A 72089-nucleotide genomic window follows, 5' to 3' on the forward strand; every position below is an offset into this window, starting at 1 on the left:
AATGAAGGTTACGTACTCTTTGCATGCCACACTATCCCAGTAATCTGTTTGCCTTATTACGTACACTTAGGCACTGCTGTCTTGGTTTATGATAAGCAGTAACCTTAAACCAAGGCAGCAATGCCTACATAAGAACATAAGATTGGAGAAACACTGCAGAAGGCCTACTGGCCCATACAAGGCAGGTCCTTATCAAAACGACCTCTACCCAAAGCTACCCAAGAATTTACTCCCATACTCAATGACAGAAATCAAACCCAGCCCCTCCCACTCATATATTTGTTCAATCTCTTTTTAAAGTTGCCCAAAGTCCTAGCCACGATCACCCAACTGGGAAGATTGCTCCTCCCATCCACAACTCTGTTAGAAAATCAGTACTTACCTATGTCCTTTCTAAATCTAAATTTATCTAACTTAAATCCATTATTTCTGGTTCTCACCTAGTTCGACACCTTCAGTACTTTATTAATATCTCCTTTGTTTATGCCCGTCATCCTCTTATACAGTTCAATGATATCTCCCCTCATTCTACGTCTCTCCAGAGAGTGGAGATTTGAGGCTTTAAGTCTATATTCATATGGAAAATTCCTTACACAGTAAATCATTTTAGTCATTCTTCTCTGTATGTTCTCCAATGAATCTATATCCATCCTGTAGTAAGGAGACCAAAATTAAACGGCATAATCTAAATGAGGCTTCGCTAGTGATGTGTGGAGCTGTAAAATAACTTTCGGACTTCTGTTACTTATACTTCATCATTCATCTCTCAACCTGCGGGCTGGAAGGACGCACTCTGAGCTTGCTCCAGCATACACTTGGTCGTGGCCCGTGAACTACAATCCACAAAATGGCAAACCGTCAAGGTCGAAGAGTAAACACGGTCTGTGTTGAGTTCACCCGAGGCTCCCTCAGTGGTTTTACAATGCATGCATTAATGCCGTGCATTATTTGCGACATCTACGGCATCCGCAATGAGGAGTTATATGGCATAGCTTTAAATGGGATGTCGAGGATATTTGTGAAATTCGTGAATGCCGGCTTTTACACCAAGACTGTGCAAACTTTTCAAGAAAGGAGAATGGTGGTAAATTCTGCTGTAGAGGTTTGCCTACATGACGAGTCCATATATATCACCTGGGTCAGGGAAAGGAACATGCCTTTCGAGGCTGAGGAGTACGATCTGTGGAAAGTTTTAGCAGATACGGAATAGTGCATGCAGCAACCAAGGGTGTGTGGAAAGAAGGTCCATACGAGGGGCTCCCAGAGGGCTCCCGGAGGGCTCCTTTACCATCAAGATGACGCTATGCCAGCCAATTCCCTCTTACGTACGTCTGGAGACATATAGAACCCAGGTGTTTGTTCATTATGCAAGCCAACAGAAGACATGCAGATTATGCAACTCGTATGATCATATGGCTGCCCAGTGCTCCTGTTGTCTGGTTGTCCGCTCCCGGGACCCTTCACCTGTGGGCCTACAAGCTGAGGCTTTCAAGCCTGAGTCTGGTCCCTCAGCTGGGCAAGGTTCCAAGCTTTGGAGTGAAGAGATGCAACAAGAGGACATTCAGTCTATGATGTGTGCCACTCTGTCGGTGGATGCCACGACCGTGCCCATGCTTTCTGTGGAGCCTGTAAGGCTTGTGGATTTGATACAGGATAGGTTGATGGAGGATGTGCTGCATGACCTCCTGGATGGGACAGAGCATGGTCCTGTTGTTTCACCGGTGTGTCGTGAGTTACCGATGGAGGAATCACCGAACGTGGAGGTGCATGACAAAACCACGTTGGCATGGATACATGGAGTGGTGGTGGAGGTCCACCAGGAGGCTTCATCTGGCGAGGAGATGTATGTGGATGGCAGCTCCCACAAACGATCGGTGGGGGCGTCGGACATGGACGAAGTCTTGATACCAGGACAGTGTCCGGGGAAGAAATCATGGGCGAAAGTGGCTGAGGTGCCTCTTGCAGAAGGGGTAGTTGCAAGGTCCCAGCATACGGGTAGAGCACGGGGGGATGGGAGGTCTCGAGAAGCCGAATGCCAAAGAAGGACAGTCTAATGTAAGTGTGGGAATGGGAAAGACCCACAAACATAGAGGAAAAACCACCTTTTCTGTAAATTCAAGTGTGTCACCATCAATGCCAATGACCTGAGGGTGGAAGTTAAACAAGTATGGATGGAGTGGTTTTTGTGACATTATGCTGTGGATACATATTTTATACAAGAACACAATTACAGGTTAGGTGCATAGAGATCTCCAGTGAATACTAGAAAGGACTGCCCTTCTAGCATCCAGCCTCTTACTGGGTTTTTGTAACAAGTAGTCAGTATCCTGGTCCAATTATCCATTAGAATTCAATAAGATTCAATAGTGCTTCAGGATTACAACTGGTAGGCTACTAACTAAAGAAATTAAAATTTAATAAGTTTATTAATAATAAAATTGTCTAGGCGTATATTATCAAATTAAATTAAATTATCAATATAAACAAAATAATAATCATCACTTCTCTCGTGTACAGTAGTATTGTGCTGAAGGCACATATCACGTCTTTATAGCTCATAAGTACCATCTGGTACATTGTTAGCATAATACAAATATACATAATACAAATATATACAAGTAAGTTTGTGTGTACGTGTGCAAGTGCTCTAAGTAGTTCGCTATGTCTCAAGAATCGACTAGACTTAACCAGTGACTGACTAAAATTCCTCACATAAACTAACTTCTTGACCAACCTGGCAATCAGAACAGCTTGCTTGAACAATAAAGCGACTGTTAAGCCGAACAGCAATATAACAAGCAACAGCGACACAGAATCAGGAACAAGGAGATAATATAACGACACTAAGTAGGGACCATCTGCAGATCCTCCACAAAAGTCACAAAACTCCCATACTACTGAATCTAAGTTCAGCATAAGAAAATCCCCGACTGTGACAGTACACAGATACCAGTACAAATTAGGTCAGAAGCTACAGCTCAGGACCTGGGTTGCTCAGAGTGTCTATAAGATACACAACCTCAGTACAACATCGAAAATCACTAGGTCTAGGCTATGTCCTGTGAACAGAGTTACGCAGAACCAACAACAAGAAAGTGACAGAGACAATCTTCCAACAAGGGCCAGCAAGGGAGAGCTAGGCACGTCTTGTTCGAAGAACGTCCAACAGACAAGAGAGTGCAGCCCAGCTAGACTACTCCAGGTGAGGTGTGAACAACCCCCGCTGATCATGTGATAGCTCCATGATGCTGCTGCCCAGCAACACTGAGAAGCTGGCAGGGAAACAAGTGGAACTGGTAGTTAGACAATGCTGACTTGAACTATGAGCACTGAATAATATATATATATGTTATATCCTACCTAATAATATAACTAAGTCAAATAATAATATAAAGCAACATATTTACGATTTAGCTATTATCGCAAATATAAGCAATATAAAATTATATGAACAGGTAATATACATTATATACATTGTGACCCATTCAGGAGTCGCAATAGTGTGTAATTCTTTAAAACTGAAGGGTGGGGTGACTATAGCGGTGAAGGAGTCCAGCCCTTGGGGTGTCTTGGGATGGGAGGAGGGGGGAGGTGGAAGGGTGGTAAGGGTGGATGGGTATTGGGGTGGGGTTAGAGTTTGTTTTATTGGAGTTTATATGCCTGTGGAAAGCAACTCTAAAGTTAAAATATATTTCGTGAGGGAGGATTTAACGTTTCACACTCGAGGTTTGCCTTTAATTTCGGTCTTGGGTGGGGATTGGAATTGTGTTACCCACCATGATGATGTTGAGCCAAGGGGGACGGGGTGCATGTTACCTGTCCTGAGAAATTTGCTGGGGGATGCAGGGGTTTAAGATGTGGTGGGGTGGGGTGGGTGGGGGTGGAGCACACGTTTGTCTGCAGAGGCTATGCGGCTTGTCTGGATAGACTTTATGTAACACAAGGAATTCGAGTTGGGTGTGTACAGACCTTTGATGTGGGGTTTTCAGACCACCATGCAGTGCTAGCAGATTTGGACTAGGATGGAATGATACAGATTTATCCAGGTTATTGGAAACTGAACATGCGGCTTTTGGAGGGGGAGGGGGTTGGGTCTACTTTTCAGGTTTGGTGGAAGAATCTCTGGGAAATGAGGAGGGAAGGTGAATGTTTGTTGGAATGGTGGGAAATGTGTGCCAAACCTGGGATAGCGAGTTATAGGAATCTGGGTAAGGAGGAGGCGAGGTGGAGGTATGGGCTACAAAATTACCTGGAGGGGCAACTGCACTATTATTATGTTGGGGCGGAAGTAGTAGGTATGAAGACATTGAACATCTCCAAAATCAATTTGCCAAAATTCACAATGAGCATTTCAATGCAGTTAGAATCAGGGCGGGCATGGAAGAGGTACTATGGGGTGACAAACCTTCGGGTTGTGTCCTGCAGAAATTTAGGGTTAGACAACAGGCAACATCCCTCCTGCGTTTGGAAGTATGCACCAGTTTGGGTGGATACCTGCCTGGTCAGTTGCTGTCTAACAGACAGTATAAGTTTTTATACTGATCTTTGGCTTGAGGAAAAGCTCCGGCAGAGAGCAGGGGGGGTTCATGAGGGTGATCTGATGGGGGGTATTTAGAAAGGTCATGAGTGAAAGGGATCGGAGGATACTAGAAGGTAGGATTCATGTGGAGGAGGTCGAGGAGGCGATTTCTAGGATGAGTAAAGGGAAAGCACCAGGTATAGATGGCATATTGAATGAATTTTATAGGAAGCATTGGGGAAGCATTAAACAATGCTTGGTTGAGGTATTGAATTGCATGCTCGAAGAGGGGAGGTTGGGTACATCACAGAGTACACGGGTAGTGGTGTTGTTGCCCAAAAAGGGAGGGGGGAGGGGCCTGAGCGCAGAGAGGGCCATCTCTCTTAGGTGTTCAGACTATAAAATATTTGCAAAGGTCCTAGGTAACAGGATGAGAAAATTCATGGAATCGGTTATTCATAGGGGACAGCTAGGCATACCAGGCAGGAGCATGAGGGAAGGACATGGATGTATTAGGGAGTTTTTGGGGAAATGTCAAGGGGGGGGGTGTCCTCGGGCTTGACTGGCAAAATGCTTATGACTGTGTTAGCAGAGATTTATTAAGCCTTATTTTATTGAAGCAGGGTTTTGGGGAGGGGATAATACGATGGGTCTACACTTTGTATGCCTCGGCAATGGTAAGAGTACAGGTGAACGGTAAGTTAGGGCAGCCTGTATGTATGGAATGGGGTTTGAGGCAAGTGTGCCCCCTTTCTCAGCTGCTTTTTGCCTGTGTGCAAAATCCATTTTATGAACTGGTGGATGGCAGTTTGGGGTGTGGGGTACTGGGTAATAACCGTGCAGCGAGTGTAGTCGGTTATGTGGATAATACCACGATTTTGTTAAAAGGGGTGGAGGACTTGCAGATCGTGGGTAGGGTTGTTGAGTTTTTTGGGGCAGCAACTGGTATGTGCGTCAACAGAGTGAAATCAAAATTATTGGAGGTGGGTACATGAGGGGGGGTTTGGGCAAAAGGTATGGGTGGTCAGTCATGGATCAACTTAAAATATGTGTACATGGCGGAAGAGATGGAGGGTCGAAGGGTAAATTCTGAATTGGTGGTAAAAAAGGCTTTAGACCTTCTCAGAGGATTAAGAGCTGGGGATGTCTCCTTGCAACAGAGGGCAGTGGTGGTTAACTCTTTTGTTTGCAGTAAGGTATGGGGAGTGGCTGAGGTATACCCATTACGGGACATGGATATTCAGGAGCTGCAGAGAAGGGTCTTACATTATGTTTGGGGTTACAGAAGAGCTTGGTTAGGTAGGGAGGTTGTCATGACACACGTACGCTTTGGGGGTTTAGGTCTCTTGGCATTGGGGCCACAGGCAGGGCCGGATTACCTCATAGGCAAACTAGGCATTTGCCTAGGGCCCCGCGCATTTGGGGGCCCCACAGTCCAAGGGGTTCAGGGGCTCATCCAAGACTGTGCACATGGTGCAAGTACAAAGGGGTCCCTACCTAAAAAGTTCAAGTGTTTGGAGAGTAAAATTGATTTTTAAAAATTAATCAAAACAAAAATAAATGAAATAAAATAAAATAAAAATAAATAAACCTAACCATAGATGGCAACACTCAACACGCCTTTGTTTACATCAGAACAGCTGTGTTTTCCCGCTAATGGGTGAGTATGGGAGATTCCTCTCCAATTTTCTGTAGTAATTACACGTTATCTAGACTTGTTCTGTGACAAATTAACTGAAGTGTTGTTGATAGACATTGATGTGTATGGATAAATGTTTGTTTTCGCCTCTAAATGTTAAGGGAGGTACCTGATAGAGTTACTTGACCAGTAAAGATGCATGGACCAGTAAAGACGTATTTTTGGTAAAAATACTATAAAGAAAAACCTAAAAACGCAAATTGACTTCCGTTTGTAGGTTTTAAAAGCACTTTGTCCTGTCTTTAAGTCTTTATCATTTCAATAACAGATCTCAATTGATTGATGTTCTACATCACTTCCGTCGCAAATGCTTAGTTTTCAAGTTGCGACGGAAGTGATGTAGAACATCAATTAATTTACTACATATTTCCCCAGAAACACATAAGCCACATCAGAAAATTGTTGGTTGGGTGAAACTGAAAATTGTCCCTGCATTCTTTAATTCTCATGTCCTTATCTATGGTGGTAGGCCATATATCATGCAAAACATAATGATTAGTTTAGTTATGAAAATGGTAATATAAATACCATTGTGCATTGTTCTTGGACTAGGTATGATTTCTGTTTAAGTAAATTGGAGATGAAGGAGGATGAATTAGTAAAATATTCGTAGCCCAAATCACCAACCTAATCTATGGTAAAAGTTCTGTATATGACTCCTTTCTGTTAACGTTTTGAATTTTTAGATGCGCAGCCAGAGGAAAGGGGGCTACAAGGGCCATATCCCCCCAATTGACAGAAAAAAAAAATTTAATAATTAAAAAATTAATAATAATTGATAATGAAAAATTTGTATTTGCATTATTACAGACAGTGATACATCCTCATTATGGCATCTCGTGAACGTGATGCTGGACGTTCTTATGCGAGTGGGTCACAGAAAAGAAAGAAGAAAATTCAAGAAGAAGAACAGAAAAAGAAAGATGTAGGAAGCTGCAGAAAGATCACAGACATGCTCAGGAAAACAGTTTCTGATGTTACCAGTTGAATCTGCAGATACGTCAGATCATACAGGAAGCCCTCTCTCCATTATTTCTCAGCCAGCATCTACTTCTTTTGTGTCTCCTCTCAATGTCTCAATGGACATTTCATCCACAGGATTTGTCTTAAAAAATCCTGCCTCATGGCCAAATGTAATCCCAGATTCTCTACGTAATGCTTTCATTGCAGAAAACTTCAGTCAAACTCTGAACATTGACTTTAGGAAATCAGCAAGGATTTATGATGATGGAAGTCGTCGTTGTTTAAAGTCACCTATGTTTTATAGGAAGCTTGCAAATTCAGAAACTGTGAAAAGATCATGGATGGTATACTCTGAAACCTCAGGAAAAGTGTACTTTTCAGCATGCAAGCTATTTTCTACCAAAGAAAATACCTTCACACAGGGGTTCAATGACTGGAAAAATTCCAAGCGTTTCAAGGAACATGAAAACAGCACCACTCACAACAAAAGCTGCATTTTACCCAGTGTATTTCGCGCACAGAAAAAAGGCTTATTGGATTCTCATTTGGAAAATCAAACTGAAAAAGAGCGCACTTATTGGAGAAAAGTTCTAGAAAGAGTTGTTGCTGTTGTAAAATTCTTAGCTCTAAGAGGACTTGCTTTCCGTGGAGAAAATGAGGTTTTTGGTTCGGAAAACAATGGCAATTTCCTAGGGATCATAGAACTGTTAGCACAATTCGATCCATTCTTAGCAAATCATGTGTCACACCTTGGGAATGCAGGAAGAGGCACTGTATCTTACATGTCATCTACTATATGCAATGAATTTATTGAACTGATGACTAAGAAGGTCCTCAATAACATCATAGCAGCTGTGAAGACTGCAAAATACTTTGCAATAAGTGTAGATTCAACACCAGATATTTCACATACAGATCAATTGACATTCATTGTTCGCTTTGTCGACTCCAGTGGTAAGCCTGTAGAGCGCTTTATGAAATTCATTCCTCTTTCAGGCCATGATGGAGAAACAATGATGAATGTAGTACCGAATACTCTGCTTGAACATGATCTCTCTATTATGGATTGCCGTGGCCAGAGCTACGACAATGCAAGTAACATGTCGGGTAAATATAATGGATTGCAAGCCCATATCAAGCAAATCAACCCACTTACTGAATATGTGCCCTGCTCAGCACATTCTCTTAATCTTGTTGGGTCATATGCTGCGGAGTGTTGTGTCGCTGCAGTTTCATTTTTGGGGCTTTTACAAGCACTCTTTAATTTTTTTCTCTGCTTCAACGCATCGGTGGAGTATACTCAAGTCAACCATTCATGGAGATGTCATCAAATCATTATCAACAACAAGGTGGTCAGCGCAGCATGATGCAACACATGCTTTGAAAGACAGCTTTGCTGAAATACGTTCTGCTTTGATCCAAATAGCAGAGGATGAAGACCAGACAGCAACTACAAGAAGCGAAGCAGCCAGCTTAGCACCAAAATTGGAAGATTTTGAATTGGCCTTACTCTGTGTGCTTTGGGACTGTATACTGGAACGGTTAAATGCCACGAACAAGACACTTCAGAAAATTTAAATTGAAATGGCTACTTGTGCTAACCTCTATGCCGGCTTAGTGGAATTTGTAAGTTCACTTGGCAATGATGAAGCTTTTGAAATGTTTGAAGAGAAAGTTAAACTGCTGGTGAAAGACTACAGTTACCGAGCTGATCATCAGCGGTCAAGGAAGAGCAAACACAATTTTGAAGAGCCAGACAATGAAATTGTGTTGCTACCAAGGCAGAAATGTAAGACAGCTACATACTTCGTCATTCTGGATTCACTGATTACAGAATTGGTGAAAAGAAAAGAAATCTACCAGAATCTCAATGACAAGTTCGGATTTCTGTTCAAAATTACTACTATGCCAGATGCAGAATTGAGAGAAGCTGCATTAAAGTTGCAACAACACCTTTCAGCAGATGTTCAGGACACATTTGTTGAAGAAATAGTTCATTTTTCTGGGTATATGAATCAGATTAAAGCTCCACCTGAAAAATGTGCGCCCTCAGCTGCTTTGAAACATTTAAGAAACGCAGGTATCTCAGAAACCTTCCCTAATGTTGACATAGTGTATCGCCTTTACCTAACACTTCCAGCTACTAACTGTGAAGGAGAACATTCATTTTCTGTTTTGAAAAGAGTGAAAAACCAGCTCCGTTCAACAATGAGACAAGACAAATTGTGTAACCTAGCCTTGTTGACCATTGAGTCTGATCTAACAAGAAATATTGATTTTCAGAATATAATTGATGATTTTGCCAATATGAAATCCAGAAAAAAGTTTATTTAAGAAGTGCCTGTGAATATAAACAATTCTTTACTTTCTTGAGTTTATATGATTTGATAGTCTTATGCATGATGCAATGATAACAATAATGGTCAGTGATTTATAAAGGGAATAATAGTACTGTAGTGGTTATGCTGAATATAATAGGTACATGATGTCACTACTTTAATAGCCTAATCTAGTAATACTATGCTGTCTTGAGTTTATTCTCTTTAAAATGCATGATTTAACAAGATAGTTATAATTGCTGTTGGTAAATGGTTTTGGTAGTCTTGATGTACTTTCCCTATTAAATTTAATCTAAATAGCCAGAATGTATTTAATTAGACCTTAAACAGGCTCACACCGACCCCACCCCCAAGCTGGAAGGGGTCGCTTCGCTTACCCGTAACTCAAAAGGGCCCCGCCAATCTGAATAGCCTAGGGCCCGGAGACTTCTTAATCCGGCCCTGGCCACAGGTGAAGGCCATATATGTAGAGCAGCAGTTCCTTAGGGAGGGCGGGGAGAGGGGTGTCCTGGTGGGCCGGGTAATGGTAGATATACGCAAATGGTGGAGTGGCAGAGGATTAATAGAGTGTGAGGATATGTTGCGTTTGTTGTTGAAGTTGAAAAATATTCAAAGGATTAGGGCAGGGCAGATGGTGCAGAGATGTTGCCATAGGGAAATTGTGCAGGGGGTGTCTATTTTTCCGCTGTATAATTGGAGGGTAATATGGAACGATTTTTGTAAGCTTAAGTTGGCACCAAGGGTTCGTGAATTAGTGTACAGATTCATCATGGGTATTTTAGCATCGAAATCAGTTTTAAGCAGGATGGGTTTGGTAAGGGAGGCGAATTGTTTACGTTGCAGTCTGGAAGAAACTGCGTTTCATGCGGTTTATTTTTGTGAAACATTGGAAGAAGTTTGTACGTGGTTGGGGAGGGTTTTAGGGTTTCTTAGTGGGGGAAGTATCTCAACTCTATGGGAAGTTAGCAGAGTGTCAAGGGAGGTAAGAAGAGCAACACTGTACGTAGTGGCTGATTTCCTATATATCTCATGGGGTATGAGGGAAACCGAGGGAGCAGTTAGGGTTAAGGCGATTGTAGTGGGTATTTATAAAACGTCTTGCAGGAATAGACTCCTTTACGGTGGGAGGTGGGGTACCATCTTCCCTGCAAGCTATAGGAGTCTTAAAGTGATGTGATGCGTTGTGCATCACATCCATGCACCATCTATCTAGCAAGATGGACAGAACTTTTTTGTTTGGTAAATGCTTTTCCTTTTGTGAAACTGGACCAGTTCCCGACCATGGCCGAGTTTGTATTTTTTTTTTTTTTTTGGCTGATGTTTTTTTGGTGACGTAGTGAAGTCTGTTGGGTCTTTCCCAGTGTCCTCGTAGGTATTGTTCTGACATGTAGCACACAGACGTCATGCTGATGTCAGCACCAATCGTACAGTGATTTATTTGTCTTTTTAGGGGGTTATTTTTTGGATTCTAATTTGGTGTATAAGAGAATTATTGTCTTATGTTTATCCTTTTGTAAAACGACCAACCCATGAGGTTTGTCGTTAATTTTTCTGACGAAGGGCACAATATTTCAGCTTCCTAAGATTCTATCATGTTAAGTAGTTATCTCTAGGGGTTTCTACTATTATGTCACTACATGAAAGAGCAAACCTTATTGCTCTGGGAACGTAGAAGTGTGTCCTTTTTTGTCATCTTTGAACCTTTATCAGGTCCATCGTCCCTCACGCTTTTGCTGAGTAATATGTAGCTCTTCCCCAGGGGTTTATTACATATAATTGTATCGCTTTTGAATGTATATAGGCTATGCTGGTCAAATTAGATTTTTTTTTTTTACTCATGCTTACACCTTTCGGGTTGGACCACCTGGCAAGGTTATACAACTGGAGTAGGTGCACGCCAAGGTCTTCTAATTTACAGTTATTTTATCATATGAATATGTGGGTTCATAATTAATTTGCGAGTTGGTTATGGGTACCGGGTTTTTTATCTTGTTGTATGTACTGTTTTGTTGAGTATTGCCTTTTTTTGCATTTTGACTACAATTAATACAAAAAAAAGGCTATGACCATTTAAAATGAGATTGATGGTGTTTTTGATTGATGTAAGTTTTATACATACATTGTAACACTGACACATGGGTTCTATACAAGTAAAGTTTGCATACTGGAATATATAGACTGAGTTCAAAAGGTGTTATTGTACTCTTAATTAGAATTTTCAATGGATATGATATGGTAACATGTGTATGGTGTGAAGGGGAACAGTATCTCGACAGGGGGGGAGCTTAAGTCGAAGTAATCCCACTTTCAATCTTATGGACCATACACATATGGGTTAATAATGATTGTATATGGATTGCATACTGAAAACTTTTGTATTACTCGTGGAGTAATTATAATTTTCTGTACCTGTTCGATTGTACATTAAGTTTTTAAATAAAATAAAAAAGAAAAACTTATACTTCTTGAGATAAATCAAAGTAATTTGTTAGCCTTGTTGCGCACACTTAGGCACTGTTGTCTTGGCTTTAAATTTCTGTTTACTAAGACTCCCAAGTCTTTTTCACATTCTGTATGATCAAGCTCTACTTCACCAAGATTATAGCTTCGAGGGTTATTTTCATTATCCACATTGAACTTCATCTGCCATTTTTTCAGACCAAGACATTAATTTGTCCAAATCCTCCTGGAGTTCATTGATATCCTCCTCAGAATGTATCATACGGTCTATCTTTGTATCATCAGCAAACTTACTCATGTCACTCATAATCCCTTCATCAAGGTCATTAATGTAAATTATGAACAAGAGAGGGCCTAAAACTGATCCTTGGGAACACCACTAGTGACTAATCCCCATTCAGATTTTACCCCATTAACGGAAACTGCTTTCTATTGGTAAGCCATGCCTCTATCCATGCTAGAACTTTACCTCCTATACCATGAGCTGCCACTTTTCTTAAGAGTCTCTTGTGAGGTACACTATCGAAGGCTTTACTAAAATCCAAATATACAATATCATATTTCTTATCACTGTCAACTGCCTCAAATGTTCTATTGAAGAACGTCAGTAAGTTTGTCAGGCAGGAACGACCTCTCGTGAACCCATGCTGAGATTCATTAATCAAATTATGTGAACTTTAAAATGGTATAAAATACCGACAGGTTGTTAGGTAAGGCACATATGCAACAGTTAGGTATCTTTATTTCGAAACGTTTCGCCTACACAGTAGGTTTCTTCAGTCGAGTACAGAAAAGTTGATAGAAGCAGAAGATACTAGAAGACGATGTAATCAGTCCATCACCCTTGAAGTTTTGAGGTGGTCAGTCCCTCAGTCTGGAGAAGAGCATTGTTCCATAGTCTGAAACAATATGGAGTTGAAGTGACTAGTGACCTACATCTCACCTCCTGGGGCTATATAAGGCTCCATCCTGTCACTTCAGCTCCATGTTGTTTCTGACTATGGAACAATGCTCTTCTCCAGACTGAGGGACTGACCACCTCAAAACTTCAAGGGTGATGGACTGATTACATCGTCTTCAAGTATCTTCTGCTTCTATCAACTTTTCTGTACTCGACTGAAGAAGCCTACTGTGTAGTCGAAACGTTTCGAAATAAAGATACCTAACTGTTGCATATGCGTCGTACCTAACAATCAAATTATGCTCTTCAAGGTGACTTCTAATAATGTCAGCTATAAATGATTCTAATAACTTGCCCACTATAGATGTCAGGCTTATTGGACGGTAATTTGAAGGAACGGACTTCAGTTTGTCTATCTGTTTGATAACCATGTCCGTCGTGACAGTAATATTAGTTAATCTGAATTCATCAGAAACTGAATAATTGTTAATTTCTGGAATCTCATTTATGTCTTAATGTGTAAAAATTGACAAAAAATAGTCATTAAATAAGGAACACATTTCCAGTTTGTTATCCGTCAGCTGTCTATTCCCATTCAGAGGTACCACTTTTTCCCTCACCTTTGTCCTATAATTGAAAGAACCCCTTTGGATGGGTCTTTGATTCATTAGCATCTCTAATTTCATAGTCACATTTAGCCTTTCTAATCCCCTTTTTTACTTCTCATTTAAGCTGAACATATTTGTCAGAAAGATTAACCTCTCTTCTTTTGATGCGCCTATAAATTCCTCTTTTCTCCCGTAATAGATACTTTAGCCTCCTGTTAACCCATATGGGATCGTTATTATTAGACCTAATTTCTCTCTGGGGAATGTATATACTCTGAGCACGGTGTACATTATTAAGAAAATAAAATTATAAACGCAGATTCCTCCGTAATCATAAATAACCAATAATCAATAAAATCATTAGCTAGATAACCCCAATCGAGATTAGACAGGTGTTCCATAAGTCCATTATAATCAGCAGAACGAAAATCAGGGATTTTTACGTATTATAATTATTCCTGTATTCCCAGTGATGGATTTGTGATCACTTGCGCCAAACTCTTCAGTGATCTCCAGATTATTTACGAGTGTTTCCTTATTTGACAATACTAGGTCAAGCAAATTATTACCCCTGGTAAGCTCTGTTACACACTGCTTCACAAAACAGTCCTGAACTGTTTCCATAAAGTCACTGGACTCTAGATTACCGGTCAAAGAAGTCCAGTCAATTTGACTAAAGTTAAAATCCTCTACTATCAATACGTTATTGTGTCTAGAAGCCCTAACAATTTCGTCCCAAAGAAGACTCCCTCTATCGTGATCCAAGCCTGCAGGTCGGTATATTACACCTAGAATTAGCTTTTCTTGACCTTCTACAAACTCTACCCAAACTGATTCTGTTACTATTCCATCTATTTTTATACCTGTTTTTATGCAGCAATTAGTATTTTCTCAAACATATAATGCAACTCCTCCTCCCTTCCCATTACATCTATCCACATGGAACAACTTAAACCCTTTAATATTACACTCAGCAATCATATCCCAATTCTTTAAATCATACCACGTTTCAGTTAATGCAATAACATCAAAGTTCCCAGCACATGCTACCAAACATAGTTCTTTAATCTTATTTCTTGCACATCGACTGTTAGCATAAAATACCATCATATGTTTTTTCTTCTGCACATTTTTCCTATTCACCTTTGCTTTTACACAATTTCTGAAATTATCATTACCCAGTGTTACCCTATGACTGTTATTATTAAGATTTATAATATCAAAGCCTAAGTCAATATATCCATACTCATTATTTTTCATTTCTAAACCCATACCTCTAACTAATCCTTGTTTAAAGTCATAACAACCCCCTCAACTGAGTTAGCAAGAAAACCCACACCTGCCCTGGATAAGTGAACCCCATCCCTGGCATACATGTCATTTCGGCCATAGAAGTGGTCCCAGTTGTCAATGAATGGTGCTGCATTATCCTTACAGTGTTTTTCCAGCCAACAATTAATACCAAGTGCTCTGGACAACCATTCATTTCCATCACCCCTTCTTGGCAAAATGCCACATATAACAGGGCGCCCCCCTTCTTCCTAATTATGTCTATTGCTGTCCTTAACCTTCTAAATAAATCCTCATTTCTACTCTTGCATACATCATTGCCTCCTGCAATGAGGCAGATACTCCTGTCCTTCAAGCAGAAGGCCCTATCCATGTATCTAATCTGGCTATCCCCAACAACAACAATATTTTTACCTACCTCGGTGTCGTTCGTCGTGACGTTTCCAGTAGTGGACTCACATTCGTCAGGTAGCACGGAGAATGCATTAGATGTTTCCACAACAGTTTCCACAGCAGTCTCTTTCTTCTTCATCGTTTCTAACTTTCCATTCCTCTTCTTGATCGTCTGCTTCATTCCATGCTGTCCAGCTATGCATTAATTTAGTCATTCTACACTGGAAGTTTTCTAACAAATTTATATCCATTCTGTAATATGGTGACCAGAACTGAGCTGCTTAATCTAGGTGAGGCCTTACTAATGATGTATAAAACTGTAAAATAACCACTGGACTTCTGTTGCTTACACTTCTTGATATAAATTCCAGTAATCTGTTTGCCTTATTACGTATGCTTAGGCACTGCCGTCTTGGTTTAAGATTGCTGCTCACCATAACCCCCAAATCCTTTTCGCAATCTGTATGGCTAAGGTCTACGTTATTTAACTGATAAGTACTAGGGTTGTGGACACTCCGGAGCTTCAGAACCTTGCATTTATCTACATTGAACTGCATCTGCCACTTTTCTGGCCACGAATTAAGTTTGTCTAAATCTTCCTGAAGTTCTGTGACATCTTTGTTTGAATGAATTATTCTACCTATCTTTGTGTCATCGGCGAATTTGATGATATCACTTGTAATTCCCTCATCAAGGTCATTGATATATATAATAAACAACAATGGGCCTATGACTGATCTCTGTGGAACGCCACTTGTTACAGCTCCCCACTTGGATTTAACTCCATTTAAGCACACTCTCTGCTTCATGTTGGTGAGCCATGATTCGATCCATGAGAGCAATTTTCCCCCAATGCCATGAGCTGCCACTTTCTTTAACAGTCTTTGGTGCAGTACTCTATGAAAAGCCTTACTAAGATCTAAATAAACAATATCGAATTCTTTATTATGATCAACAGCCTCAAAAGCTTTACTGAAGAAGGTTAATAGAGTAGTTAGGTAGGAACGGTCCCTGGTGAAACCATGTTGAGTATCATTAATCAAATTATGCTTATCGAGATGACTTCTTATATTATCAGCTATAAATGACTCTAGTAATTTGCCTACAATTGAGGTCAGGCTTATCGGGCAGTAATTTGACGGTAACGACTTGTCCCCTGCTTTAAAAATAGGAATTACATTAGCCATCTTCCACATATCAGACACTACACCTGTTTGAAGAAATAAATTAAAAATATTAGTTAATGGTTCACAGAGTTCCATTTTGCATTCTTTAAGAACCCTTGAAAAAAGCTCATCAGGACCCGGCGATTTATTTTTTTCAGTCGGTCTATTTGTTTCAAACCATTTCACTAGTGACTGTGATGCTACATAATTTATCTTCTTCAGGCCCACTATAAAAATTAATTACTGGGATATTGTTAGTCTTCCTGTGTGAAAACCGAGAGAAAATAATTATTAAAAGTTGAGCACATTTCATTCTCTTTGTCAGTAAGGTGCCCATAGTTATTTTTAAGGGGACCTATCTTATCTCTAACTTTTGTTCTGTAAATCTGAAACAAAACCTTTTTGGTTAGTTTTCGAATCTCTAGCAACTTTAGCTTTTCTTATTCCCTTTTTAACATCCCTCTTAATGTCAATATACTGTTTCATAAGATGACCCTCACCTCTTTTGATGCTCTTATAAATTCCTTTCTTTTGCCCTAAAAGATATTTGAGCCTATTGCTCATCCATTTTGGGTCATTTCTATTCGATCTAATTTCTTCATACGGGATAAACGTTCGTTGTGCAGCATGTATAGTGTTTAGAAAGCTGTCATATTGATAGCTCTCTTCGTTACCCCAGTCAACAGATGATGAACTGCATCTTCCACTCCTCTGACCACAATTTGAATTTGTCTAAATCCTCCTGAAGTTCTGTGACATCTACATTTGAACCAATTATCCTACTAATATTCGTGTCATCAGCGAATTTGCTCATATCACTAGTAATTCCTTCCTCTTGTTTTTCACCATTCTCCTTTGTATGGACTGATGAAGATACTGTGTGGTGAAGCTTTCCTCAATAAAGATTCCCAAGTGTTGCACATGTGCCTAATTTATCAACTTGTCGGTTCTCTTAACAATTTATCTACATGTCGGTAGTGAGTGTGATATTACACAATTTATCTTCTTCAGGCCCACTATAAAAATTAATTTTTGGGATGTTACTAGTGTTTTCCTGTGTGAAAACTGAGAGAAAATAATTATTAAAAATCGAGCACATTTCATTCTCCTTGTCAGTAATATGCCCCGAGTTATTTTTAATGGGACCTGTCTTCTTTTCTCTAACTTTTGTTCTATAAACCGGGAATAAACCTTTTGGGCTAGTTTTCGAATCTCTAGCAACTTTGATTTCATAGTCCCGATTTGCTTTTCTTATTCACTTTTTAATTGCCCTCATAATGTGAATATATTAATTTATAAGATGATCCTCACCTCTTTTTATGCGCCTATATATTCCTTTTTTCTGCCCTGAAAGATGTTTGAACCTATTATTCATCCATTTTGGGTCATTTATATTCGATCTTATTTCTTTATATGGAATAAACGGTCTTTGGGCAGCATGTATAGTGTTTAGAAAGCTGTCATATTGATAGCTCTCTTCGTTACCCCAGTCCACAGATGATAGCTCATTGTAATCTGCTAAGCGAAAATCTGGGACCGTTACTGAGTTATCCCTACTATTAAACATACTCCTCCACTCTCTTGAATGCACAGTAACTCATCAAATGACCATATGATCTGTTTCTGCACTACGAATCATTGATTTTATTCAATTTGACCGGATTATATTATAATTTGTGCTACAAATTTTTACAACTATAAAGCTTCTTATTTGAAATACTCATTTGCACTTCATGTTGTAATTTGTTTACTGTAATTTTTACCACTGAATATATTATTGCTTAGTTAATCTTAAGTAAATTTTAAGCCTGCCATAATGCTCTGAATACAAGGGGCTTTTGGCATGTGCACCCAACTACTGTATTTCTTTTGTAAAACTATGTATCATGTCCAAATAATAATAACAACAACAACAACAACAACAACAACAACAATAATAATAATAATGTTAAAGGTAATTGATTTGCGGTTGCTTGAACCAAGTTCCTTTGAAATTTCTAAATTACTAACAATGGTTTCCTTGTTTGTCAGAACCAAGTCAAGCAGGTTATTTCCCCTTGTAGGTTCTGTAACAAATTGCTTTAAAAAACAATCCTGAACTACCTCTAGGAAGTTGTTAGATTCTAAATTCCCACTCAAGAAATCCTAATCAATATGACTAAAGTTAAAGTCCCTTATTATTACTACGTTATCATGCATTGTGATCTTAACAGTTTCCTCCAAAAGTAGTCTCTCTTGGTCCCTATCCAAATTTGAGGAAAGGTATATCACGCATAAAATCAATTTTTCATGCCCCTCTGAAAATTCTATCCAGACTCTGTATGCAACAGTTCAAGTGATCTCAGACATAGTGCCACCCCCCCCCCTTCCCGATACTTCTGTCTGCTTGAAATAATTTAAAACCCTTAATGTGACATTCAGCAGGCATGTCCCGATTTTTTGTATTAAACCACGTCTCATGCATGGCAAACACATCAATGTTACCAGCACTTGCAACTAATCTCAACTCGTCCATCTTATTCCTAGCACTACGACTATTAGTTTAATATAACTTTAAAGACCCTCCTTTCTCTTTTCCCTCCCTGCTCATTTCTGTTTTTCTATTATACCTATTACTGTCCTTGTCACCTGATGCCACTGGCTTCCCAATACCCATCTTATTCTGCCTGTTACTGGTTTCCCTAAAACTTGCAATATTACTTCATTGGGGCTTCATTGTTTTCCCCCCAAAACCCATACCACTATTTCTAGTTTAAAGTCCTAACAGCTCCCTCCTCTGCGTTGGCCAGTGCTCCCACCCCACACCTAGATAAGTGAACCCCATCCCTGGCATACATGTCATTTCTGCCATACAAGACGTTCCAGTTGTCAATAAATGTTACTGTGTTTTCCTTACAGTATTTGCCCAGTCAGCACTTGACACTAGTTGCCCTGGACAACCATTCATTTCTAACTCCTCTCCTTGGCAAAATACCACATATCACTGTTGCTGCTAATTATGTCTATTGCCAAAGTGCCTATTTACCGCTAAGTAACAGGAGCAGCAGGTGAAAGAAAAGTAATTCCCAAGAACCTATATTTTAATAAACACCAAGGCCTGAAAGTGAAAGGAAACTAATTACTAAATATGTATCTATTTACTGTTAGGTAACAAAGGCAGAATGAGAAGGGAGACTAACTCCCACATACGTCCCTCTTACAATGAAGACAAGTCTCAAACCAGCCAGTGAATGTGGACACTGGATTGTCCGTCTGGTATTCAAGGGACCTTCTCGGACCGGTGGGGAAGGGGGGATTATTGATTTTCGGTCGGGGTAATTACGGAACGGTTTCAGACCAGTTAGACAATATGGAACTTTGATCCTCCTTCTGGTAATTACAAGATTATCTTAAACCAGTAAGACATATTTATGTCACTCATGAAGCAAGACATTATTAATGACTTATGAAGCAAGACGTTGTTTTCGTCACTTATGAAGCAAAACCTTATTTAAGCCACACATGAAGCATGACAACTTTTAAGTCACTCATGAAGCAAGACATTATCTAAGCCACTCATGAAGCAGGACATTATCTATGCCACTCATGAAGCAGGACATTATCTAAGCCACTCATGAAGCAGGACATTATCTATGCCACTCATGAAGCAAGACATTATCTGTGGCATGCAAAGAGTACATAACCTTTATTCCTTTATTCGGCGCATGTACACACCCTCATTTACAGGCTATCTCCCCCAACCAGCGAACCAGGTTGCTAAGAGTTGATGATGGGGCCCCGTGGTTCAACTAGTGACCAGGTTCTAGCCAATAAGATGGTTTTGGCAATCGCAGAGGTTATGTGGGTACCGCTCTCCTGTCTGCCCTTGTCATTCCCATCTAGAGCTGGTTGAAGCACGGTCTGCTATCTTGTGGCTTCTATTTCTGCCTTGCTTACCAACCATGGAGTGCACTATACTTATCACTGTACATAGTGTACATATTGCTGTTCTAAATTGGTGAAGGATAATATAAGTCTAAACTTTTTCTGCTGTGTTTATTTTGCTCCCATTACACCCGGAATAACAGACCATTTGGAATCCTGGGTTGTAATATGGGGACCTGTCCGGGATCTGAACCTGGGACCTCCTGCATTACGAAGGCAGAGATTTCCTTCGCCTTTGTGCCATGGCGGCACGGTTACCACTGGGAGGTGGCAGCCTAATCCTGAGCCTTCTCGGGGTGGGGGTGTGGCATGCAAAGAGTACGTAACCTTTATTCGGCGCATGTACACACCCTCATTTACAGGCTATCTCCTCCAACCAGCGAACCAGGTTGCTAAGAGTTGATGATGGGGCCCCGTCGTTCAACTAGTGACCAGGTTCTAGCCAATAAGAAGATGGTTTTGGCAATCGCAGAGGTTATGTGGGTACCGCTCTCCTGTCTGCCCTTGTCATTCCAATCTAGAGCTGGTTGAAGCATGGTCTGCTATCTTGTGGCTTCTATTTCTGCCTTGCTTACCGTGGAGTGCACTATACTTATCACTGTACATAGTGTACATATTGCTGTTCTAAATTGATGAAGGATAATATAAGTCTAAACTTTTTCTGCTGTGTTTATTTTGCTCCCATTACACCTGGAATAACAGGCCATTTGGAATCCTGGGTTGTAATATTATCTAAGCCACTCATGAAGCAGGACATTATCTATGCTACTCATGAAGTAAGACATTATCTAACCCACTCATGAAGCTGGAGTTATTTTAACGAACAATTCATAAGTGTCTAATAAGGTGATACCTGGAGTCTACCTGCAGGGAGTTTTGGGGGTTGGCATCCCACCTTCCCAGTCCTTGCCCAGTATTCCTGGTGGATCAGGACCTGATCAACCAGGCTGTTACTGTTGGCCATATGTAAACCAACGTACGAACTACAGCTCGGCTGATCGAGCACTGACTTAAGGTATCTGTCCAGCTCCCTCTTGAAGGCAGTCAGGGGTCTAATGGTACTGATCAGTAACTTTGGGATCCTCTCCAAGATGCGATACTACGTGCCGCAAAATGCCCTTCTCACACTATACCACTCACTTATTTATCCATACCTCACCTATGCTATTTGTGCTTGGGGATCAACTGCAGCAACACACCTAAAGCCAATAATAACCCAACAAAAAGCTGCAGTAAGAATAATCACTAAATCCCATCCCTGGCAACACACCCCCCACCCCACTCTTCATAGATCTGAACTTACTCCCTGTTCAGTACATCCACACTTACTACTGTGCAATCTACATCTACAGGTCCTTAAACTCCAATATCAACCTTGACCTAAAACGCTTTCTTGATAGTTGTGACAGAACCCACAGACATAACACCAGACACAAACATCTCTATGACTTTCCCCGTGTCCGACTAAACCTTTACAAAAATTCAATGTATGTCGAAGGCCCTAAAATCTGGAACACCCTACCTCAGAACTCTAGAACTGCAGACACATTCATCACCTTCAAAACTACCATTAGAAAACATCTTATCTCCCTGATACACCCCATCAGCTAACTACACGAATACCACCTGGTAGTTCACACTTACACTCACTGACTCATTTGACCATAAACAGAAATATTAATCTCAATCTTAAAATAAGGAATCCTGTGATACTCCAATACTGAAACTATGTACTGTGCCAAAACAAAAGCATTCACATTGCTAAACTCACAAACTAGTATTTAGTCACTTAGCCATAATACCAACTTACCTCATAATTTGTAATATTTTAAAATTAAGAATTAAACTAAGTCTGCCCGAAATGCCTAGCCATGCTAAATGTTCTAGTGGTACACTCTGTAATCATTATTTTACTACATGTAAACCACACAATAACCATAAGCATTGTAATCCTTATAGAGAATAAACTTTGAATTTGAATTTGAATTTGTGTGAAGTGTAACATTGTCTTACCTTACTGAGTATCCCAGTGACTTGCTTAGTGGAAGATATGAACGTTCTTCTCTTATATAGTGTGTGATCACTCACAATGTGTCACTCTCACACTGTGTGTGTTATCCTGGAGGCTGGGCTGGGTGGAGTGATCACTCTCACACTGTGTCACTAAGCTGGGAGAGGTGATCATTCTCACACTGTGTCACTCACACTGTGTTATCCTGGAGGTTGGGCTGGGTGGAGTGATCAATCTCACACTGTGTCACTAAGCTGGGCGGGGTGATCACTCTCACACTGTGTCACTAAGCTGGGAGGGGTGATCATTCTCACACTGTGTCACTCACACTGTGTTATCCTGGAGGTTGGGCTGGGTGGAGTGATCAATCTCACACTGTGTCACTAAGCTGGGCGGGGTGATCACTCTCACACTGTATCACTAAGATGGGTGAAGTGATCACTCTCACACTGTGTCACTCTCACACTGTGTGTGTTATCCAGGAGGTTGTGCTGGGTGGAGTGATCACTCACACTATCACTACACTGTTATCCAGGAGGTTGTGCTGGGTGGAGTGATCACTCACACTATCACTACACTGTTATCCAGGAGGTTGTGCTGGGTGGAGTGATCACTCACACTATCACTACACTGTTATCCAGGAGGTTGTGTTGGGTGGAGTGATCACTCACACTATCACTACACTGTTATCCAGGAGGTTGTGCTGGGTGGAGTGATCACTCACACTATCACTACACTGTTATCCAGGAGGTTGTGCTGGGTGGAGTGATCACTCACACTATCACTACACTGTTATCCAGGAGGTTGTGTTGGGTGGAGTGGTCACTCACACTATCACTACACTGTTATCCAGGAGGTTGTGTTGGGTGGAGTGATCACTCACACTATCACTACACTGTTATCCAGGAGGTTGTGTTGGGTGGAGTGATCACTCACACTATCACTACACTGTTATCCAGGAGGTTGTGTTGGGTTGATCATTGTCTCCTCATGATGTCTTTACAGAATTATTACATTCATCAATCTCTACCTTCAGTAACTGAATTTATTTGGAAGCAAACTTTACACTTGACACTGTACTGATTCTAAAGTAGAAATATGAGTGTCTGCTGTGAGTTGTTATCACTAGTGGTAATGACGACCCTGGAAGCGGCTGGCAGCGGATGTCAGCCTCACCTCACTTTCGTACCGCACTTCAGTAAATGCGAAAACATTAATCTCCATTAAAATATATCTTACAACATGTTTAGTAGAACATTTAGCAACCATAAATGTTATCTTATAAAGCGTTATATTAAAATATTATACCGTGTAGACCTGTAGATAGTTGTGTTAATAAATTATTGCCAGTGTTATTATTGCCTATATTACGCTCTGTATTGTCACTATGTTATTTTATCATCTTGGAAAATAAAAATATTTTAAAACTTATCAAGAAAGATTATGCTGAAATATTTCCCAGCTGCCAGGCGACTGAGTCAGCGGTGGTGGCGCAAGTAACGGTGGCGTACGAGTGGTGGCGGCGACAGTGGTGGCGGCAACAGTGGTGGCGGCGACAGTGGTGGCGGCGACAGTGGTGACGGCAACAGTGGTGACGGCAACAGTTGTGGTGGCAACAGTGGTGGCGGCGACATTGGTGGCGGCAACAGTGGTGGCGGCAACAGTGGTGGCGGCGACAGTGGTGACGGCGACAGTGGTGGCGGCAACAGTGGTGACGGCAACAGTGGTGACGGCAACAGTGGTGACGGCGACAGTGGTGACGGCAACAGTGGTGGTGGCAACAGTGGTGGCGGCGACAGTGGTGGCGGCAACAGTGGTGACGGCGACAGTGGTGGCGGCGACAGTGGTGACGGCAACAGTGGTGACGGCAGCAGTGGTGACAGCAACAGTGGTGGTGGCAACAGTGGTGGCGGCGACATTGGTGGCGGCAACAGTGGTGGCGGCAACAGTGGTGGCGGCGACAGTGGTGACGGCGACAGTGGTGGCGGCAACAGTGGTGACGGCGACAGTGGTGGCGGCAACAGTGGTAGCGGCAACAATGGTGGCGGCAACAGTAGTTGCGGTGACAGTGGTGGTGGCAACAGTGGTGGCGGCGACAGTGGTGGCGGCAACAGTGGTGGCGGCGACAGTGGTGACGGCGACAGTGGTGGCGGCAGCAGTGGTGGCGGCAACAGTGGTGGCGGCAACAGTGGTGGCGGCAACAGTGGTGGCGGCAACAGTGGTGGCGGCAACAGTGGTGGCGGCAACAGTGGTGGCGGCAACAATGGTGGCGGCAACAGTAGTTGCAGTGACAGTGGTGGTGGCAACAGTGGTGGCGGCGACAGTGGTGGCGGCAACAGTGGTGGCGGCGACAGTGGTGACGGCAACAGTGGTGGCGGCAACAGTGGTGGCGGAAACAGTGGTGGCGGAAACGGTGGTTGCGGCAACAATGGTGGCGGCAACAGTAGTTGCGGTGACAGTGGTGGTGGCAACAGTGGTGGCGGCAACAGTGGTGGCGGAAACAGTGGTGGCGGCAACAATGGTGGCGGCAACAGTAGTTGCGGTGACAGTGGTGGTGGCAACAGTAGTTGCGGTGACAGTGGTGGTGGCAACAGTAGTTGCGGTGACAGTGGTGGTGGCAACAGTAGTTGCGGTGACAGTGGTGGTGGCAACAGTAGTTGCGGTGACAGTGGTGGTGGCAACAGTAGTTGCGGTGACAGTGGTGGTGGCAACAGTAGTTGCGGTGACAGTGGTGGTGGCAACAGTAGTTGCGGTGACAGTGGTGGTGGCAACAGTAGTTGCGGTGACAGTGGTGGTGGCAACAGTAGTTGCGGTGACAGTGGTGGTGGCAACAGTAGTTGCGGTGACAGTGGTGGTGGCAACAGTAGTTGCGGTGACAGTGGTGGTGGCAACAGTAGTTGCGGTGACAGTGGTGGTGGGAACAGCAATAATGTCAATGTCATAATTTTCTATAGGCTTTATAAGGTGACAACCAGTATGATGGTTGGTAGAATGTGTGTACCCTATGATACCTTCATATTGGTTTTCCTCCACACCTGTGTGTGAATGGTCAATTGAAAGATAGAAAAAAGTACAGGCAAGGCCTCGGCTTGGAAGGCGAAGATATCACTGCATAATAAACAACAGCCAGAGCGTACAATGTCTCTCATTTCCGGTCCTCCACACTCCCTCTCCCAGTTTCACTAATAACAAAATGGTGTCAGCTATGGGCAGAATAGTTCTGGTTATTCTGCTCTCTATGGGCAGAATAGTTCTGGTTATTCTGCTCTCTATGGGCAGAATAGTTCTGGTTATTCTGCTCTCTATTGCCAGCCAGTTCCTACAACCACCTCTATCACCAAGCTGTTTCCATCTGTCTGCAACAACATTATGGTGATATCAGTGACTACAGGAAATTCATGGTAATAATGTACTGGCATGGAGTCTAGTTAGATGTGACATTATGCGCCTGAAGTTTGCAGACACAGTCCTGAATTATTACACACATAATTTGGGGAGGGCACAACTAATACAGACAGCAGACTTAATGATATTAGTTGTACCTCAGAGATGGGTAGGATTTTAGAGACACTGGGTAGCAACGGTATCCCTCCTTCGATACCCACCACTTATCCCACACTCACATAAGCTGGTCCTTTAAATAGTTATAAATTATTAAATTTGAACCAGTAACATTGGTAAATTATGTTTGTGGACTCTATGTGGATTATTAATGACCTAAATTTATTAATTAGTGGTTTGTTCCACAAAATATACACATTCGTAGGAGAATGTATATAGAAACTTCATGAATTACATATATAATTTTTATATCATACAATTAACTAATTACAAATCCAAAAATTTATGAAACCCACTAATCCTGAATATTACTTAGGTCCCACATCCTAACACATCCCTAACAAACCCCCAAACAGTTTTGCAGATGAATGGTTCAGAGAACCTACACTTTTTTCTTCAAGTTTCTCTTATGTATGGACTGATGAAGCCACTGTGTGGCGAAATGTTTCCTCAATAAAGATACCCAAGAGTTGCACATGCATCTAATTTATCCCCAAACAGTTACTGCTGTCAGCGGTAAAATTGTTTCATGCACATAAACGTACGAATACAAATAGATATGCACACAAAAAGATTTATACTTTAAGGAGGTTATTAGTAGAATATACAGTACAACAACCAAAAAAAATCACATCATGAAACTCTGTGTAGTCTGCATTCAGAACAATAAACAGGCTTCTGCATGGATTATTTGCCACTTCTGTGGGAAATGGGTCCAAGCATCTTGTGCAGATATTCAGGAATCATATACAAGATATATTAAACCATTGAAGTGTTTTTGGGTATGCCAAAATGAAAACCAACTGTGGAAAAAAAAAATCACAGTGGTATGAAAAGATGTAAACATCTAAATGGCTTTCATAGAAAACCTAACAGAATTCTAAAACAGATTGGAAAATAAAAGGACTGGGCCAGATGGTGCTATCACCCCTGGTGCAGATGCTGTCCTGGTAGACAGTACCTGTAAGAAAACAGAAATGAAAATTGGTGGCCCAGAGGAAGACAGGAGCTCTGGTGGGGAAACAGGTGTAAACAAGGACATGCAAAACCCAAAGTTATAAACTAGCAATACCACTGAAAATAATAAACAAGGGGATGCCCCAAAAAAATAGTGCAGATAAAATACCAGAAAATACTGGCGAAGGCACCATTGTTAGCACAAGTGCTGAAGATAGTAAAGAGACAGAGAAATACTCACCAGTATGGAATGCAGCCTCATGAAACCAAGGCAAACAGAAATTAAACCTATGCAAATTCTATACATTAGGTATCTCTTCAGATCGGGAAAGACAATACTATAATTTATATTGCCAAGCACACCACCTAAAGGGGACAAGAAGATACAGAACATTCAGACCATGGGAAAAGCTGGGTAGCCACACCCACTCCAGAGAGAGAGTGTTTTTTTTTTTTTAGCACCAGGAAGGAAAACAAAACTAGAAGGAAATGACTGAAATCCTACACCAACTCCAATCATTTCTGGAGCGGAATCACAGTCAGTGACCTCCACTCCAAAATAACAGATATTACTTCCAGGAAAAAAAGGTCTCTTCCCATACCACTAATATGACGATATTTGCTAGCAATGAACAACAAAATACCTTTCATCCATGGACTGCTTACAGCAGCAAATGCAATGTTCACAGTTTTCACAGAGACCCACATAAAGGATCACTTTGACAATGAAATACAGATCCTGGGTTATAACGTATACAGATGCGACAGAGTTAACAGGCAAAAGGGAGGGGTTGGGGTTGGCCTGTACATCACAGAGTTACTGATTTGCTCGGAACTTCTAAACGCCTCAGTGATGTAGTTGAAGTTTTAGAAGTAAAGATCGAGAACCAAAACCTGGTCATTGTGGTTGTATATAGACAACTTCCCAACAATTCCAGGAACAGCTTTTGAAAATAAATCACTGTCTGGAAAATCTTCCAGCTCCTGCTCCAAACATCTTGCTCCTGGGGGATTTCGACTTAAGGCACCTAAAATGGAGGAAAGTAGCAAATAATGCTCTAGCAGAGATAACCCCAGGAGGCAGCTCGGATGAAAACTTGCACACACACGAGCTTTTAAATCTCTGCACCAAATTCACCTTAAACCAGCAAATAATTGAGCCAATAAGATTGGAGAATACACTGGACCTCATCTTCACTAACAATGATGATCTAATACGAAATATAACCATATCAAAAGCAATATACTCAGACCACTATATAACAGAGGTTCAGACATGTATGTGCGGGCCCCAGACCAACAAAATGTGACCAGTCACAATGGGGCCTTCACCAAATCCAACTTCAATAACAAAAACATGAGGTGAGACCAAGTCAACCAGGTCCTAAATGGTATAAAGTGGGAAGATATCCTAAGAAACACCGACCGATCCAAACAAATTAACTCCGTGGCACTCAAGGTGTGCTCAAGGCACAATCCTTTAAGGAAAATGAAGATAAGATGTAAACTAGAAAGAGAATGGTGCTCCCTATACAGGCGAAAACAAAGAATAAGAGAGAGGTTAAAAGAGGCCAATAGATCTGTAATACGAAGGGAGGCACTGGCCAGAGAAATAACAAACATCGAATCTTACAAGAGTGAAGAAATGCTGGAAGAAATAAAAGCCATAAATGAAATTGAAAGAAACCCAAAATATCTCTTTTCTTATTCCATATCTAAGTCGAGGACAGCATCCAGTATTGGGCCCGTATTTAGAGGAGATGGGCCCTACACAGATGACAACAAGGAAATAAGTGAGTTACTCAAGCCCCAGTATGACTCAGTTTTTAGCGAGCCGCTAACCAGACTGAGAGTCGAAGACCTAAATTATTTTTTTTATGAGCGAGACACTGAATTTGGTAGAATCAAAACCTGTCTGATATTATCTTGATGCCAAATGACTTCGAAAAAGCAGTAAACGACATGCCCATGCACTCTGCCCCAGGCCCAGACACACTGAACTCTGTGTTCAGCGAGAACTGCAAGAAATTCCTATGATGTGCTTTTTAACATCCTATGGAGATGGAGCATGGACACAGGATTCGTCCTACAGCTGCTAAAAACAAGACATAGCCCCACTCCACAAATTGGGCAGTAAAGCAATAGCAAAGAACTACAGACTGATAGCGCTAACATCCCATGTCATAAAAATCTTTGGAAGGGTCCTAAGAAGCAAGATCACCACCCATCTAGATACCCATCAGTTACACAACCCAGGGCAACATGGGTTTAGAGCAGGTCGTTCCTGCCTGTCCCAACTATTGGACCACTATGACAAGGTCCTGGATGCTGTAGAAGACAACCAAATCCCAGTTGTAGTGTACACAGACTTTGCAAAAGCCTTTGACAAGTGTGATCATGGTATAATAGCCCACAAAATGCGTGATATTGTAGATGAATATATAATTTCCTAACAAATAAAACACAAAGAGTAGTAGTAAATGAGGCGGCTACTGATAAGCTATGTTCATCAAGGTACAGTACTCGCTCCCATCCTGTTCATCTTCATATCTGCAATAGACAGGGATGTAAGCAACAGTACTATGTCTTCCTTTGCAGATGACACCTGAATTTGCATGACAGTGTCTCCACTGAAGACACTGCATGACTCCAGGTAGACATCAACCAAATCTTTAAATAGGCTGCAGAAAACAATGTGAAATTCAATGAAAAATGAAAAATGTGAAAAAATTAAAATTATATGGGAGTATAAAACAGATTCCAACCACACAATAGAGCAAAAACCAAATGTGAAAGACCTGGGAGTGATAATGTCAGGTGCTCTCACTTTCAAAGTCCACAACATTGTATCAATCGCATCTGCTAGAAAAATAACAAGATGGATAATGAGAGCCTTCAAAACTAGGGATGCCAAGCCCATGATGACACTCTTCAGGTCGCTTGTTCCCTCTAGGCTGGAATATAGCTGCACACTAACAGCACCTTTTAAGGCAGGTGAAATTGCTGACCTAGACAATGTACAGAGAACCTTCACGGCACGCATAACTGTGATGAAACAGCTCATTTACTGGTAACGCTTGAAGTTCCTCATCATGTACTCCTTAGAATGCAGATGTGAAAGATATATGGTTATATACAGTTGGAAATTCCTAGAGGGTTTATTATCAAATTTGCACATGAAAAATCACTCCCTATGAAAGCAAAAGACTCGGCAGACGATGCAACATCCCCCAATGAAAGAGGGGCTCCACTAGCACTATAAGAGACAGTATAATAAGTGTGAGGGACCGAAGTCTGTTCAACTGCCTCCTAGCATACATAAGGGGGACTACCAATAGTCACTGGGCAGACACTTAAAGTCAGTACCTAACCAGCATGGGCTGTGGTTGGTACGTCGGGTTGTGTGCGGCCAGCCAGGTATACTCCAGGTAACAGATATACTGGAAGTTGGCCAACATAGCTGTAGTGAACTGGGAAGCTTACATACATGAGGTGTGCCATATTTCTAGACGACGCAGCATCTCTTATATTCCACTTATCAGCTTTATTGTAGCTGAGTCATTCTTGAATTTCACAATCAGAGCCCACAACGCTTACTTCAGCATCGACCGTTCGTTACAGTACGCTTCTTATCAGGCGTGATTTATCCCGATTTTTTTCTCTATTACACTCTATGCCATATTTCGATGCTACCCTCCACCTGTTTTGGTTCTCTCGTGGCTAAAAATATTTCTAAAAGTAACACGAACACTCCATTTTTTAACAATATTACATTATTCATTTACACACTTATTTTAGGAAAATTAAAAAAAAAAAAATCAACACTGCGGCCTGTGGAGAAAATTCTCATGAAAGGGGATATCAGCCCTTTCAGTCCCCTGAGGGACTGGAGGGTATCAGCCCTCCAGAGGGGCTGATAGCCTCTCTTGCTTCCACATAAACAGTTTAATTCCGTTTGTGGCTAGAGCGTCATAAGTCACCCCACCTCTTGTTGCACCATAATGTTAGGGTAATACGAGTGACGGAGAAATGAGGAAAATGACTCTCTCCCATAGTAGGAAAATTACAGCAAAACCCTGCACCACTTTACTTACAGTGTACGACATTAATGAACTCTCTTCCATAGATACATAATAAGAAATTGATCATTTGTACTGAACACTGTAACGATGTTACGCAAGGAGGGAAATCATGCGGAAGTCAGCTAATAAGGGCCTGTCCTAGGGCGAAGTGCGCAGATGAGGTCAGATTCCTTTGAGACACGAAATGGGAAACGACCTCTGCCATCACGGTCGGTAGAGGTGATTTTGAGAAGAAACAGTTTGAAGTGTCTTGTACTCCAGGATGCCTTATAACAGTTATGTGCACTTAAAACGTTGTTAGATAACGGGCTTTGGGTATTAAGATAAGATACTTAACAAGCTCACCCCGATCAGCATACTACAGCCTACCTATACTTCTAATTACATCATCTTTTAAATATAGCCTTAACTTATCTATTATTGAACATTTTACAGTTTTTCCATTTTCCAACAATTTAATTTCATCTCTATACACTTCATCTTCAACCTTCTTAATGCTTTGTTTTAGAGGATGTGAAAAATTATAAGAGACATTCATATTATTTATAAATTTAAACACCAATAAGGTTATATTAATTAGTTTAGGCAAGAAAGAATACTTATTAATATTAATATTAATGTCTAATGCAGCCACGAAAATTTCAGCAGATGCAATATGAGCCTTTTTTAATGGCTCATATTGCAAACAGGAATAAATATAGTGGATGTAAATAGCGTGCTGAAAATTTCCAGCCAAGACAGGACTCGCAGCAATGGTTTCAAGTTGGAAAAAATCAGATTCAGGAAGGATATAGGAAAGCTCTGGTTTGATAATAGAGTTGTGGATGAGTGAAACAAACACCTGAGTACAGTTATTGAGGCTAAAACGTTGTGTAGTTTTAAAAATAGGTTAGATAAATACATGAGTGGGTGTGGGTGGGTGTGAGTTGGACCTGACTAGCTTGTGCTACTAGGTCTCATGCCTTGCTCCTTCCTTAAGTAGAAGTGACCTGACTAGGTGGGTCATTGGGCTAATCCGGGGAGGGGACATGGACCTGCTTCATATTGGTCAGTAGGTCTGCTGCAGTGTTCTTTCTTTCTATGTTCTTAACTTTATTTGCCAACCAACTCGGTCCCTTAAACCATGATGTAACATTCACCAATTTATCATATGTCAAGCCTCGTGAAGAAATCAGATAGATTAATACATGTTGACCTAAGCTTTCATATTTCTCTTGCATTTGATTAATTTCAGCAACTCTGTTTTGTACATACACAATCTTACTATTATTATCTCGTATCCATTGAAAGGACACCTCGTTATCAGACCAAACCACACTGTCGCTAATACTAATCTTATTCAATTTGTTTCTTATATAATGAGCTAATTTGACACCTACGTAAATGGCTATTAATTCAATTGAGGCAATGTACGTTCTTTAATAGGAGCTACTTTTGTGGAAAATATATACAGTATTTTCCACAATTTTTGCCTTAGTCATTAGTGATAATATATCGTAAAAAATGTTTGATATATTATCACTATCTTGACTTGTTACATTACTTGGGAATTCGAACACGGGTATTTTTACATAATTCATATTAATTCTTCCAATTTTTTAATATATTCCTTAGCCAGTGCTTCATCCTAATCACTTTTAAGCTTCCATGCTTCTTGTGTTAACAATTTCTCTTCTATTGTTAGAGGGTGATACCAAGCCTAGTGCATCGAAACATTTGGAAATCTCAGCAAGCAAAGTTCTCTTAGTTAATTTATTGGACATACATAATTATTAAATTTTAACAATAACAAATATTTACTGACCCATTTCGTTACTGATTATTAGAGCAGAGACGCTTACCATACATTACATGGCCTCTTGCTGGATTTTAGAAAAGTGACACCACATTTCCTCACCATACCTTTTACAAATGAGGCATAATAATCACTCCCAGTTAAAAGATATATTGGCCCCACTGGGCAATAATCTACACAGGAGAGTGCCAGTTGTATACCATTCTCTACAAGCCGTTTAGCAACTTCACAAAAACTATACAAATTTTCTCTGGAAGCCTATCCCCGGTGACTGCATTAATATGTTTTCTCTCACTGCCCAGGCCGACATTAAGCCACACGGAACTGGAGGAGAATTTTTTTCCTGTTAGAGGCGTGGTTGACATATAGGAAGCAGAGTTTGCGTCAATGGGGGAAGTCACAAGTGGTGTTCCACAGGGGTCAGTGTTGGGCCGTTTGCTGTTCCCAATTTATATAAACGACATAGATGAGGGACACAGAAACAAGGGGTCACAATTGGAAGCAGAAGACTCAGACTTCAGTCAGAGAGTCGTCAGGAAGTGGAATAGCCTAGCAAGTGATGTAGTGGAGGTAGGAACCATACATAGCTTTAAGACGAGGTATGACAAAGCTCAGGAAGCAGATAGAGAGAGAGGACCTAGTAGCGATCAGTGAAGAGGCGGGGCCAGGAGCTGAGTCTCGACCCCAGCAACCACAATTAGATGAGTACAATTAGGTGAGTATATACACACATACTCACACACACGCATGTGGATTTGAGGAAATACCTGGAGTTTACCTAGAGAGAGTTCCGGGGGTCAACGCCCCCGCGGCCCGGTCTGTGACCAGGCCTCATGGTGGGTCAGAGCCTGATCAACCAGGCTGTTACTGCTGGCTGCACGCAATCCAACGTACGAGCCACAGCCCGGCTGGTCAGTTACCGACTTTAGGTGCTTGTCCAGTGCCTGCTTGAAGACAGCCAGGGGTCTATTGGTAATCCCCCTTATGTATCCTGGGAGGCAGTTGAGCAGTCTCGGTGCCCCTGACACTTATTTTGTTGTCTCTTAACGTGCTAGTGACACCCCGGCTCTTTATTAGGGGAATGTTGCATCGTCTGCCGAGTCTTTTGCTTTCGTTGTGAGTGATTTTCATGTGCAAGTTCGGTACTAGTCCCTCTAGGATTTTCCAGGTGTATATAATCATGTATCTCTCCCGTCTTCGTTCCAGGGAGTACAGGTTCAGGAACTTCAAGCGCTCCCAGTAATTGAGGTATTATCTCCGTTATGCGTGCCGTGAAGGTTCTCTGTACATTTTCTAGGTCAGCAATTTCACTTGCCTTGAAAGGTGCTGTTAGTGTGCAGCAATATTCCAGCCTAGATAGAACGAGTGACCTGAAGAGTGTCATCATGGGCTTGGCATCCCTAATTTTGAAGGTTCCCATTATCCATCCTGTCATTTTTCTAGCAGATGCGATTGATACTATGTTATGGTCCTTGAAGGTGAGATCCTCCGACATGATCACTCCCAGGTCTTTGACGCTGATTTTTCGCTCTATTTTGTGGCTGGAATTTGTTTTGTACCCTGATGAAGTTTTAATTTCCTCATGTTTACCATATCGGAGTAATTGAAATTTCTCATCGTTGAACTTCATATTGTTTTCTGCAGCCCATTGAAAGATTTGGTTGATGTCCACCTGGAGCCTTGCAGTGTCTGCAATAGAAGACTCTGTCATGCAGATTCGGGTGTCAGACTTTGTTCTGTTGACTACTACTCTTTGTGTTCTGTTGTAAGGAAATTATAGATCCATCTACCAACTTTTCCTGTTATTCCTTTAGCACGAATTTTGTGCGCTATTACGCCATGGTCACACTTGCAGAAGGCTTTTGCAAGGTCTGTATATATTACATCTGCATTCTTTTTGTCTTCTAGTGCATCTAGGACCTTGTCGTAGTGATCCAGTTGTTGGGACAGGAAGGAGCGACCTGTTCTGAACCCATGTTGCCCTGGGTTGTGTAACTGATGGGTATCTAGATTGGTGGCGATCTTGCTTCTTAAGACCCTTTCCAAGATTTTTATGATATGGGATGTTAGTGCTATCGGTCTGTAGTTCTTTGCTATTACTTTACTGCCCTTTTTGTGGAGTGGGGAATGGACGAAATGGGTGATAGAAGGAAGTCATCGCACAGAACTGCAGGAGGCTAAGAGAAAAATATGAAGAGAGCAACAGAGCAATTGTGGACACACTAGCTGAGGTGGCCAGGATGGCTGACATGGGTAGAGCAAACCTACTAGTTACTGGTGATTTCAATCACAAGGAGATTGATTGGGAAAACCTGGAGCTACACTGGGGTCCCGGAACATGGAGAACCAAGATGATGGATGTGGTACTGGAAAACCTCATGCACCAACACGTTAGGGACACTACCAGAGAGAGAGGTGAAGATGAACCAGCAAGACTGGATCTCATATTCACCTTGAGTAGCTCGGACATTGAGAACATCACATTTGAAAGGCCCCTCGGAGCAACTGATGATATGGTTCTGAGCTTTGAATACAGAGTAAAGTTACAAGTAGAGAGGGTAACAGGACTAGGATGGGAAAATCCAAACTACAAAAGGGAGGACAACATAGGCATGAGGAATTTTCTGCAAGAGGTTCATTGGGAAAGAGAATTCGTAGAAAAATCAGTAAATGAAATGATTGACTACGTGACAACAAAATGCAAGAAGGCAGAGGAGAGGTTTGTTCCAAAGAGCAACAGAAATAATGGGAAGACTAGAATGAGCTCTTGGTATACCCAAAGATGTGGGGGAGGGGGCAAAAACTAAGTGCACTAGAGAATGAAAAAAAAGTACGAACGAACGAACGAACGAAAGTTCAGGTAAGATTCCAAATGGGATGAGCGGGGAAGACGGGACAGACGAAGAATAGTGCTGGAGAGGAGTGTTCTTAGGCGTAGAAATAGAGCCAGGGCTTAACCCAGCAGCTAAGTCGATCGTGGGACAGACATTGAGAACACACATAGCAGGCTCTTCTGTTGCGACTCCGGTGGGTAAGTGGGGAAGTGTGGACAGACGATGAACAGTCGTGAGAGGAAGGTCTTGAGTTGTAGATGAAAGGGCCAGGGCTAAACCCAGCTGCGTGGCACTGCGAGGCAGTGTAGAGAGGGCATGTTGAGGACATAGAGGAGAGAGCAGACTGCAGACAGTGCTCGCCGACTGATATGCTTCAGGCTGAGGTGAAGAGCTGGTTTGGACGTCAGGTGTTGGGAAGGGTGTTGTGTGTTTGGCTACACTTCGCTGGTGATGGAGCCACTCTTGAGTCTTTTGAAGTCTCTCTTGGACATGTGGAATAGTTGCATTCTGAGGTTGGAGCAGTTCAGATTCGCCACGAGGTAAGATAGTGCGTTTTCAAAAGGAATTTGGTGAGGTTTGGTGCAGGTGTACTTAACAGCTTCTTTCATTAAGTGGAGCATATCAGCTGCGCTCATTTCGGTTGGGAGGTTGGGGGTGGTGTAGAAGGTTAGAGACCCATTAAAGGCTTGGCTTAGGTAACGGTTGCCTGTGGTTTCTTCTTCGACTACTACTTCGTCGTTGTCCGAGGGTTGTTCATAATGTTCTGGTACTATTTCGTCTTCTGTGACTGTGTTGAGAGGAGGCAGGGAGTGTTGGTCGGTCGTGATTTGTTGGGCTGGTGGTGGGTGGTGAGAGGTGGCAGTAGACGGTGGTGTTGGTTCTGGAGTAGAGTCTTGGTCAGAGATACGAGTAGGACCAGGGGTTGAGGTGAAGTTAACAATGTCTGGAATTAGCTTGAGGAGGTCTTGTGATGGTGGCGAGTCTGGAAAGTTGAAGTTTGGCATGTTGTTTAGGCGAAACAGTTCATTGATTGTTGTGTTGAATGAGCCAGGGTTTGCAGCATTAGTAAGGTGTGCATACATCATACAGTACAGCACCTTGGATGGAGCAGCGTCAGGAAGAGCAGAGAGGGACTGGCTGGGTGGAGACGATTGTTGTGTAGCTTGAAGGAGTTCGGTGGTATCTGATTGAATTTTTGCAATGGCGGCGTATGTTGGTGATTTAGGGTTGTTCTTCTTGGTTTCTTCAATGATTTTCTTAGACAGGACTTCTTTACGTAGAGGGCATTTTGCTGCAAGGGTGTGGTGAGTACCCTTGCAGTTGAGGCAGGTAGGAGAGGTAGTGGTAGTAGAACATTCCTTGAAGTCATGGCCGTCTTTACCGCAGTTTGTGCAGTACTTCTTCCCTTTCAGAGGACAGTCAGGCGTTGAGTGGTGATAGGAGTAGCAGGTCCAGCATGGCGAGATGTGGGCGAAACGTTCGGGTTCTATGTGACTTGGATGGATATGATAGTAGGAGATAGCTAGGCCGTCAGACAGTGCTCTAGTAGCCATCTCGATGTTGGAGAAGGTTAGCTTGATCATTGTAGAGGCGTTGGGGATTTTGGTGATAAGTTCAATCGACGCCCAGGTATTTTGTTCCTCGATAGAGGTCTCGAGATCCTCAGTCGATAAAGAAGTGACGAGTTTGTCCAGCCGTTTGACGAAAACGGAACGTTTCGCCAGCAAAAAAGGTGAAGGGGAGATGGTGAACTGTCGGTCTCTGAGGGTTTTCATAGAAGTGTCGGCGATCAGCTTTGTGGCTTCATAATCGTCAGTACAGACGACGATGAATGAGTCTTTCGTCGAGTGGATGGCTGTAAATTTAACCTGTAGGCAAGTCTTTACAGCGGCAGCAAGGGCAAGTTTAGTAGAGTCATTTATTACTCCACTGTTGGGTTTGATCCTTACACGGTTTGCAAGCATCATGAAGGAGTAAGTCAGGCGCTGGTACGGTGACTATAGGTTCCCCTCCCCGACGGGGATCGAAGGAACACTTCTTGAGGTGAGAAGCGACTGTGTCTTACGATGATGTGTTTGGAGTGTGGAAAAAAAAAGTACAGAAGAGAATTAGTCGAAGAGCCAGAAACGAGAATGCACAGATGAAGAGGAAGGCCTGCGACAGTACGAAATAGACATTGCATCGAAAGCCAGGTCTTACCCGAAGCTGTTGTATAGCCACATCCGGAGGAAGACAACAGTCAAGGATCAGGTAATCAGGCTGCCGAAGGAAGGTGAGGAGCTCACAAGAAACGACCACGAAGTATGTGAGGAGCTCAACATGAGATTTTAGTAGGTATTTACAGTGGAGACAGAAAGAACTCTGGGAAGACAGAATAGCGGGTAAATCAACAAGTGCTGCAGAAAATACACACAATCGAGGTGGAGGTGAAGAAGCTGCTAAGTGAACTTGATACCTCAAAGGCGGTGGGACCAAACGACATTTCTCTGAGAGTCCTTAGAGAGGCAGCAAAGATGCTGTGTGTGCCACTAACAACAATTTTCAACACATATTTAAAATGGGCAGCTACATGCGATATGAAAACAGCAAATGTAGTCCTAATGTTTAAGAAAAGAGACAGATATGAGGCGCTAAACTACAGACCAGTGTCACTGACATGTATAGTATGCAAAGTTATGGAGAAGATTATCAGGAGGAGAGTGGTGGAGCACCTAGATCAGAACAAGCTTATAAACGACAACCAGAACGGATTCAGGGAAGGAAAATCCTTTGTGACGAACCTATAAGAGTTTTATGACAAGGTAACGAAATTAAACATGAGAGAGAAAGAGTGGTAGGTAGATTGCATTTCCATGGACTGCAAGAAGGCCTTCGGTACAGTTCCTCACAAGAGATTAGTGCAAAAGCTGGAGGACCAGGCATGCATAACAAGAAAGGCACTGCAGTGGATCAGGGAATACCTGACATGGAGGCAATAACGAGTCATAGTACGTGACGAGGTGTCAGAGTGGGAGCCTGTGAGGAGTGGGATTCCACAGGGGTCAGTCCTAGGACAAGTGCAGTTTTTGATAAATGTGAATGACATGTTTGCAGACGATGAAAGTTAATGAGGAGAGTTACATCGGATGAGGATCCGGCAGATCTACAAAGAGACTTGGAGAGGCTGCAAGCCTGGTCCAGCAACTGTCTTCTTGAATTTAACCTAGCGAAATGCAAAGTCATGAAGATCGGGGAAGGACAAAGTAGACAGCAGACTGACTACAGTGTAGGTGGCCAAAGACTACAAGCGTCACTCAAGGAAAAGGATCTTGGGATGAGTATAATACCGAGAACATATTTTGAGGCGCACATCATCCAGATAACTGCTGCAGCATATGGGCGCCTGGCAAACCTGAGAACAGCGTTCCGATACCTCAGTATAGAATCGTTAAAAATTCTGCACACCGTGTACGTCAGGCCCATACTGAAGTATGCAGCACCAGTTTGGAAAACCCACTTGGTTAAGTACATCAAGAAATTAGAGAAAGTGCAAAGGTCTGCAACAAGACTAGTTCCAGAGATAAGGGAAATGCCCTACGGAGAAAGGTTAAGGGAAATCGGCCTGACGACACTGGAGGACAGGAGGGCCAGGGAAGACATGATAACGACATCCAAAATACTGCGAGGAATTGACAAGGACAACAGGGACAAGATGTTCCAGAGATGGGACACAGAAGCAAGAAAGTCACAACTGGAAGATAAGGACTCACATGAGTCAAAGAGATGCTAGGAAATATTTCGTTAGTCATAGAGTTGTCAGAAAGTGGATTATTGGCAATTGACGTACTGGAGCCAGGAACCATACATAGTTTTAAGACGAGATATGATAACGCTCATGGAGCAGGGAGAGAGAGGACCCAGTAGTGATCTGTGAAGAGCCGGGGCCAGGAGCTATGAGACGATCCCTGCAACCCAAAATAGTTGAGTACACACACACACACGCACACACACACACACACACACACACACACACACACACACACACACACACACACACACACACACACACACACACACACACACACACACACACACACACACACACGCACACAGCAGTAGGCCTGAGGAAGTAGTGCCGCCATAACAGGTTGGGTGTCATCACAAATAAGAAGTGTACTTACCAAAAGTGAAGTGTAAATTATAAAAGTAGCAGTATACAAGTGATAAGTGTGGTAAATGAGGACTCAAAAGGGCAACGAGAAAAGAATAGATGAAGAAGTCAGCGGCGGAAGGGCGAGGTGCACGAGTCATCGTACAGCGAGCATCGTACAGCGAGCATCGTACAGCGAGCATCGTACATCAGGCATCTGGATGGACGTCCCCTCTGAGGAGTAACGTACAAATCACCTGTTTGTGGTTGGCGGAAGTTTTGAGTGGTAGAGCAGGCCCTACGATCACTGGTAGCTGGCTATCACAAACCCTGCTCCAGAGCGATTATCATAAACACAACACCTAGCAGTAGTAGGAAGATAAAATTTGTAGGAGCAAGGAATAGGCAGGAGGATTAAGTTGTGGCTAATGGGACTACAGCCCTGACAACAGTTTCGAGAGATAATGTTTTAGGACACAAAGACAGTACAATCTGAGAAGCAAGTATTGGGTACACATGTAGTAAAAGGTAGTACATAACTGGGTGAAAGAATGACTTGTTAACACACGCTAGTATTATAATTATTAGAATTACTCTTAGTGTTAATGGTATCTTATTAGTATTACGGATACACAGAGGTGAATTGTATTTCTGGGACATATAAACAACTGACGTGCTCACACACACACGCGTGCACACACATACACTCGGGGCCAGGAGCTGAGTCTCGACCCCTGAAACCACAACTAGGTGAGTACACACAGCTGATCCTTGAAATTTGACCGCATCCTCTCACCCCCCCCACACACCATGCCCTCCCCCACAGACCTTTCCCCTCCCCCACTCTTGCCTTCACTCCCTCCGCCCTCCTATCTTTCCCTCTCCCCCTCCCTCGCGTTTCTCTCTCATAGCCTTTTTCCCTCCCCTTCCCCCTACTCTTTCTTTCTCTCTCTCCCTCTCTCTCTCTCTCTCTCTCTCTCTCTCTCTCTCTCTCTCTCTCTCTCTCTCTCTCTCTCTCTCTCTCACTCCCATAACCCTCTCTCACCCTCCTCTCTCTCTATAGACTTCTCTCTCCATCTCTCCATTTCTCACTCTCATAGCCTTTTCCCTCACCCTCCTTTCTCCCTCTCTCTCTCTCTCTCTCTCTCTCTCTCTCTCTCTCTCTCTCCCTCTCCCTCTCCCTCTCTTTCTCCCTCTCTCTACCCTTTCTCTCCCCCTCACATTTCTCTCTCTCTCCCCCTTGGTCTTATCCCTCACCTCCATACTCTCTCATCTCTCTCCCTCTTTCTACCATTTCTCTCTCCTCTCTCTCCCTCTTTCTACCCTTTCTCTCTCCCCCTCGCACCCTCTCCCCCCTCTAGCCTTCTGTCTGTGGTAATAAAAAAAAAATGGGTGGCCCTAGAGGACAGAAAACCAGAGATCTGGTAGACGAACCAGGGAGGAAAGACTGGGAGTTAGAGCTCCAAAAAAGGGAGGAAGAGTGGGGAAGGAAGATAGTAGAGCTTGGTAAGAAAATGGAGGAGCGGATAGCTGAAGAGTGCAGGAAGTGGGAAGTACAGGTCTTAGCAGCAGAAGCTAGGATACAGTGCTTAGAAGAGAAACTACAAAGCCTGAAACAGATTAGAGAGACAAATGACAATTCAGATGTGACATCAGGAAATTCAATGTCAGGCGCAGACAAGGGGACAGTAAGCAACAACGGAGACATGCCATAAACGAATGCCCTATCAGACCCACGTGGGGCCAGGGAAAAGACGAGGAGCACACTAAGATCGAATGACAGGTCCGAAGGCAATGAAGGTATGCTATATGCAGAGAGTCTAACAGCCAACTGCGGTAGCAAGGGACAGCTGGTCATGAAAGACAGTTCACTGAGAATAGAAGTTTCAGATATGACAGGGACTGAAGGCAAGAACATGCCAATGGAAGGAAATAAAATGCCTCAGAGGAAGCAGATGGAGACTCAGTGGGAGGAGGAAAGGGCGAGGTCAGTTTTTGTGTACGGGCTCCAAGAAGCCAAGGGGGACAACTTTGAAGAAATAAAACAGGAGGAGAAAAAAATGAATGAAGGCATCATGAAAACAATAGGTGAGGGCGATATGACCCAGGTGACAAATCTTCAGAGAATTGGGTGGTTTGCTAGTGGAAGGATATGGCCTGTCAGAGTAACTTTCAAGGAAGAATCAGTTTGAACCAGGATTCTGCAAGAGAAAGCAAGACTGAGGGACAAACAGGGGTACCAGAGAGTATACCTCGACTGTGACAGAACAAAAGAAGAAAGGACTACACTGAAAGAGAGGGTACAGAGACGCAAGGAGGAACGAGAGGCAATGACGAAAATGAGCAGGACCCAGACACAGGAGGAAGGGCAAACACACCCCACAGAATCTCCCACCAAAAGACTCCAACCGCGACATTCCCAACACAACTGAGCAACCTATACTACAACCCACTCACTGTTCCCTCTGCCACCAACCCCCATATCGAAAACCTCACCCTAACAGCTGTCCCTTATGGGCATTCTGACCCCACACCCATCATCACAAACCCCACCTACACCACAGCCCCATATAGGCCCCCACCAAGGCTCTCGCTCCCCCAACCCCAATATTCTTGCATGACCACAATGATAGAAAAGAAACTGAAAGTTTGGTACACAAACGTGGATGGAATTACGAATAAACATGAGGAGTGGAACGAAAGAATCAGTGAAAAATCCCCAGACATCATAGCAGTCACAGAAACAATACTCGCTGAGACAATAACAGACACAATCTTCCCAACGGGATATCAGATCCTGAGGAAAGATTGAAGGAGTAGAGGGAGAGGAGGGGTTGCACTGCTCATAAAACACCGATGGGGATTTGAGGAAATGGAAGGCATGGACATGATTGGAGAAAGAGACTACATTGTAGGTACAATTCAGTCCGGAGAACATAAAGTAGTCATTGGAGTGATGTATAACCCACCACAGAACTGCAGGAGGCCAAGAGAAGAGTACAAAGAAAACAACAGGGTGATGGTGGACACACTGGCTGAGGTGGCAAGAAGAGCTCACTCGAGCAGAGCAAAGTTACTGGTAATGGGCGATTTCAACCACAGGGAGATCGACTGGGAAAACCTGGAGCCACATGGGGGTCCCGAAACATGGAGAGCCAAGATGATGGATGTGGTACTTGAAAATCTCATGCATCAACATGTCAGGGACACAACCAGAGAGAGAGGGGAGGATGAGCCAGCAAGACTGGATCTTGTGTTCACCCTGAGCAGTTCAGACATTGAGGACATCACTTACGAGAGGCCCCTTGGAGCTAGCGATCACGTGGTTCTGAGTTTTGATTATATAGTAGAGTTACAAGTGGAGAAGGTAACAGGAACTGAAGGGGACAGGCCAAACTATAAAAGGGGGGACTACACAGGTATGAGAAACTTCCTGCAGGAGGTTCAGTGGGACAGAGAAATGGTAGGAAAATCAGTAAACGAGATGATGGAATATATGGCAACAAAGTGCAAGGAGGCAGAGGAAAGTTTTGTTCCCAAGGGAAACAGAAATAATAGGAAGACCAAAACGAGTCCTTGGTTTACCCGAAGGTGTAGGGAGGCAAAAACTAAGTGCAACAGAGAATGGAAAAGGTACAGGAGGCATAGGACCCAGGAAAACAAGGAGATTAGTAGAAGAGCCAGAAACGAGTATGCACAGATAAGGAGGGAGGCCCAGCGACAGTATGAAAACGACATAGCATCGAAAGTCAAATCAGACCCAAAACTGCTGTATAGCCACATTAGGAGGAAGACAACAGTCAAGGACCAGGTGATAAGGCTGAGGAAAGAAGGTGGAGAACTCACAAGAAACGATCAAGAGGTATGTGAGGAGCTCAACACGAGATTTAAGGAAGTATTTACAGTAGAGACAGGAAGGACTCTGGGGGGACAGACCAGATGGGAACACCAGCAAGGAATACACCAACAAGTGTTGGACGACATACATACAGATGAGGAGGAGGTGAAGAAACTGCTAAGGGACATCGATACCTCAAAGGCAATGGGACCGGACAACATCTCCCCGTGGGTCCTTAGAGAGGGAGCAGATATGTTGTGCGTGCCACTTACCACAATCTTCAACACGTCCCTGGAAACTGGGCAACTACCTGAGGTATGGAAGACGGCAAATGTAGTTCCCATTTTTAAAAAAGGAGACAGAAAAGAGGCACTAAACTAAAGACCTGTGTCATTGACGTGTATAGTATGCAAAATTATGGAGAAGATTATCAGGAGGAGAGTGGTGGAGCACCTGGAACGGAACAAGAGTATAAATGCCAACCAGCACGGATTCACGGAAGGCAAATCCTGTGTAACAAACCTTCTGGAGTTTTATGATAAAATAACAGAAGTAAGACACGAGAGAGAGGGATGGGTTGATTGCATCTTCATGGACTGCAAGAAGGCCTTTGATACAGTTCCTCAAAAGAGATTAGTGCAGAAGCTAGAGGAGCATATAACAGGAAGGGCACTGCAATGGATCAAAGAATACCTGACAGGGAGGCAACAACGAGTCATGGTAAGTAATGATGTATCACAGTGGGTACCTGTGACGAGCGGGGTCCCACAGGGGTCGGTCCTAGGACCAGTGCTATTTTTGGTATATGTGAACGACATGATGGAAGGGTTAGACTCAGAAGTGTCCCTGTTTGCAGATGATGTGAAGTTAATGAGGAGAATTAAATCTGATGAGGACCAGGCAGGACTTCAAAGAGACCTGGACGGACTGGACACCTGGTCCAGCAAATGGCTTCTCGAATTTAATCCTGCCAAATGCAAAGTCATGAAGATAGGGGAAGGGCACAGAAGACCACAGACAGAGTATAGGCTAGGTGGCCAAAGACTGCAAACCTCACTCAAGGAGAAAGATCTTGGGGTGAGTATAACACCGAGCATGTCTCCGGAAGCACACATCAATCAGATAACTGTTGCAGCATATGGGCGCCTGGCAAACCTGAGAACAGCATTCCGATACCTTAGTAAGGAATCGTTCAAGACACTGTACACCGTGTATGTCAGGCCCATACTGGAGTATGCAGCACCTGTTTGGAACCCGCACTTGATAAAGCACGTCAAGAAACTAGAGAAAGTACAGAGGTTTGCCACAAGGTTAGTTCCAGAGCTAAGGGGAATGTCCTATGAAGAAAGATTAAGGGAAATCGGCCTGACGACACTGGAGGACAGGAGGGTCAGGGGAGACATGATAACGACATATAAAATACTGCGTGGAATAGACAAGGTGGACAAAGACAGGATGTTCCAGGGAGGGGACACAGAAACAAGAGGCCACAATTGGAAGTTGAAGACACAAATGAGTCAGAGAGATATTAGGAAGTATTTCTTCAGTCATAGAGTTGTAAGGCAGTGGAATAGCCTAGAAAATGACGTAGTGGAGGCAGGAACCATACACAGTTTTAAGACGAGGTTTGATAAAACTCATGGAGCGGGGAGAGAGAGGGCCCAGTAGCAACCGGTGAAGAGGCGGGGCCAGGAGCTAAGACTCGACCCCTGCAACCACAAATAGGTGAGTACAAATAGGTGAGTACACACACACACACACACACACCGAAACTGGCTCCTAGAATTTAACCCCATCAAATGCAAAGTCATGAAGATCGGAGGAGGGCAAAGAAGACCGCAGACAGAGTATAGGCTAGGTGGCAAAAGGCTGCAAACCTCACTCAAGGAGAAAGACCTAGGAGTGAGTATAATACCGAGTACATCGCCAGAAGCCCACATTAACCAGATAACTGCTGCGGCACATGGGCGCTTGGCAAACCTGAGAATAGCATTCCGGTACCTCAGTAAGGAATCATTCAAGACTTTATACACTGTGTACGTCAGGCCCGAACTGGAGTACGCAGCACCAGTTTGGAACCCACACCTGGTCAAACACGTCAAGAAATTAGAGAAAGTGCAAAGGTTTGCACAACACTGGAGGACAAGAGGGTCAGGGGAGACATGATAACGACATACAAAATACTGGGTGGAATAGACTAGGTGGACAGAGACAGGATGTTCAAGAGATGGGACACAGAAACAAGGGGTCACAATTGGAAGCTGAAGACTCAGATGAGTCAAAGGGATGTTAGAAAGTATTTTTTCAGTCATAGAGCAGTTAGGAAGTGGAATAGTCTGGCAAGCGATGTAGTGGAGACAGGAACTATACAAAGTTTTAAGGCGAGGAATGATAAAGCTCATGGAGCAGGGGGAGAGAGGACCTAGTAGCAGTCGGTGAAGAGGCGGGGCCAGGAGCTCAGTCTCGACCCCTGCAACCACAATTAGGTGAGTACACACACATACACAATGGAACTGGCAGGAAAGCCAGTTTATGAGATGATGGAATATGTAGCAACAATGTGCAAGGAGGCTGAGGAGAGGTTTGTATCCGAGGGTAACAGGAATAATGAAAAAGCCAGGATGAGCCCATGGTTCACCCAAAGGCGCGGGGAGGCAAAAACCAAGTGTGCTAGGGAATGGAAGAAATATAGAAGGGAAAGGACCCAGGAGAATAAGGAGAGCAGTCGTAGAGCCAGAAATGAATATGCACAGATAAAGAGGGAGGCCCAACGACATTATGAAAACGACATAGCAGCGAAAGCCAAATCTGACCCAAAGCTGTTATACAGCCACATCAGAAGGAAAACAACAGTCAAGGACCAGGTAATCAGGCTATGGAAGGAAGGAAGGAAGGAAGGAGGAGAGACAACAAGAAATGACCGTGAAGTATGTGAGGAACTCAACAAGAGATTCAAAGAAGTGTTCACAGAGGAGACAGAAGTGACTCCAGAAAGACGGAGAGGTGGGGCACACCACCAAGTGCTGGACACAGTACACACAACAGAGGAAGAAGTGAAGAGGCTTCTGAGTGAGCTAGATACCTCAAAGGCAATAGGACTGGATAACATCTCTCCATGGGTCCTGATAGAGGGAGCAGAGGCACTATATGTACCCCTAACAACAATATTCAATACATCTATCAAAACAGGGAAATTGCCTGATGCATGGAAGACAGCAAATGTAGTCCCAATCTTTAAAAAAGGAGACAGACATGAAGCACTAAACTACAGACCAGTCTCACTGACATGTATAGTATGCAAAGTCATGGAGAAGATTATCAGAAGAGTGGTGGAACACCTAGAAAGGAGAGATCTCATCAACAGCAGCCAACATGGTTTCAGGGACGGGAAATCCTGTGTCACAAACCTACTGGAGTTCTATGACATGGTGGCAGCAGTAAGACAAGAGAGAGAAGGGTGGGTGGATTGTATTTTCTTGGACTGCAAGAAGGCGTTTGACACAGTTCCACACAAGAGATTGGTGCAAAAACTGGAGGACCAAGCAGGGATAACAGAGAAGGCACTACAATGGATCAGGGAATACTTGTCAGGAAGACAGCAGCGAGTCATGGTACGTGGCGAGGTGTCAGAATGGGCACCTGTGACCAGCGGGGTCCCGCAGGGGTCAGTCCCAGGACCAGTGCTGTTTCTGGTACTTGTGAACGACATGAAAGGAATAGACTCCTAAGTGTCCCTTTTTGCAGATGACATGAAGTTGATGAGAAGAATTCATTCGATCGAAGACCAGGCAGAACTACAAAGGGATCTGGACAGGCTGCAGACCTGGTCCAGCAATTGGCTCCTGGAGCTCAACCCCACCAAGTGCAAAGTCATGAAGATTGGGGAAGGGCAAAGAACACCGCAGACGGAGTACAGTCTAGGGGGCCAGAGACTACAAACCTCACTCAAGGAAAAAGATCTTGGGGTGAGTATAACACAAGGCACATCTCCTGAAGCACACATCAACTAAATAACTGCTGCAGCATAAGGACACCTAGCAAACCTCAGAACAGCATTCCGACATCTTAATAAGGAATCGTTCAGGACCCTGTACACCGTGTACGTTAAGCCCATATTGGAGTATGCGGCACCAGTTTGGAACCCACACCTAGCCAAGCACGTAAAGAAACTAGAGAAAGTGCAAAGGTTTGCAACAAGACTAGTCCCAGAGCTAAGAGGTATGTACTACGAGTAGAGGTTAAGGGAAATCAACCTGACGGCAGTGGAGGACAGGAGAGAGAGGGGGGACATAATAACGACATACAAAATACTGAGAGGAACTGACAAGGTGGACAAAGACAGGATGTTCCAGAGATGGGACACAGTAACAAGGGGACACAGTTGGAAGTTGAAGACACAGATGAATCACAGGGATGTTAGGAAGTATTTCTTCAGTCACAGAGTAGTCAGGAAGTGGAATAGTTTGGGAAGCAATGTAGTGGAGGCAGGATGCATACATAGCTTTAAGCAGAGGTATGATAAAGCTCACGGTTCAGGGAGAGTGACCTAGTAGCGACCAGTGAAGAGGCGTGGCCAGGAGCTAGGACTCGACCCCTGCAACCACATGTAGGTGAGTACACACACACACACACACACACACACACAGACACACACTCACACTCACACACACACACACACAGACACACACACACACACACACACACACACACACACACACACACACACACACACACACACACACACACACACACACACACACACACCAGACACTACCAGAGTGAGAGGGGAGGATGAACCAGCAAGATTGGACCTTGTGTTCACCCTGGGCAGGTCAGACATTGAGGACATCAAGTATGAGAGTCCCATAGGAGCTAGCGACCACGTGGTTCTGTGCTTTGAATACATAGTAGAGCTGCAAGTGGAGAGAATAACAGGAGTTGAATGGGAAAAGCCTGACTATAAAAGAGGGGACAACTTAGGGTTGAAGAACTTCCTGCGGGAGGTCCAGTGGGACAGAGAACTGGCAGGAAAGCCAGTAAATGAAATGATGGAATATGTAACAACAAAATGCAAGGAGGCAGTGGAAAGGTTTATTCCCAAGGGCAACAATAACAACGGGAAGACCAGAACGAGCCCCTGGTTTACCCGACGGTGTAAGGAGGCAAAAACAAAGTGCAATAGAGAATGGAAAAAGTACAGAAGGCAGAGAACACACGAAAATAGGGAGACCAGTCGCAGAGCCAGGAATGAATATGCATAGGTAAGGACAGTATGAAAATGACATAGCATCGATAATCAAGACTGACCCGAAACTGTTGTATAGCCACATCAGGAGGAAGACAACAGTCAAAGACCAGGTGATCAGATTAAGGACAGAAGGTGGAGAACTCACAAGAAATGATCAGGAGGTATGTGAGGAGCTGAACAGGAGATTTAAGGAATTTTTACAGTAGAGACAGGAAGGGCTGTGGGAAGACAGCACAGAAGGGAACATCAAGAGGGAATATACCAACAAGTGTTGGATGATATACGAACAACTGAGGAGAAGGTGAAGAAGCTCTTAAGTGACCTTGACACCTCAAAGGCGATGGGACCGGACAACATCTCCCCATGGGTCCTTAGAGAAGGAGTAGAGATGCTGTGCGTGCCTCTAACCACAATCTTCAACACATCCCTTGAAACTGGGCAACTACCTGAGAAATGGAAGACAGCTAATGTAGTCCCCATATTTAAGAAAGGAAACAGAAACGAGGCACTAAACTACAGACCTGTGTCTCTGACATGTATTGTGTGCAAAGTCATGGAGAAGATTATCAGGAGGAGAGTGGTCGAATACCTGGAAAGGAACAACATTATAAATGAAAACCAGCATGGGTTCATGGAAGGCAAATCTTGTATCACACACCTCCTGGAGTTTTATGACAAGGTAACAGAAGTAAGACACGAGAGAGAGGGGTGGGTAGATTGCGTTTTCCTAGACTGCAGGAAGGCCTTTGACACAGTTCCCCACAAGAGATTAGTGCAGAAGCTGGAGGATCAGGCGCATGTAAAAGGGAGGGCACTGCAATGGATAAAGGAATACCTGACAGGGAGGCAGCAACGAGTCATGGAACGTGAAGAGGTATCACAGTGGGCGCCTGTTACGAGCGGGGTCCCACAGGGGTCAGTTCTAGGATAAGTGCTATTTTTTGATATATGTGAACGACATGATGGAAGGAATAGACTCTGAAGTGTCCCTGTTCGCAGATGACGTGAAGTTGATGAGAAGAATTAAATCAGACGAGGATGAGGCAGGACTGCGAAGAGACCTGGACAGGCTGGACATGTGGTCCAGTAACTGGCTTCTCGAATTCAATCCTGCCAAATGCAAAGTCATGAAGATTGGGGAGGGGCAAAGAAGACCGCAGACAGAGTATAGGCTAGGTGGACAAAGACTACAGACCTCACTCAGGGTGAAAGACCTTGGGGTGACCATAACACCGAGCACTTCACCGGAGGCACACATCAACCAAATAACTGCTGCAGCATACGGGCGCCTGGCAAACCTGAGAATAGCGTTCCGATACCTTAATAAGAAATCGTTCAAGACACTGTATACTGTGTATGTTAGGCCCATACTGGAGTATGCAGCACCAGTCTGGAACCCACACCTGGTCAAGCACGTCAAGAAGTTAGAGAAAGTACAAAGGTTTTCAACAAGGCTAGTCCCAGAGCTGAAGGGAATGTCGTACGAGGAAAGGTTAAGGGAAATCGGACTGACAACACTGGAGGACAGAACGGTCAGAGGAGACATGATAACGACATACAAGATACTGCGGGGAATAGACAAGGTGGACAGAGATAGGATTTTCCAGAGAGGGGACACAGAAACAAGGGGTCACAACGGGAAGCTGAAGACTCAGACGAGTTACAGGGGCGTTAGGTAGTATTTCTTCAGTCATAGAGTTGTCAGCAAGTGGAATAGCCTAGCAAGTGAAGTAGTGGAGGCAGGAACCATACATAGTTTTAAGAAGAGGTATGACAAAGCTCAGGAAGCAGAGAGAGAGAGGACCCAGTAGCGATCAGTGAAGAGGCGGGGCCAGGAGCTGAGTCTCGACCCCTGCAACCACAATTAGGTGAGTACAATTAGGTGAGTACACACACACACACAGAAATGAGGCACTAAACTACAGACCTGTGTCTCTGACGTGTATTGTGTGCAAAGTCATGGAGAAGATTATCAGGATTAGAGTGGTGGATCACCTTGAACGGAACAAGATTATAAATGAAAACCAGCATGGGTTCATGGAAGGCAAATCCTGTGTCACAAACCTCCTGGAGTTCTATGACAAGGTAACAGAAGTAAGACACGAGAGAGAGATGTGGGTTGATTGCGTTTTCCTAGACTGCTGGAAGGCCTTTGACACAGTTCACAACAAGAGATTAGTGCATAAGCTGGAGGATCAGGCGCATATAACAGGGAGGGCACTGCAATGGATCAGGGAATACCTGACAAGGAGGCAGCAACGAGTCATGGTACGTGAAGAGGTATCACATTAGGTGCCTGTGACGAGCGGGGTCCCACAGGGGTCAGTTCTAGGACCAGTGTTATTTTTGATATATGCGAAAGACATGATGGAAGGAATAGACTCTGAAGTGTCCCTATTCGCAGATGATGTGAAGTTGATGAGAAGAATTAAATCGGATGAGGATGAGGCAGGACTGCAAAGAGGCCTGGACAGGCTGGACATGTGGTCCAGAAACTGGCTTCTCGAATTCAATCCAGCCAAATGCAAAGTCATGAAGATTGGGGAGGGGCAAAGAAGACCGCAGACAGAGTATAGGCTAGGTGGACAAAGACTACAGACCTCACTCAGGGAGAAAGACCTTGGGGTGACCATAACACCGAGCACGTCACCGGAGGCACACATCAACCAAATAACTGCTGCAGCATACGGGCGCCTGGCAAACCTGAGAATAGCGTTCCGATACCTAAATAAGGAATCGTTCAAGACACTGTACACTGTGTATGTTAGGCCCATACTGGAGTATGCAGCACCAGTCTGGAACCCACTCCTGGTCAAGCACGTCAAGAAGTTAGAGAAAGTACAAAGGTTTGCAACAAGGCTAGTCCCAGAGCTCATAGGAATGTCGTACGAGGAAAGGTTGAGGGAAATCGGACTGACGACACTGGAGGACAGAAAGGTCAGGGGAGACATGATAACGACATACCAGATACTGCGGGGAATAGACAAGGTGGACAGAGATAGGATGTTCCAGAGAGGGGACACAGAAACAAAGGGTCACAACTGGAAGCTGAAGACTCAGACGAGTCACAGGGGCGTTAGGTAGTATTTCTTCAGTCATAGAGTCGTCAGGAAGTGGAACAGCCTAGCAAGTGAAGTAGTGGAGGCAGGAACCATACATAGTTTTAAGAAGAGGTATGACAAAGCTCAGGAAGCAGAGAGAGAGAGGACCCAGTAGCGATCAGTGAAGAGGCGGGGCCAGGAGCTGAGTCTCGACCCCTGCAACCACAATTAGGTGAGTACACACACACACGCACACACACTCACACACACGCACACACACGCACACACCCACACACACGCACACACACGCACACACACGCACACACACACACACTTGGAGCTAGCGATCATGTGGTTCTGAGTTTTGACTATATAGTAGAGTTACAAGTGGAGAAGGTAACAAGAACTGAAGAGGACAGGCCAATCTATAAAAGGGGGGACTACACAGGTATGAGAAACTTCCTGCAGGAGGTTCAGTGGGACAGAGAAATGGTAGGAAAATCAGTAAACGAGATGATGGAATATGTGACAACAAAGTGCAAGGAGACAGAGGAAAGTTTTGTTCCCAAGGGAAACAGAAATAATAGGAAGACCAAAACGAGTCCTTGGTTTACCCGAAGGTGTAGGGAGGCAAAAACTAAGTGCAACAGGGAATGGAAAAGGTACAGGAGGCATAGGACCCAGGAAAACAAGGAGATTAGTAGAAGAGCCAGAAACGAGTATGCGCAGATAAGGAGGGAGGCCCAGCGACAGTATGAAAACGACATAGCATCGAAAGTCAAATCTGACCCGAAACTGCTGTATAGCCACATTAGGAGGAAGACAACAGTCAAGGACCAGGTGATAAGGCTGAGGAAAGAAGGTGGAGAACTCACAAGAAACGATCAAGAGGTATGTGAGGAGCTCAACACGAGATTTAAGGAAGTATTTACAGTAGAGACAGGAAGGACTCTGGGGGGACAGACCAGATGGGGACACCAACAAGGAATACACCAACAAGTGTTGGACGACATACATACAGATGAGGAGGAGGTGAAGAAACTGCTAAGGGACATCGATACCTCAAAGGCAATGGGACCGGACAACATCTCTCCATGGGTCCTTAGAGAGGGAGCAGATATGTTGTGCGTACCACTTACCACAATCTTCAACACATCCCTGGAAACTGGGCAACTACCTGAGGTATGGAAGACGGCAAATGTAGTTCCCATTTTCAAAAAAGGAGACAGAAAAGAGGCACTAAACTATAGACCTGTGTCATTGACGTGTATAGTATGCAAAATTATGGAGAAGATTATCAGGAGGAGAGTGGTGGAGCACCTGGAACGGAACAGGAGTATAAATGCCAACCAGCACGGATTCACGGAAGGCAAATCCTGTGTCACAAACCTTCTGGAGTTTTATGATAAAATAACAGAAGTAAGACAAGAGAGAGAGGGGTGGGTTGATTGCATCTTCTTGGACTGCAAGAAGGCCTTTGACACAGTTCCTCACAAGAGATTAGTGCAGAAGCTAGAGCATCAGGCGCATATAACAGGAAGGGCACTGCAATGGATCAGAGAATACCTGACAGGGAGGCAACAACGAGTCATGGTACGTAATGATGTATCACAGTGGGCACCTGTGACGAGCGGGGTCCCACAGGGGTCGGTCCTAGGACCAGTGCTATTTTTGGTATATGTGAACGACATGACGGAAGGGTTAGACTCAGAAGTGTCCCTGTTTGCAGATGATGTGAAGTTAATGAGGAGAATTAAATCTGATGAGGACCAGGCAGGACTTCAAAGAGACCTGGACGGACTGGACACCTGGTCCAGCAAATGGCTTCTCGAATTTAATCCTGCCAAATGCAAAGTCATGAAGATAGGGGAAGGGCACAGAAGACCACAGACAGAGTATAGGCTAGGTGGCCAAAGACTGCAAACCTCACTCAAGGAGAAAGATCTTGGGGTGAGTATAACACCGAGCATGTCTCCGGAAGCACACATCAATCAGATAACTGCTGCAGCATATGGGCGCCTGGCAAACCTGAGAACAGCATTCCGACACCTTAGTAAGGAATCATTCAAGACACTGTACACCGTGTATGTCAGGCCCATACTGGAGTATGCAGCACCTGTTTGGAACCCGCACTTGATAAAGCACGTCAAGAAACTAGAGAAAGTACAAAGGTTTGCAACAAGGTTAGTTCCAGAGCTAAGGGGAATGTCCTATGAAGAAAGATTAAGGGAAATCGGCCTGACGACACTGGAGGACAGGAGGGTCAGGGGAGACATGATAACGACATATAAAATACTGCGTGGAATAGACAAGGTGGACAAGGACAGGATGTTCCAGGGAGGGGACACAGAAACAAGAGGCCACAATTGGAAGTTGAAGACACAAATGAGTCAGAGAGATAGTAGGAAGTATTTCTTCAGTCATAGAGTTGTCAGGCAGTGGAATAGCCTAGAAAATGACGTAGTGGAGGCAGGAACCATACACAGTTTTAAGACGAGGTTTGATAAAGCTCATGGAGCGGGGAGAGAGAGGACCTAGTAGCAACCGGTGAAGAGGCGGGGCCAGGAGCTAGGACTCGACCCCTGCAACCACAAATAGGTGAGTACAAATAGGTGAGTACACACACACACACGCACGCACACACGCACATGCACGCACACGTACGCACACGCCCGCACACGCACGGACACGCACGCACACGCACACACATGCACACACATGCACACACACATACACACACATACACACACACACACACACACACACACACACACACACACACACACACACACACACACACACACACACACATACACACACACACACACACACACACACACACACACACACACACACACACACACACACACACACACACACACACACACACACGCTACAAGACTAGTCCCAGAGCTAAGAGGTATGTCCTACGAGGAGAGGTTAAGGGAAATCAACCTGACGACACTGGAGGACAGGAGAGATAGGGGGGACATGATAACGACATACAAAATACTGAGAGGAATTGACAAGGTGGACAAAGACAGGATGTTCCAGAGATTGGACACAGTAACAAGGGGACACAGTTGGAAGCTGAAGACACAGATGAATCACAGGGATGTTAGGAAGTATTTCTTCAGCCACAGAGTAGTCAGTAAGTGGAATAGTTTGGGAAGCGATGTAGTGGAGGCAGGATCCATACATAGCTTTAAGCAGAGGTATGATAAAGCTCACGGCTCAGGGAGAGTGACCTAGTAGCGATCAGTGAAGAGGCGGGGCCAGGAGCTCGGACTCGACCCCCGCAACCTCAACTAGGTGAGTACAACTAGGTGAGTACACACACATACACACACACACGGTGGGTGCAGACATGGGTGAACAGGGTTCCGAGAACCTTCGTGTTTTTGAGGCGTGCAACAACCGCTAGCAGTAATCAGTGGTAGTGACAAAGTCAGTGAACAAACCTGCGAGTGATAACTATAGTTATTAGTTGAAAAAATTCGAGGGGAAACCTAAATTCAGTATTTTCTTTTAAAGTGCCAAACCGTTGTGGATCTACTAGGCACTGTTGCCACACAGATACAAACATAAAAAGATCAAAGTGAGTGTGGAAACGGGTGATCAAGAATTACCAGCGTTTGGTTAACAAGTGAAATGTGGGGCACCGTAATGTGAGAGTGAAAAAGTTAATAAGCAAAAGGAGAAAGAAAAAAATAAAATATACAACAAGGGAAGGTGGCAGTAGGCCTGCTAAAGCAGTGACGTCACAACAGTTTGTATGCCATTATACATATAAAGTGTAACACCGAATGTGAAGTGTATTCTGTAATAAGTGAAAAGTGAAATCACTTGAGGAACGCGGGATGCATGAGCATATATGGTTATAAACATCACGGGTGAAGGAGTTACAAAATAGTGATAGAAGGCCTATGTACGACGACTACGTCATCAGCTTCTGGCAACTTGTCATCACACCGCTGCCAGCGCAAGTATTGCTCACCTGTTGAGGTTGCATTTTGCAAGGTTGAGTCTGGTCCTGCATCACTGTTAGATACTGGTCACTCACTCCTGCAAGCCATTACCAGAATTAGAGTAGAAATAGCATAGACGAGAGTGCAAGGAGTAAAGCGGTAGTGAGGGATAACGTCAGACACTTAAGCTGAGACAAGCTAAATTTTACAACCTAGCTACTTTCTGAATTTTAGAAGTAGAATCGATAAGGGTTACAAGTATTGGTAAGCTTAGAATTACTGGTATCTACCGGTATTTATTATCAGTATGAATACTAAGAAGTGGGGGGGCACACACACACACACACACACACACACACACACACACACACACGCACACACACACGCACACACACACACACATACACACACACATACACACACACCCTGCAACACAAATACACACAGACACACACACACACACACACACACACACACACACACACACACACATACACATACACACACACACACACACACACACACACACACACACAGGAACAAGCACTTGCAAGCTGTAGTACACACGCAAACACACACACAGGATTTCACACCGTCCTGTGAACTGACCATCTGAACCTCGCTCCTTCTCTCTCCCTCTCTTCCTATCCTAGCTAGAGACCTATCTCTACCTTTCTCACTCTTTACCTATATATCTCTCTCTACCTATCACTCTCTACCTATCTCTCTCTCTTCGCTCTCCCATCTCTCCCCTCTAACATCTCTTACCTCTAACACCTCCCCCCCTCTAACACCTCCCCCCCTCTAACATCTCTCCCCTTCTAACATCTCTCCCCTCCCATTATCTCTCCCCTCTCCCTTTCCCCATCTCTCCCCTCCTCCCCTCCCTCTCCCCCTAGCCTCTCCCCTCTCGCTCTTCCATCCCCCCCTCTTTCCCCCTTCTCCCCCTCTCTCCCCCTCTGTCTCCCCCTCTCTTTGCCTTCTCTCTCTCTCTCTCTCTCCCTCCCTCTCTCCCTCCCTCTCTCTCTCTCTCCCTCCCTCCCTCTCTCCCTCTCTCCCTCTCTCTCTCTCCCTCCCTCTCTCTCTCTCTCTCTCTCTCTCTCTCTCTCTCTCTCTCTCTCTCTCTCTCTCTCTGTCACTCTTGCTCTCTCTCTTCCTCATTTTCCCTTCTAACTCTCCCCCTCTCCTACCCTTCCCCTCACTCTCCCTCCCCCTCTCTCTCTCACTCACTCCCCCTCTCTCCCTCTCTCCCTCTCTCTCCCTCTCTCCCTCTCTCCCTCTCTTGTTGTCTCTCTTCCCCATTTTCCCTTCTAACTCTCCCCCTCTCCTACCCTTCCCTTCACTCTCTCCCCCCTCTCTCTCTCTCACTCTCACTCTCTCTTCCCCTTTTTCCTTCTCACTATCCCCCTCTCTCTACCTTCCCTTCTCTCTCTCTCTCTCTCTCTCTCTCTCTCTCTCTCTCTCTCTCTCTCTCTCTCTCTCTCTCTCCATCTCTTCTCCATTTTTCCCTTCTCACTCTCCCCCTCTCCTTCCCTTCCCTCCTCTCTCTTTCCCCCTCTCACACTCTCTCTCCCCCTTTCCCTTCTCACTCTTCCCCTCTCTCTCTCCTTCTACCTTTCCCTTCTCTCTTCTCTCAAAAAAAAAAAAAAAAAAAAAATGGTGGGGACTCGCAGGAACCAAGGATCAGATGAGAATGGTTCTGGTAGGGAGGAGTGGATGGAGGAGCAGTGGAAAAGGATGGAACAAGAGTGGGAGAGAAAATTAGGAGAGCTTTCTGAAAAAATGGAGAAAGAGCTCTCTGTGAAATTGGAAAAGAGGTTGGAGAAGGAGACAAAGAATTGGGAGGAACAAGTCGAAACTGCAGTAGCCAAGATAAGGGTCTTAGAAGATGAGATAAATAGGCTGAAGCGAGTTACAGGGGCAGTGACCAGAGAAGACACAGCATATGAAGCTGCGAGGCCGAACAGGAAGGAAGGAATTATGAATTATGCTAAGGTCATATCAGCCTGCCAAGGAGGACCAAGGAGTGAAAGGGAAGAACAGCTGGTTGCAGATGGAGAGGGCGATAGGTCGAATGCTGAGGCACAACCATGCTATCAAGAGCCACTGGAAAAAACAAGGGAGAAACTGACCACATACAGGCAGGATTCAGAGTCACAGAGGGTGAGGCAATGGGAGGAGGAAAGGGCAAAATCAGTGTTTATCCATGGGCTTCAGGAGAGAGAGGAAAGGACACACACTGAAAGGCAGCAGGAAGAAAGAAAGGAGATTGAGAAAATCATCACGGAAATAGGTGAAGAGATGGACGAGAGTGTAAATTTTCAGAGAATAGGGGGGTACTCGAAGGGGAGAAACCGACCAATCAAGCTGATTCTCAGGACGGAAACAGTGCGGAACAGGATCCTCCAAGAGAAACCACGATTGAAATACTCGGAAGAGTACAAGAGGGTGTTCCTAGACAGAGACAGAACAAAATCAGAACGACAGCAGCTGAGGGAGAGGACAAAAAAGCGAAAGGAGCTAGGAAAAGAGACAAGGATGGAACCAGCAGAGGTCAGTCAGAGCAGAACAGAACAGCAAGGGCAAGCACACACACAACTATTCTCAGAACCATACAACCTATCACACCATCCCAACACACACTACAATCCATACCCACAGCCTCCACCCAACACCGAGCTATAGAATCCCACAGTATGCCACCAGGTCTCCCACCCTCACAGGCCCCCCAAACCACAGTGTTGGAAAGGAAACTGAAGGTATGGTACACAAACGCTGATGGAATAACAAATAAGTGGGAGGAGTGGCATGAAAGAGTCAAAGAAGCATCACCGGACATCATAGCTCTCACAGAAACCAAGCTTACAGGTATGATAACAGATGCCATCTTTCCAACGGGATACCAAATCCTGAGGAAAGACAGAGGGAACAGGGGGGGTGGAGGAGTGGCATTGCTGATCAAAAATCGCTGGAATTTTGATGAGCTGGAGAGAGGAGACAGCGGAGAAGAAAGTGATTACATAGCGGGAACGCTTCACTCTGGAGGTCCCAAGGTGGTAATAGCAGTGATGTATAACTCACCACAGAACAGCAGGAGGCCAAGGCAAGAGTACGACGAGAGCAATAGAGCGATGGTTGACACACTGGCTAGAGTGGCCAGAAGAGCTCATGCATGCAGGGCAAAGCTCCTGATCATGGGTGACTTTAACCACAAGGAGATCGATTGGGAGAACTTGGACCCACATGGGGGCCAAGATACATGGAGGGCTAAGATGATGGAGGTGGTACTGGAAAACTTCATGTGCGAACACATAAGGGACACTACAAGAGAGAGAGGAGAGGATGAATCAGCAAGGTTGGACTAAGTATTCACCTTGAGTAGTGCAGATATTGAGGACATCACATATGAAAGACCCCTTGGGGCCAGTGACCATGTGGTTTTAAGCTTCGAATGCACAGTAGAGCTACAAGTGGAGGGAGAAGCAGGAAGGCCAGGACGAATGAAGCCAAACTACAAGAAAGGGGACTACACAGGAATGAGGAACTTCCTGAACGGGGTTCAGTGGGACAGAGAACTGGCAGGGAAGCCAGTTAATGAGATGATGGAATATGTAGCAACAAAATGCAAGGAGGCTGAGGAGAGGTTTGTACCCAAGGGTAACAGGAATAATGAAAAAGCCAGGATGAGCCCATGGTTTACCCAAAGGTGCAGGGAGGCAAAAACCAAGTGTGCTAGGGAATGGAAGAAATATAGAAGGCAAAGGACCCAGGAGAATAAGGAGAGCAGTCATAGAGCCAGAAACGAATATGCACAGATAAGAAGGGAGGCCCAAAGACAATATGAAAACGACATAGCAGCAAAAGCCAAATCTGACCCGAAACTGTTGTACAGCCACATCAGGAGGAAAACAACAGTCAAGGACCAGGTAATCAGGCTAAGGAAGGAAGGAGGAGAGACAACAAGAAATGACCATGAAGTATGTGAGGAACTCAACAAGAGATTCAAAGAAGTGTTCACAGAGGAGACAGAAGGGGCTCCAGAAAGACGGAGAGGTGGGGCACACCACCATGTGCTGGACACAGTGCACACAACCGAGGAAGAAGTAAAGAGGCTTCTGAGTGAGCTAGATACCTCAAAGGCAATGGGGCCAGATAACATCTCCCCATGGGTATTGAGAGAGGGAGCAGAGGCACTATGTGTACCCCTAACAACAATATTCAATACATCTATCGAAACGGAGATTGCCTGAGGCATGGAAGACAGCAAAGGTAGTCCCAATCTGTAAAAAAGGAGACAGACATGAAGCATTAAACTACAGACCAGTGTCACTGATATGTATAGTATGCAAAATCATGGAGAAGATTATCAGGAGAAGAATGGTGGAACACCTAGAAAGGAACGATCTCATCAACAGCAGCCAACATGGTTTCAGGGACGGGAAATCCTGTATCACAAACCTACTGGAGTTCTATGACATGGTGACAGCAGTAAGACAAGAGAGAGAGGGGTGGGTGGATTGCATTTTCTTGGACTGCAAGAAGGCGTTTGACACAGTTCCACACAAGAGATTGGTGCAAAAACTGGAGGACCAAGCAGGGATAACAGGGAAGGCACTACAATGGATCAGGGAATACTTGTAAGGAAGACAGCAGCGAGTCATGGTACGTGGCGAGGTGTCAGAGTGGGCACCTGTGACCAGCGGGGTCCCACAGGGGTCAGTCCTAGGACCAGTGCTGTTTCTGGTATTTGTGAACGACATGACGGAAGGAATAGACTCTGAGGTGTCCTTGTTTGCAGATGACGTGAAGTTGATGAGAAGAATTCACTCGATCGAAGACCAGGCAGAACTACAAAGGGATCTGGACAGGCTGCAGACCTGGTCCAGCAATTGGCTCCTGGAGTTCAATCCCACCAAGTGCAAAGTCATGAAGATTGGGGAAGGGCAAAGAAGACCGCAGACGGAGTACAGTCTAGGGGGCCAGAGACTACAAACCTCACTCAAGGAAAAAGATCTTGGGGTGAGTATAACACCAGGCACATCTCCTGAAGCGCACATCAACCGAATAACTGCTGCAGCATATGGGCGCCTAGCAAACCTCAGAACAGCATTCCGACATCTTAATAAGGAATCATTCAGGACCCTGTACACCGTGTACGTTAGGCCCATATTGGAGTATTCGGCACCAGTTTGGAACCCACACCTAGCCAAGCACGTAAAGAAACTAGAGAAAGAGCAAAGGTTTGCAACAAGACTAGTCCCAGAGCTAAGAGGTATGTCCTACGAGGAGAGGTTAAGGGAAATCAACCTGACGACACTGGAGGACAGGAGAGATAGGGGGGACATGATAACGACATACAAAATACTGAGAGGAATTGACAAGGTGGACAAAGACAGGATGTTCCAGAGATTGGACACAGTAACAAGGAGACACAGTTGGAAGTTGAAGACACAGATGAATCACAGGGATGTTAGGAAGTATTTCTTCAGCCACAGAGTAGTCAGTAAGTGGAATAGTTTGGGAAGCGATGTAGTGGAGGCAGGATCCATACATAGCTTTAAGCGGAGGTATGATAAAGCTCACGGCTCAGGGAGAGTGACCTAGTAGCGATCAGTGAAGAGGCGGGGCCAGGAGCTCGGACTCGACCCCCGCAACCTCAACTAGGTGAGTACAACTAGGTGAGTACATACACACACACACACACACACACACACACACACACACACACACACACACACACACACACACACACACACACACACACACTAACCACTACCACTAACCACTACCATTAACTTCAATCTTCAATACATCGCTTGAAACTGGGCAACTTCCTGAGGTATGGAAGACTGCAAATGTAGTCCCCCTTTTTAAGATAGGAGACAGAAACGAGGCACTGAACTACAGACCAGTGTCACTGACGTGTATAGTATGGAAAGTCATGGAGAAGATTATCAGGAGGAGAGTGGTGGAGCACCTGGAATGGAACAAGATTATAAACGACACCCAGCACGTATTCATGGAAGGCAAATCCTGTGTCACAAACCTTCTGGATTTTTGTGACATGGTAACAGAAGTAAGACACGAGAGAGAGAGGTGGGTTGATTGCATTTTCCTGGATTGCAGGAAGGCCTTCGACACAGTTCCTCACAGTAGATTAGTGCAGAAGCAGGAGGATCAGGCACGTATAACAGGAAGGGCGCTGCAGTAGATCAGAGAATACCTGACAGGGAGGCAACAACGAGTCATGGTGCATGATGAGGTATCACAGTGGGCGCCTGTGAGAAGTGGGGTCCCACAGGGGTCAGTCCTAGGACCAGTGCTATTTCTGATATATGTGAATGACATGATAGAAGGGATATACTCTGAAGTGTCCCCTATTCACAGATGATGTGAAATTAATGAGAAGGGTTAAATCGGATGAGGATCAGGCAGGACAACAAAGAGACCTGGACAGGCTGGACACGTGGTCGAACAACTGGCTTCTCGAATTCAATCCTGCCATATGCAAAGTCATGAAGATTGGGGAAGGGCAAAGAAGACTGCAGACAGAGTATAGGCTAGGTGGACAAAGGGTGCAAACCTCACTCAAGGAGAAAGATCTTGAGGTGACCATAACACCGAGCACATCTCCGGAGGCACACATCAACCAGATAACTGCTGCAGCATACGGGCGCCTGGCAACTGGAGGACAGGAGGGTCTGAGGAGACATGGTAACGACATATAAAATACTGCGTGGAATAGACAAGATGGACAGAGACAGGATGTTCCAGAGAGGGGACACAGAAACAAGGGGTCACAATTGGAAGCTGAAGACTCAGACGAGTCACAGGGATGTTATGAAGTGCTTCTTCAGTCACCGAGTCGCCAGAAAGTGGAATAGTCTAGCAAGTGATGTAGTGGAGGCAGGAACCATACATAGCTTTAAGACGAGTTATGACAAAGCTAAGGAAGCAGTGAGAGAGAGGACCTAGTAGCGATCAGTGATGAGGCGGGGCCAGGAGCTGAGTCTCGACCCCTGCAACCTCAATTATTTGAGTACAATTAGGTGAGTACACACACAGCGACCAGTGAAGAGGTTGGGTCAGGAACTATGAATCAACACTTGCAGAAATAATTAGGTAAGTACAGTTAGGTGAGTATACACACACACACACAGATACACACACTCATGACAATACACTCGACTCAAGAACATTTTTTGAACTGACTTCAGAAGTGACTTGTCCCACAGCATAAAGTAGGGCAGGCACTATTGGCTTTTCACTTGCACAGGCTGCAGGCTCTGGATGTTATTGTACTTGGCTGATTAATTTCAAAGAACGAAGTAGCAGGAAACTACTAGGAGGTCTAGAGTTTACGCTATACCCTGTGGAGGCTGCGACAAGATTTATGTAGGTGAAACAGCAAGAAACCTCAACACCCGCCTCAGTGAACACATTTACGCATGTAGGAACGATAACTTGAACAACGCCTGTGTACAACACCGAAATACCACCAATCATCTCATGAAATTCAGAGACGCCCAATTAGTGATCAAAGAAACTAATTTGACTTGAATCTTCACTAATAGCTGTTTCTAATACAATTAAACAAAACAAAGGCAGCTTCACCATCTCTGAAGTCTTAGCAAGAATCCTCCTGAAAACAGTAAACCCTGCCATCACATAATCTCTCCTGTTAATACTACACAAGCACATTACAGAGAATGAACATTGAAACAGGCCTTCTCTATCCAGCCTCCAATAGAAATATTTGTCTAACTTATTTTTATGTTACCCAGATTATAGCTTTTATATCCTTTCACTCATGTGCGAGTTAATTATTCTAACATACTGTATTACTACTACTATTACTACAACTTACATCACTTCTACTACTACTACTACTACTAGTACTGCACCTCACTCTGAGCCTATGTATGCCCTCTGTGTCCATGTACTGTTTGTAATAGCTTGACAAAGCTCCTGAAGAGCGAAACGTTGCCACAATAAAAATGTCACATTAGTTGCACTTGTGTCCTTTTACTTTACATATTGTCGGTAATTCCACCAACTTTATTACACTATTATCTACCTTGTCGAACGAACAAACGAACAAGTGCAGGTAAGATCCCAATGGGATGAGCGGGGAAGACGGGACGGACGAAGAACAGCGCTGGAGAGGAGTGTTCTTAGGCGTAGAAATAGAGCCAGGGCTTAACCCAGCAGCTAAGGCTACTTGGAGAATAAACGGGAAGAGAGCAAGCTGTGTATGCAACAGTCTCGTGGTAGATGAGATCTTGAGTCTTGAGAGCTGGAAGTTTCCAGGTCGCAGGAGAGGGTAGGCAGGTAGGACCATCACAGAGCAGCAGACATGTGGGAGTTATTTTAGTAGTTGAGGAGGCAGGTTTGCAGTGGAGCCAATTGTAGACTTCTTGAAACTGCTCCTCGAGAGGTGGTATAGTGTAGTTTTCTAGGAAAAAGTGAAACGAAGAGGCTTGATGAACTCAAGAACTTGCGTGAGTGTGAAATGAAGAGGTGATTCGAAGGTATACTTGACTGTTCCATCACTGAGGCCTTTGTAGAGTTCAGAGCAGGTCATGGTGTCAACATTCGAGGGAGAGATGTAGAAAGTAAGGATTTACCAAGAGAGTGTGCTAAAGTCGTCTCTATCTGCTTCCTCGGCAGATTCGTCAGAAAATTCTTGTTCAATTGTTTCTACTGTGATTGTGTTGAGAGGAGGCTGGGAGTCTAGAATATTTGTGGTCTGTTTGGTTGTTGGTGGTTGCTGAGAGGTGGTAGTGGTCATTGGGGGTGGTTCAGGAGTGTTTTTTGGGGCAGAGTCAGTATTTGGGTCTGAAGTTGATGTGAAGTTAATGATGTTTGGGATAATTTTGAGGATGTCCTGTGATGCTGGCGAGTCAGGAAAGTTGAAAGACAGCATGTTGTTTAGACGGAATAGTTCGATAATTGTAGTGTTGAATGTGCCTGGGTTTGCTGCATTTGCAAAGTGTACATAAATCATGCAATACAGCACCTTAGAGGGAGCAGCGTCAGGGAGTGCAGAGAGGGAATTGCTGGATAGATGACTGCCGTGTGGCTTGTAGAATTCTAGTGGTGTCCGACTGTAGTTTTGAAATGGCGGCATATGTCGGCGATTTGGGGCTATTCTTCTCGGTTTCTTCTTTAATTTTTTTTGGCATTACTTCTTTTCGTAGTGGGCATTTGGCTGCAAGGGTATGATGAGTACCCTTGCAGTTAAGACATGTTGGAGTGGCATTAGTGGTGGTGCAGCTGTGAAGTCACAACCTTCTTTTCCACAGGTAGAACAGAACTTTTTGTCTTTAACGGGACAGTCCTTGGTTGAGTGTTGATAAAAGTAACAGTTCCAACAGGGAGAGACATGGGAGAAACGTTCAGGTTCTATGTGGCGTGGATGCATGTGGTAATATGAGATAGCTAGTCCATTAGAGAGTGCTTGGGTAGCCATACCTATGTTTGAAAAGGTGACTTTGATCATAGATGAGGCATTGGGAATTCGTGTGATGGTGTCTACAGAGGCCCAGGTGTTCTGTTCTTCGATAGAGGTCTTCAGTTCATCCCTTGGTAAGAATGTGATTATCTTATCCAATTGTTTAACAAAAACTGAACATTTCGCCACCAGGGAGGGAGACGGCGAAATATTGAATTGTTAGTCTCGCAATGTATTCATTGTAATGTCGTCCATAAGTTTAGCTGCTTCATTGTTGTCGGTGCAGACGACAATAAAGGAGTCCTTGAGTGAGTGGACCTCTGTGAATTTAAGATGTAAGCAGGTTCTTATAGCGGCAGCAAGTGATAGTTTAGATTAAGACACATGTGCAACATATGGGTATCTTTATTGTAGACGTTTCGCCATCCAGTGGCTTTATCAATACAAATTCTAGGACATAACTTGAAGACAGTAGAACTATGTACAGAAGATGAGGTAATCAGTCCCTCAACCTAGGAGTAGGTGCGAAGAGCACCATAGTCGTGGAGATTCTGAAGCAGAAGAAAGGATCCTGGCGCTTATATAGTAACGTCAGGTGTAGCAGACGAGGGCATATTCACTGGTAGGCGGGATTCCCCAGTGGAAGTAGGTCCTTCCCAAAGAGATGGGTTAGTTGTAGTAGTAGTTGTCGTAGCCAACTACAACTAACCCATCTCTTTGGGAAGGACCTACTTCCACTGGGGAATCCCGCCTACCAGTGAATATGCCCTCGTCTGCTACACCTGACGTTACTATATAAGCGCCAGGATCCTTTCTTCTGCTTCAGAATCTCCACGACTATGGTGCTCTTCGCACCTACTCCTAGGTTGAGGGACTGATTACCTCATCTTCTGTACATAGTTCTACTGTCTTCAAGTTATGTCCTAGAATTTGTATTGATAAAGCCACTGGATGGCGAAACGTCTACAATAAAGATACCCAGATGTTGCACATGTGTCTTAATCTCATCTTGTCGGTATTATATACCATTCGTACACAAGTGATAGTTTAGTGGAATCATTTATAACACCACTGGCTGGTTTGATCTTAACACAATGTGCAAACTTCGTCGAACAGGTAGAGGTTCCCCTCCCCAACGGGAATCGTAAGGAGACTGTGATGACGAGTGTAGGAGCTTTGTCTGTTTTGCTAGGTGAAGTCTAAGACTCACGAAATCGTAATGACGCGATTGTAAACAAACCATACCACGGGCGGGATTTGAACCCGCGGTCAGAGAGTCTCAATACTCCAGACCGTCGCATTAGCCACTGGACCAGCTAGCCACAATAAGATTCATCGTACTAGGTATACCTAGTTGGATGAATCTTATTGTGGCTAGCTGGTCCAGTTGCTAACGCGACGGTCTGGAGTTCTGAGACTCTCTGACCGCGGATTCAAATCCCACCCGTGGTATGGTTTGAAGTCTAAGATCTTTCCTTAATTCAAGGTATAACTTAACAAATGTTTGAGAACAGTTGTGTTGTAGAGGTCTGAGCTTTCACACAGCTTGCAAAAGATATATATTAACTGAGGATAGAACTAGAGGCACTGAAGAGAACGAGGTATTAGGCAGAGGCAAAAATAAATATAGCATGTAGGGAGACAGGAGAGAGGGCAGAGTTAAAAGAACCTTTGTGAATAGCTTTTAGGCAACGGAAGGTGAGGTAGAAAATATGGGGACAGTTGCTGAAGTGATTACACCAGACAATGATCTCTGGAGGACATGGAGATAGGAGGAAACATTGAGGTCACTGAATCATTCATATCATTTAGGAGGCTGAAGGAAGAACTAATGACAAGATCTGGACAGAAGAAAAGAAAGATTCAAATTATCATTAAAAAATCAGGTGACGTGATTCTTGAGTGATGTTCAAGGGACAGAATATGACCAGTTAAGCTAACCTATGCAACAGTATTGACAGGAGACCTAACCTTGAAGCATAAATCATTGTTACACCAGAAAACACCAACAACAATCGTGGAAGCTTAATCTCTAGCCACGTGCCATGCTCAGCCTCATGTGTATAAGCTCGTCATTTGGTGGGTAAACCATGCACAGTCGTGCACAACCGTGCATGACTGTGCATAGTTGTGCATGTTTGTGCTATTTTCCCATCCTCCTAAAACTTAACTCAAATATACCACATTCTCCCTCACCTACAACCACAATCCTAACTCTCCCATTGCAGGATCCTTCTTACAGCAATCCCTCTTCCCAACCCCACCTTTCCCATCCTTCACTCCCACGTTAATTGTCCCGCCGAGATTCCAGGGCATGAACAATCTCCACTTTCTTGGTCTACTGTGCGGAGATAAGGAACCTGACAACCAGAACACTGTAACAGAAAGGAAAGTAGAAGTGTGAAGTACGTAAATGCATATGGGATAACAAGCAAGAGTGACAAATGAGAAGACTGAAAAGCAAAGACATCCCTAGACATCATAGTGCTCACAGAGACAAAGCTAACAGAGGTAATAACAAATGTGATCTTCCCAGGAAGATATTAGGTTATGAAAAAGACAGAGACAACATAGGAGCTTTCAGGAGATGAGAGGAATAAATAGAAATTAATTAAATGACTACATAATAGGTAGTAGATTCAGAACTGGGGGACCCAAAGTTGTATAAAGAAATGGCATTCAACCACCACTAAACAAGAGGAAGCCAAGAGAGGAATACGAAGACAACAATAGAGCAATTGTGGTAATTGGACCTCGTGAAGAATGCAAAACTAATCATTATTAGATAATATAATTACATGGAAAGCATCCAGAAGAATTTTGATGTGGAAAATTAAATTTACTTGGATGAATCTCATTAGATACATACCAGTAAATGATAACAAAGATAATTATTCTTTATCAAGGTTACAGAGACAAGTAGGAATTTTAGGACACCTAGGTAGCAAAAAATTGCCCCCCTCGATACCTACTACAATCTCTATCTCCACAAATCACTCTGGACCTATATTAATTTCAAATGAAATATACATTACCAGGAATTCTGATAAAACATTAATATAAATATGTGGACTGTATATTAAATTTAAAAAAATGAATACATATGCATTGAAGGAGAATTTATCTTAATACCACTCACCAATTAGTCTGGAGATTACAGTGTGTCATACACAAAACCCTCTGCCTAAAATATGAAAAAATACTGGCCAGAATTTCAACATAAATAGACATCACTCAGCTGTGGTAATTTCCAGTTTCCATCTAATTACGGAGTCCTGTCCAGTCGCCTCATTCTCACGTTCTGCAGGACTGCAATTCCAACAATTTCAGCTCCTATTTGAGAGGTTTTAAACCCAATATAACCTCTAGAGTGACGAAAATTCTTCCGATTTTCACTAACGTTTCTCTTGGTCCATTAAAAACATGGCAACTCCCTCCCCAGCGATGCTCACCCATTTCGCTGGTTCTTTATTTATTTACAAATTAATTTTTATTGCCTACAATACATTCCATCAATTTACATACAAAACACACTGTATTTTCGGAAAATATACAGTATTTTCCACACTGCGGCCGGGCGGAGTTTGTTGTTAAATGATTCAAGTTACTCCTTCCTCAAGCCGGTTTTGACTTGAGTGGCTGTTCTAATAGGTCTTACTACAATTTCATCTTCTTGCTTCGCTTGGTCAACACTATCTTCAATATCACTCGTGTCACTTTCCCTTAGATTTTCATTTACATTTGATTGAATACCATTTAGTTACAAGGAAATCAATTTATTAATCATGCGCAAACATTCCTGGCCACGACACAACACTTTGATATTCTGGACAACACCTTGTGCATCTGGGTACAATGTCAATACTTTGCCCAGAGGCCACAATGTTCGATGCTGTTCAGTATCAATTAACCAAATGTCATCTGGTTGAATGTTCTGTCGATTTACTGCCTCTGTCGCACCACAAAAGTGTTCATGTAGTGTAAGAAGATATTCCTTACACTATACATTAGACCAATGATCAATTACTTTATTTAACTTTTAAATATATCACACAAAACTGCCGCATCATTGTAATCTTCATCACTTTCTTCAGGATTATCTCTATAGACAGTGGCAGCTTCCAATTTCCTTCCACATATTAGGTGAGAAGGTGTTAATACATCTGCATTAGGTGTATCACTCATGTATGAGAGAGGCCAATTATTTATACGATTCTCCGCCTCCACTAACACTGCTCGAAATTCTTCCAATTTAATTCCCTTCCGGTGTAATACTTTACGGAGACACCTCTTCATTGTGCCTGTCAGTCTTTCGTACAGCCCACCCTGCCACGGGGCTCTAGGAGTAATAAATTTCCAGGTACACCCTTGCTGGGTTAACAGAGATTGAACATTGTTACTATTATTTAATTCTATCAAGTGTTGAGCACCTGCTACAAAATTAGTGGCATTATCCAAAATCATCAATCTTGGACAGGATCTCCTAGCTGCAAATTTTCGAAATAGCTGTATAAACTGTTCTGCAGACAAGTCCTGAGCCACTTCTAAATGAACTGCCCTAGTAGCAGTACAAGTGAACAAGCATACATACACTTTCAGTGGGACACCATCTGAAGTACCTGTTAAAATGATTGGACCACTATAGTCTACACCTATTACATCAAATGGTTTCACTAATTGTACACACTAATTTGGCAATGGTGGAGGACCTGGGTACATATAGGATCTGGCATCCACACAGTGACATATTACACAAGATTTAATAACCCTTTTTACACTTTGCTGTCCTTGTGGAATCCAGAAAGTTCTCTAATACAATTTAAAGTATCTTGTACCCCACTATGCATTACATTTTTATGGACATTTAAAACAATCAAAATTGTTAGATGATAAGTTTTGGGCAGTAAGATAGGGTGTTTAGCATAATCACCCAATTCAACATTTTGTAACTTACCTCTGCACCTAATTACATTGTTCTCTAAATACAGCCCCAATTTCTCTATTATGGAACCTTTCACAAATTTTCTTTCCATCATCAATTTAATCTCATTTCCATAGATTTCTTCTCGTACCCTCTGTATCCAATAATCAAGAGGATGTGAAAACTTATATGAGATATTCATCTTGTTCAGAAATTTAAACACCAACTTAGTTATATTGATTAGTTTACCTGGAGTTTACCTGGAGAGAGTTCCGGGGGTCAACGCCCCCGCGGCCCGGTCTGTGACCAGGCCTCCTGGTGGATCAGAGCCTGATCAACCAGGCTGTTGCTGCTGGCTGCACGCAAACCAACGTACGAGCCACAGCCCGGCTGATCAGGAACTGACTTTAGGTGCTTGTCCAGTGCCAGCTTGAAGACTGCCAGGGGTCTGTTGGTAATCCCCCTTATGTGTGCTGGGAGGCAGTTTAACAGTCTCGGGCCCCTGACACTTATTGTATGGTCTCTTAACGTGCTAGTGACACCCCTGCTTTTCATTGGGGGGATGGTGCATCGTCTGCCAAGTCTTTTGCTTTCGTAGTGAGTGATGTTCGTGTGCAAGTTCGGTACTAGTCCCTCTAGGATTTTCCAAGTGTATATAATCATGTATCTCTCCCTCCTGCGTTCCAGGGAATACAGGTTTAGGAACCTCAAGCGCTCCCAGTAATTGAGGTGTTTTATCTCCATTATGCGCGCCGTGAAAGTTCTCTGTACATTTTCTAGGTCGGGAATTTCACCTGCCTTGAAAGGTGCTGTTAGTGTGCAGCAATATTCCAGCCTCGATAGAACAAGTGACCTGAAGAGTGTCATCATGGGCTTGGCCTCCCTAGTTTTGAAGGTTCTCATTATCCATCCGGTCATTTTTCTAGCAGATGCGATTGATACAATGTTATGGTCCTTGAAGGTGAGATCCTCCAACATGATCACTCCCAGGTCTTTGACGTTGGTGTTTCACTCTATTTTGTGGCCAGAATTTGTTTTGTACTCTGATGAAGATTTAATTTCCTCATGTTTACCATATCTGAGTAATTGAAATTTCTCATCGTTGAACTTCATATTGTTTTCTGCAGCCCACTGAAAGATTTGGTTGATGTCCGCCTGGAGCCTTGCAGTGTCTGCAATGGAAGACACTGTCATGCAGATTCGGGTGTCATCTGCAAAGGAAGACACGGTGCTGTGGCTGACATCCTTGTTTATGTCGGATATGAGGATGAGGAACAAGATGGGAGCGAGTACTGTGCCTTGTGGAACAGAGCTTTTCACCGTAGCTGCCTCGGACTTTACTCTGTTGACGACTACTCTCTGTGTTCTGTTAGTGAGGAAATTATAGATCCATCGACCGACTTTTCCTGTTATTTCTTTAGCACGCATTTTGTGCACTATTACGCCATGGTCACACTTGTCGAAGGCTTTTGCAAAGTCTGTATATATTACATCTGCATTCTTTTTGTTTTCTAGTGCATTTAGGACCTTGTCGTAGTGATCCAATAGTTGAGACAGACAGGAGCGACCTGTTCTAAACCCATGTTGCCCTGGGTTGTGTAACTGATGGGTTTCTAGATGGGTAGTGATCTTGCTTCTTAGGACCCTTCCAAAGATTTTATGATATGGGATGTTAGTGCTATTGGTCTGTAGTTCTTTGCTGTTGCTTTACTGCCCCCTTTGTGGAGTGGGGCTATGTCTGTTGTTTTTGCTAACTGTGGGACGACCCCCGTGTCCATGCTCCCTCTCCATAGGAGGGAAAAGGCTCGTGATAGGGGCTTCTTGCAGTTCTTGATGAATACAGAGTTCCATGAGTCTGGCCCTGGGGCAGAGTGCGTGGGCATGTCATTTATCGCCTGTTCGAAGTCATTTGGCGTCAGGATAACATTGGATAGGCTTGTGTTAATCAAATTTTGTGGCTCTCTCATAAAAAATTCATTTTGATCTTC

The sequence above is a fragment of the Cherax quadricarinatus genome, unplaced genomic scaffold, assembly GCF_038502225.1.
Source record: "Cherax quadricarinatus isolate ZL_2023a unplaced genomic scaffold, ASM3850222v1 Contig247, whole genome shotgun sequence".
Classification (NCBI taxonomy): domain Eukaryota; kingdom Metazoa; phylum Arthropoda; class Malacostraca; order Decapoda; family Parastacidae; genus Cherax; species Cherax quadricarinatus.